This window comes from Castanea sativa, chromosome 7 (genome assembly GCF_040712315.1).
Source record: "Castanea sativa cultivar Marrone di Chiusa Pesio chromosome 7, ASM4071231v1".
Classification (NCBI taxonomy): domain Eukaryota; kingdom Viridiplantae; phylum Streptophyta; class Magnoliopsida; order Fagales; family Fagaceae; genus Castanea; species Castanea sativa.
The window spans coordinates 1,801,695-1,873,783 of NC_134019.1; the positions used below are offsets into that span (position 1 = coordinate 1,801,695).

The 72,089-nt window shown below is 33.8% G+C and overlaps 4 protein-coding genes, 1 long non-coding RNA gene and 1 pseudogene across 6 annotated transcripts; 4 read left to right on the plus strand and 2 right to left on the minus strand.

Annotated features, from left to right (window-relative positions):
- Positions 1-4,629: 4,629 nt before the first annotated feature.
- LOC142643605 (protein trichome birefringence-like 16) lies at positions 4,630-10,030 on the plus strand. Its single transcript, XM_075818291.1, has 6 exons — positions 4,630-4,901; positions 5,321-5,481; positions 6,007-6,216; positions 6,561-6,815; positions 7,368-7,563; positions 8,588-10,030. The coding sequence occupies exons 2-6, from the start codon at positions 5,325-5,327 to the stop codon at positions 9,414-9,416; spliced, it is 1,647 nt and encodes a 548-aa protein (XP_075674406.1). The 5' UTR covers positions 4,630-4,901; positions 5,321-5,324; the 3' UTR covers positions 9,417-10,030.
- Positions 10,031-13,921: 3,891 nt separating this feature from the next.
- LOC142644630 (uncharacterized) lies at positions 13,922-22,666 on the plus strand. Its single transcript, XM_075819207.1, has 13 exons — positions 13,922-14,450; positions 16,540-16,692; positions 16,821-17,033; positions 17,127-17,216; positions 17,433-17,549; positions 17,639-17,908; positions 18,033-18,189; positions 18,494-18,571; positions 19,593-19,693; positions 20,191-20,361; positions 20,915-20,989; positions 21,580-21,687; positions 22,011-22,666. The coding sequence occupies exons 1-13, from the start codon at positions 14,061-14,063 to the stop codon at positions 22,335-22,337; spliced, it is 2,250 nt and encodes a 749-aa protein (XP_075675322.1). The 5' UTR covers positions 13,922-14,060; the 3' UTR covers positions 22,338-22,666.
- Positions 22,667-23,505: 839 nt separating this feature from the next.
- Positions 23,506-26,865, minus strand: LOC142643149 (protein LAZ1 homolog 2-like; annotated as a pseudogene).
- Positions 26,866-37,568: 10,703 nt separating this feature from the next.
- Positions 37,569-38,502, plus strand: LOC142642078 (uncharacterized). Of its 2 annotated transcripts, none has more exons than XR_012845580.1 (4): positions 37,569-37,768; positions 37,862-37,952; positions 38,171-38,287; positions 38,377-38,502. It is a non-coding gene; the product is annotated as an uncharacterized LOC142642078 (long non-coding RNA). The 2 variants fall into 2 exon arrangements; XR_012845581.1 differs by having other exon boundaries at positions 37,871-37,952.
- A 623-nt stretch (positions 38,503-39,125) lies between these two features.
- LOC142643150 (protein LAZ1 homolog 2-like) lies at positions 39,126-42,866 on the minus strand. Its single transcript, XM_075817692.1, has 8 exons — positions 42,717-42,866; positions 41,939-41,995; positions 41,566-41,674; positions 40,872-41,056; positions 40,712-40,800; positions 40,301-40,550; positions 39,428-39,661; positions 39,126-39,341 (listed from the first exon to the last, which is right to left on the minus strand). The coding sequence occupies exons 1-8, from the start codon at positions 42,864-42,866 to the stop codon at positions 39,126-39,128; spliced, it is 1,290 nt and encodes a 429-aa protein (XP_075673807.1).
- A 20,012-nt stretch (positions 42,867-62,878) lies between these two features.
- On the plus strand, positions 62,879-65,326 carry LOC142643151 (protein DEEPER ROOTING 1-like). Its single transcript, XM_075817693.1, has 5 exons — positions 62,879-62,884; positions 63,021-63,087; positions 63,518-64,044; positions 64,868-65,033; positions 65,307-65,326. Exons 1-5 carry the CDS (start codon positions 62,879-62,881, stop codon positions 65,324-65,326), a joined length of 786 nt encoding a protein of 261 aa, XP_075673808.1.
- The last annotated feature ends 6,763 nt before the right edge of the window (positions 65,327-72,089 follow it).

The following is a 72,089-nucleotide window of genomic DNA, read 5'->3' on the forward strand; positions in this document are numbered from 1 at the left end:
CCTGTTCGGCTCCACGGACTACAAGCTAAGAGGAATTAAAACGCTTACGAGAGCATAAGTGCTAAGCTGATTTTTTGTTCTTTTTCGGGCTAAAGGATCCCAAACATCTAAAGCGTTAGCACAAATGAATCATAAAGCCTCGTCGCTCATTATCATGCACCTCTTTCAAATGTCAAAAAAGATTAAGTAGTGGGATTATGGTATCCAGGTTAAGTTTTTTGTGTTTCTTCAAATCACAAGTATGATGAACAATTTAAAGTAGTATTATGATTTTTAAGGTAAGCTTATGAATTCGTGTAAAGTGATAATCGGATGGTAGCATATTGTAGTAAGACTCGTATGTGAAACAAAAAGAGAAGAGCCAAATGTTAATTCCTTAATAAGTATTCATTAAAAAATTGGGGCAATCATACTTCCCCTTTACATCCGTATAAAAAAAAAAGAAAAACGCAACAACAACAAAAGAAGGAGACAACTATGATAGATCGACTATGCGACGGGTTGCTTGTCCTTCCTCTTCTCTGTTTCTTTGTCTTTCTTTTTCTTTTTTGGCTCTTCGGCCACATCACCCATGATTGTTTCTTCCCTTGGATGTCTTGTGGGAGAAGGGCCCTTGAGGCTGCGGCATCGGAAGGATCGGGGAACGGGGAATAGGCTCGAGTGGTTCACTTGGTGGCATAGGGGGAACAGGAGCAATCCCGAAGTGCCTTTGTGGGGTAGTAAACATTATGTCCGGGGCTCGAAGTTCAGCATCGGCGGTTACCTCCGAGCGTCCAAGGCTTGACCCCATACCTCCAAGCGAACGCCCTAGCAACCCCTTTGAGTTGGGCGGCGATCGGGCTATCCAAAGCCTTTTTATTCCCGCATCGTACGCGGCTTGTTCTGCTCTTGCTCGCTCCCCGCTCCTTGGCGGCCAATTTCTCTTGCGTTTGCTTAAGCTCAACAACGATTAGAGCGAGCCTACTTTGGGCTTGTTTTTGAGCCTCGAAGAGCAAGGTTTGCTTGAGATTCGTAGCTTTTCGTGGCTCGACGCATTCTTGTGAGCCTTTTCTACCTCGGACGGTGTGAGTGAGGGTCTCCTTCAAATTCAACTCGGCTTCTTTTGTGCCCTCGATGCCGCCTCGGCATTCGATCGGCTTTGCGGGCAAGATCCAAGAATGATCTACCCATTCCTCGGCCATAAATGAAGCTTGGACCGCCTATGATGTATTCAAGTACAAACGAAGAGTTAGCCATAATAAAGAGTTAAACTTATGTATAAACCGTGCAAAGGCTTAAAAATACCTTGGCCAAGTCCTGCTTCAAAGACAAGAAAACCTCCCTTTTACGGAAGGATCGTAACTCTGCCATATCCTCGGGGAGGCACGAGCCTTCTCAGACACTCGGCCACCGGGCTCGAGCTTCCCTTCTTCGGGTCCCACTCGGGTTCGCGTCATCCATGACGGGGCTGCCCGAACCGAGAGTGAAATTGGGTCGCCCGTAACGCCTTCTTTGTAGGCTCACTGCGGGGTCCTTAGACGAACCCCGGTAGAAACAACTTTCTTGGAAAGGGCCTTTGTAAGCTCAGTATCTTTAACGAGAGGGGTCAAGGTTTTCCCCCTCTTCGATGTCTATGACATGTTTACTACTACGACCCCTTTTGCGTTTTTTATCCGTTGCCTCCGAGGGGGTGCCCGAGTAACGGTAGAGTAACGGGACGAGGAGGAACCGACACGGTGGCGAGGAGCCGCGCATGCGTCATGTAGTAGGGCCAACGGGTCGGGCTCTTTTTCTTGGAAACCCATTTGAGCGAGGTGGACGGTTAGGAGCGGAAGGAGCGCGTACGGGCGGTAGAACACCTCGAAGTCTTCCTCTCGTCACCTCGAGAGAAGGGAGCTCGGGCGTGGCGGCTCTTTCTTCGACGTCGGGATTAGCGGCTTGTTCCAAAGGAGGATGGATCGGTTGGGCGGCGAGTGAAGCGGGGAGTTGTGCGTCACGAATTCTGCGGGGAGGTACGGCGATAAAAATCCCGGGGGCGGCAACGTCAATTTGAGCTAGCCTTAAATCTCTTGCTCTTATCACGTTCTTTCGGGCTTTGGAAGCGTTTAGTAGAGGGGTTGTATCCGAGGGATGAGGTGGGGCTGCTCGGAGGCTGTCCCGTCCCTATGAACGAATATCTCCGTCGAAGAATCCCTGTTCGAAGTCGGCACGGTTCACGGCGGCGGACGTATTCGGGGCGATATGGTAATCGTACGCGATAAAAATGAAGTCATTTAAACAAATACGTAGTATGGTGTAAAGCACGAAAAGAATATGGTTAGTCCTAAGTGCTAGGTTAGTCCCTCGGGAACCCTACCCGGTACCCACTTCTCGGGTAGGGCAATGCAATCCGTCATGCCAATTGCCGAGATGACGAGATAATCTTCATCCATCCCTTTGCTTGAATCGGGTAAACGGAAATCGGCCTAACGAAGGGATTCTACACTTCATATAGTATTTAGTCCTATCCCCTTTTTGGCGATTCTATACCCAATTTACATCCCGCCAAGTCAAGTTGGTTCCCAGTTTTCGATTAAGGGCATCCGTGCATCCTAAAATCCTAAGGACATTTGGGGAGCATTGCGAAGGGGTAAGTCTATAGTTTATTAGAAAATCCCTAGTTACTCTACCCATAGGAATTTCCATTCCCCCTCAATAAATGCAATCATCGGAATCAAAACGGATTCGGGTGGCCGAGACACCGGTGGAATATCTTCTATCTCACAATACGTAATATCTACGTCATTGGGGATCCGATATCGGTCCTTAAAAGCGGCCTTCGCCTCATCCGTATTCACTAACTTAGCGTATCTACCCATTAACCCCCGGCAAAGAGGAGAAAAGTAAGCAAGGAGAGACAAAAGGAAAGGAAAATGAACACACCTGCGAAGATCGCTTAAGGATGGTCCTCGGGAGCTCACTTTTCTTTCAATCCTTCGAAATGGCAAAATGAGCTTTATCCGGCGTAAAAAGTTGCTTTTATAGGGGTGGGGGAAGTGGAGGTAATGGGGTAAAAAGAAATAATAAGAGCGGTAACTTTCCCGCTCATAATTAAGAACGAGAATGCGAACCGTACATTTCTCATCCAACGGTAAAACGTGCGCGGGAGAAGAAGCGTCGAGGCACCATAAATGCCTCGACGTGGGATACGAGGCGCCGGATGCGGATCATGGGGCGGTGAAGAGACGTATGTACGTGTGAAAGCAAAAAATGGGTAAGAAGCGTGTATAAGAAGTTAAAACTTAGTTATGAATACATGATTCATAACTCGAGTATTAAAGGGGCCGTTGTGAGGGACAGGGACACGAGAACCCGAAGACCGAAGAAAGGAAGGCCAACATTTAGAATGAAAGATGAGGTCTCTCCCAGGTGTGCCCGAAGATGAGGTGGCGTGGACGATAACTAAATAAGGGGCATGTTACAAATATCCTGGTTGTAATAGCCGATTTGGAAGGTTGCAAAGTTGCATTAAATCTTTGAGCGGCAACAACCATTCTCGGCCGCATTAATTAGCAAGCATCTCCTCTATCCGTCGCATTAATGTGGACATGACTCGAACAGTACGGGGATGCAGAAGTGGAATCTTGTTCCATTGCCGACGGACAAGTGTCACGGGAAAAGGACCAGATTGCATGCAGGTGTAAGGCTACGATGAAAGCAAAGAATAGTATAAATAGGAATCAAGAGATTACGAGGGAGGGGCTTTTGTTGTTGAACCCTCTCTACCAAATGTATTGTATGAGGGCTCTTAAGTGAATAGAGCAATAATAACGTTTCGAAGATTGATTTTATGAGCTTTTGGTCCTTACAATATATATATATATATATATATATATATATATATATATATATATATATATATATATATATATATATATATATTAATTAAAGCTGTCATTGTTTTTTGAGAGGTAAAATTGTTAATTAAGTTTTTGTGTTTAGATTTTATATGCATGTTAGAAAAAATTTGTCAATGAATTGGCACACTCATAATAATTTTTTTTGGGTGAAATAGTTCATAATTTTAATTGAGTTTGATTTTGATTGAGTCAATATTTTGGGGGATTTTTTAAAAGCAGGAAAAAAAAAAAATGCAAAATCCAACTATATTTTTTCTTTAAAAAAACATGATCATTTTACAATTTTAAAGGCCTTTTACTTATGCACTTGGGGCACCTTAAATTTTTTTTTTTTGGCACAAGTGGGTCATTTGGAGAAAATACACCATGCATCAAAGGCATGTTTCCTTCCTTCTCACATGGAGGTAGACTCCACATGTATAAAATTCACTTCCATGTGAGAGGGAGGAAACATGCATCCGATGCATAGTATACCACCTCAGACCTTAACTTGACCCGGCAATTCACTATCATATTTTTATTTGTGTTCTTATTTTCTTTTAGACCAAAAAAAGCTTGTCCTAAAAGCTACACGTCGTTTATGGGGAAAAACTGTGGCAGGCAAGGTATTGTCATTATTTGTCGACATCAAAGACCATGTCATATGGTCTTCATCTTAATCATGTTTGTTAATGTGTGACTTTGATTTATGCAATTTTAAAACACGAAAAGAATAGAATGAAAAAGACAGCAATTAGCGATAACTCTATTTGTGGCTTGCTGTTTTGCACCAAAGCTCCTCCAAAGCGTGTCGTGTCGTGCAGTTTGAAAGACTTTTCCGCGTCTTTCGCTTCTCTCTTCTTCTTCTCCTTCACAGGGCCCTCTCTCTCTCAAAAAGTCCTCCATTTCCAGACTCTGTAGACCCCATTTCAGCATAGAACTTTCTCTTCTTTTTTGGTAACTGTATTCATAAATATTTTCCTCAGAGTTTTAATGTGTTAAAAGTACATCATACCTGGAGTACTGATTTCCGTTTAATTTTCGGTAAATTTCTTTACTTTATTGCCTTTTGCATGCCAATTGTGGAAACCCAGTTCTTGTTTTTCCATTTTTATATATAATTATGGTCCTTTCGGAGTCATAATAATTAGCCGACCCGTGATTTCAATTTTTCTAAATTTGCTTTGCTTAAATGATAAATAATATTACTATTATGTTGTCACTTTTTGTGTTGTGTCTGATCTCTCTTTGGTTTGCATGCTAATAATTATTATTACAAACTAATGATGGTGAACTATAGATATAGTTTCCGATCCGAAATGGTTCTATTAAATGATCTAAATTTCTTAAATTTATTTCGAGTTTAGTTACATTTTTTGCATTTTTAATAGGTACCATGTTGTGCATATTTTAGATCATTGCATTTTGAACTTTGTGATGCTGTTTTGTAATGTTGTATATAGGAATATGATGAAAGGAGGAGGTTTGTATGGATTGAGGACTAGAGAGCTTGCTATGGTAACCATTGTGCTTATGTGCACAACTTTTCTTATATGGGCATGGGAGAAAACCCCGCTTCTTTCCGCCTTCTTGCCACCGCAAACTCATTTGCAGTTGACTCCAGGTTAGCCTTCACTTCTATATATGTTCAGTTTTCTATATAAACACATTTGTTAATTGTTATTATTACAATGAGTTTTATTTAAGTAAAGTCTCAAATAAGAAACCCGGGTTTAAATCCATCCAATTGGTGGCTTGTCTTTGTGGTAATTAGTAGATATATTTGAACCTAAAGCATCTATTATGATTGGTTTCTTTTTAGTGTGGGTAGGATCTGATCCCATGACCCTTATTCACGATAAGAGACTTTACTAGTTGAGCTAACTAGAACCCATAGGATTGAGGGCGATACTAAAAGAATAGAAATCTTCTAGCTGTTTAAATTGAGGATTTGTTGGTTTATGTTGTGTTAAAGAATGATAAAACTGAAACCTGAATCTGGATTTTGGATAATTTTCTGGAAAGGATGGGTGATAATTGTGAAAATGAGGAGTCTCTCAGTGTGGTTATTCTTTGAATGAAATACTAAATAGACTTTTAATTTTGCTATTTTAGTATTTCTTTTTTGTTCACTGTTTGTTTTATGCAGATGTTATTGTGAGTAAACCTGTAGCTGGCGTGGTATTTTCAGAATCACAAATTATTGTGGGCAAAGATGTGTCATCATTTCGAGAAAAATTTACTGAAAATGATGAAGAACTGAATTTGGATTTAGCTGATCCAGAGAATTCTGTGCAAAGCTCTCCTACAAGGCAAGAGAAAAACAGCGATTTACTAACCACCACTGATCAGAATGGGGGTAAGATTTGCGTCTCTTTTGTTTTTTTAGTATAAAAAAGTTAGACGCAAGTTCTAAAGTATACCATTGCTTTGGTGATTGGATACCCTACATGTCCCTCCTTTTGTTTTTCAAACTTTTTATGTCATTAGATCAAATTACCAAAATCTCTTCTTGCTCAAGTTCTTTCTGGCTTATAATGGTAGTATTTCAAAATGATTATCACAAATCCCGTATGTTCTAATTGGTATTTTGAAAAATTGATTGGAGAATTGTTCTTCTTGATGTCAATATTTCCGTCCATACATTATAGACATCTTGATAAATTTGGGACTTAATTTTTGTGTTTTGTTGTGCTCATGTAGAAATCCGCACAAATGTATCAGAAGAAGAAGAAGAAGCAAAAGACAAACAGATCCAGGAAGCAGAAAAAAAGGGTGGTGCAGAAGGCCCTACAAGTCCAACAGAAGTAGAAGGAAAACCTCTTAACATGGTAGATCAACATTCGAAACAAGTAGAACAAATTTTGGATATGTCAACAAGAACGGGTTCCCCATCTAGTAGCTCTGTAGTTGGGAGGAAAGATGATAAAAATTTGACAATACTTAAGGAAAATCAAGGTAGAGTATTGTTTTTATTTTTTTAATTGGTTGTCTTATGGATTCTAGTTCCCAAACTCTTCAAACTTACGGAAGACTTGGTGAAGAATATCTATGAAGAGTAGTTTGTTTGTCTCTAGGAGAAAATGATGTGCATGCTCCTCAATGTAGACTTTAATTTGAGTTTCTGTTAACCACAGCTTAGTGAAATGTCCCTTAATCTAAGCTAGAAATTCTGACAAAGATGACCCCATTTTGGACAGTCTATTGTTAGCTGCTTCTTTTTGAGAAGTGGCCTTATCATTCAAGTACAGTATAACAAGTTATTAACAACAGCATCTTGTGAGGGAAGCACAGATTACATTAGTGCACTGAAATGTAATAAACATTGAGGTGTTTACATGGTTCTCTTTGACAAATTGGCGTAATGGTTTTGAAAACATGTATGACATGATTGTATTATTCTCAGATTTTATACCTTATGATTGCTGTTGTAAAACCTTGATGATATTGATTCATTTGCTCTGTGTTCTACATATATTCATGGTTGTGTCTTTTCTGAACTTTCTCCAGCTTGTAACTATGCAAAAGGAAAATGGGTTCCGGACAATAATCGGCCTTTATATTCTGGGTTCAATTGTAAGCAATGGCTGTCAGGGATGTGGGCCTGCCGGTTGACACAGCGAACAGATTTTGCCTATGAGAAGCTTCGGTGGCAGCCTAAATATTGTCAGATGGAAGAATTTGAAGGGTCTAAATTCTTGAGGAAGTATGTTATAATTTTTTATTTAAAATTTGAATTAAAATAGTTAAGACTTATTACTATTTTTTATTTATTTATGAGAAGACTTGTTACTATTTTATTGGGTTAATGGCTATAGTTCAATGAACCATTTAATTTTCAAGGTGTTCTCTTTGTTCATTGCACAAAGTTTTCCTCCAAACTAGGTTGGAGGAATCTCCAACCCATTTTATGGCGGTTCGTAAGACCATTCACATGTATCTCATGATTATATCACGAGTCATTAATTCATTTAAACAAGTCACATAGTCATGTGACTAAAAGTAGACATTGGTGGTCTTATGAACCGTCACATAGTGGGTTGGAAGAAATTTCCTTCAAACTGATTTGGAAGAAATTCTGTCCTTTGTTTTGGCCTGGCCAAATTAAGCCATGCTAGGAGGAACTGATCTTTTATAATCTTTTCCTTTTAGATTCAATCCATGCTTGGCCCAAATGACTGTTTTTTTAAGTGTGGGGTTTTCCTAGATAGATCTCTTCCTTATGACTTGCAGTGGGCAGCATTTGGTTGAGAGATATGGTAACTTAATCTTCCTAGAAATTTAGTTTTAGTGATATCACTACTGCTGGTTCTTAAACTTTGGTTCTTAAACTACCCAATCCTGCCAACACATAATTATCACCATTTCCTCTCTTCGCCTGGGTTGGCATGACAATGTGATTTTCTCCACCTCATACTCCACCTTTCCTCTGCACATCAAATTACTGCTTTAATTGTGTCAGGCTATTGGGTCACAGCTCAGTGCTGGAGGGCACACTGGTCAGCCCAAGTTGCAGATTCTTAGGCTGGGCATACCAGAACCTAAAACTCCCCCTTCCCCCCATTCTGTTCTCCAATGTCTTTCCCACTCTCAGGAAATTTGGATCACTTATGTTTATGTACTTGTTTGCTTTGGTTCAAGGTTTACAGGAATTGTTGCTTTACTTTTTGCTTTGTTTATGTATAGCCTAAATATGTATGCTGATGTGATGATTGTATTAATGCATTCAGGATGCAAGGAAAAACTCTAGCTTTTGTTGGAGATTCATTGGGCCGGCAGCAGTACCAGTCTTTAATGTGCATGATCACTGGTGGTAAGGAGAGACATGATGTCATAGACGTTGGAAATGAATATGGAATAATCCAAGCTCGTGGTGATGCTCGTCCAAATGGCTGGGCACATCGGTTCCCAAGCACCAACACCACCATACTCTTCTACTGGTCAGCAAGCCTCTGTGATGTGGAACCCATCGAAAAGACAAACCCCAACACTGATTATGCCATGCACCTTGATCGGCCGCCAGCATTCTTGCGTCAATTTCTTCACAAATTTGATGTTCTAGTACTCAACACAGGACACCATTGGAATCGAGGAAAGCTTAAAGCCAACAAATGGGTAATGTATGTTGGGGGTGTACCAAATACCAACAAGGATTTAGCAATGATTTGGAAGGCCAAGAATTTGACAGTTTATAGCATTGTGGATTGGGTGAACTCACAACTGCCAAAATATCCAGGGTTGAAAGCCTTCTATCGGACCATCTCACCTAGGCATTTTGTTGGTGGGGACTGGAACACAGGTGGGAGTTGTGACAAGACTACCCCTATGTCAGTGGGAATAGAAGTATTACAAGATAAGTCCAGTGATGAAAGTGCTGCAGGTGCAGTGAAGGGAACTGGGGTTAAGCTCTTGGACATAACAGCTCTTTCCCAGCTCAGAGATGAGGGTCATATATCCCGGTTTAGCCAAAGTGCCAGATCAGGAGTGCAAGATTGTCTGCATTGGTGTTTACCTGGTGTTCCTGATACATGGAACGAAATCCTTTTTGCACAAATTTAGTCCATTGTAATAGGTGGTTAATGAAGAATACTACGGTGTGGCTTTAGCAGGTTTTGCTCTGCCTTTCCACGGCTTGGCTAAAGATCACCGGCCGAAGATTCTGAACAACATGCTATTCCACAAGATGCAGTGACACGGGATGAGACTAGGTTCTATAGTGGAGTTTATTCGCTGACCAATCTGTTGACAAAATTGCATCCAAATGGTTAATAGGTTTGTTCTTTTTAGACATGTGGACTATATAAGTCCCTGCACTCCACATGTTTGTAGATGCAGCCCCTTCTGTTTGTAGGTTAATTTTTTTGCCTTTTGATGGTGCATTTCACTTTCTAAATTGGGGTTTGTGGGCGAAACGCCACTATAGAAGTGTGAGACGGCCCTTTCCTTCAAATGAATTTTGGATTATCTTCAGATAGTTGATGCTAAATGCTAGTAGTGTGAAAAGAAATAAAAGGCTATAGTGGAGCAACGAACAGATGCAAAATTGGGCTTGAAATCATGGCAAAAACTGTATGCAAAATTGTACCCTATTTGTGTTTTATTGGTCAATACAACTAGGTGTTCAACTTCAATTGGAGAACTTAATATATTTAAGTTTTACCCAATTTTATATATGATCATTTTTGTACCTAAGAAAAATGTTGCTATTAGTAAACAAAGTGTTCTGAAGCATTTACAACTGGCAACCTAAACAGAAAATCTGTAACCTGAGGTTAGAGAGCTATTCACAGTTGTGCCTAGTGCCAACCCATTCATGTTTCTAACTCCAACATAAAACAAAACATTTTTACATGAAGTATACATACAGATAAGAATTGGGGCCAAGGTCTCTGTAGAGGAGCAGACAACAGCTACAAACACACACAAAATGCCTAAAAAGATGCCTTGACGAGTGACTACCCTGTGGGTCTCCATGAATCCTTGTGGAGATGATGAACTGGTCAAGTTGACTTTTCTTATGTTGGGTCTTTGGAGTTTTGAGTTTTGGAGTGTGGACACCTTCAAAGTTACCTTCATCATCAATACAGGGAATGTGGATTGGAGATATATATAATTTTATTCACATGGATTGGAGCACCAGCTGTTGGGAAACCTTGACTCATTAATAAATGACATGCCTGCTCGATTGTTATTGGCCATGCCTCACAAGATATCCATCAATCATCATCATCATCATCATCATGCTTTCTTTATTTGCTAATTAGATAATTTCGTGTCAAATTGAAACTGTCTTGTGATATGGCAGCACTAGATTGTCGACTTTGGCACAATTGTGCCACAATTGATGCGCCAAATTTCCCTTGGCACAAATAGTAGATTGTCTAAATATTATGACCAGCTGATAAATTATTTGAATTTAGTTTAGTTTTTTTTTTTTAGAAATAGAATTTTGTTTAATTAGATAAATTATTTGAATTTAGTTTAGTGATAAAATAAGACTCTTAAATAGATTAGTATTGTTATTTATTTAATATATTCAAATTAATTCTTATGCTTTAGGATAAGATCAATTCCTATGTTATACAGTAGGATTGATGAAATTACCTTATCTTGTCTTGGCTGTTCATGTACTCTAAATGCATTAATGAAAATTAAGCCGGATTAAACTCAAAAGAAGTCTATTTCTTTCTCTTAATGTTTAGAAAATTAGTCATCTTGAATTGACTAAACTAGTAATTTATATTTTTTTTTTCCGGTTCACAACACTAAACCTCTTGCTACAACCTTTTGAGTTAACCTAATGATTTTTAAGGTCTAATGAGATTTATGAGGTCTTGATATTGAAACTTTTGACCAATAACTTTTGGGAGAGTAGTTTTAGATTCTCAAAAAGTTTTTTATGATTTTTTTTTATTTATATATATAGAAAATTATTATATGTTGTTAACTCCACAACTCGAACTTTTCTCCTCTAAACCCCTAACAATGAAGAGGTGCCAATTCAACTATAAGGCCCTTGGCAAGTTCTTGATGACCTAATTAGGGGAAAGAAAAGGAAAATATAAAAATATAATTTAGAATTTATTTTGTTATTAATATGCTATTAATGACATTCATTATCAAGTCTTGAATAATAAAATTGGTAAGGGCAATATTTACCTACATTTTCTTAGGTAAGAGTAAGACTATTACATGGATCAAAATTTGCTTCATTATCAAAGAACTTTAATAGTGTTACATCCTAAAATAAAATAAAAAATTTACCTTGTCCAACAATGTAATATCACTTTCAGCCAAAAAGGAAAAAGAAAAAAAAAAAGAGAGACAATATTAGAGCATTAGTTCTTTGGATTGTAATATTGTTATTTTCAATCAATAAAACACTAATTCAACAAAAAGAAAAAAAATTAAAAAATTCTCAAAATCCTATTTTAGCACTCCAAACACCAAAATATTATCTATGTCCAGGTTCTTATACTTAAAAAAAAATTTAAAACTTTGCTATAGTAACTTCTTACCTTTAGCATTTGCATCCAAGTATCTGCAAAAATACTTATTTTACACACTCAAAAACTACTTTATTTATTTTACTATCCTATTTTATAACTCACCTAACATCCCAATTCTTATTTTAAACCCTATTAATTTATTTATTCATCTCTCTCTCTTCCTCCCCAACTCTTTCTCTCCTTTCCACTCCTTTTCTATCTCATCCTCTAAAACAAGCCAAATAAAATAATATATATTTGTTTTACAACCATGCTATAGTAGTTTGTATATATACAAGCTTACTATTTATAGTTGCTAACATTTTTTAGCAATAGCAACTTGAATAAAGCATGTTTTGGGCATTTGAAAATGTAAAATCACAATTCAGAGGGTTTTACACCCCCTCAATGCTAATGCTTAACAACTTATTGTAGCTTTGTTTCTAAACTTCAAATCGTTTAGTTTATTCAACTTTGTTACTTTGTCTCTCTTTCTGGTGAACAACAACGGCTTCGAGGAGGAAAAGTGATGGTGTAGATGGTGGATTGACGTTGGTTGTTGGGTTTTGCTCGCGATTGTTGAGTTTTGGCGATTCCAATTACTATGGTGGTGGGTTGTTTGTGATGGTGGTTATGGGTCATTTTTATTTAGTGATGCTCATGGGGTTGAATTGTTTTGTGTTTGAGTTGGTTCAGTGGTGTTGGGTGGTAGTGTGGGTTGGTTTTAGTTTTCATGGTTGCTTTTAGCTTCAGTTGCTGTGTGGTAGGGTTTGAATCGATGGGTGGTGCTAGAGAGAGAAAGAGCAGGAGAGGCAGCGGGAGAAGAGAGAGATGGGTTGTTTATTTATATTATATTATTGTGTAATCTTATTTCTTTTTTTTAGGAATAAAGACTATATAATTAGATCATGGCCATTTTTTTGACATTTTTCTAAAGTAATGACTAACTTCCTAAATCTTCTCATAAAAAAAAAAATGAAGATTTAGGAAGTTAGTCATTACTTTAGAAAAATTTCAAAAAAATGGCCATGATCTAATTATATAGTCTTTATTCCTAAAAAAAAGAAATAAGATTAACATCGCAATTCAACAAAATTCAAAATAGTTTTTAAATTCAAAATAAAAAAAACTATCAAAAAAAAAATCTCAATTTAACTTTCCACTAGATAGATTCAAGTTTTTTTTTTCCCCTAAAAATTAGCACACATTTTTTATTTAGATATATCTCACATATGTTTGATATTTTTTTTTCGGAAATTTTTTAGATACTCTTAGAACATGGTAAAATTGTGCTCTCTCTTCTCAAATTAGAATCAATTAGTAATCCGATAAGTTGTCAAAAAAATCAATTGGTAATCCCATAAGTTTTCCCTTTAACAATATATCTTACATCTTATCTCTTTCTTTTCTATCATTTCTAAATGAAAAAAAAAATCATTTTTATTGTTCCACAATCCGTACTACTTTGATCCTATCCCAAAACAAACATCATTAACCAATCAAAATAAAGTCCCAAAGCAAATCTTAAACCCAAAAGAAACCAGTGATTCATCATTCCAAATTCGAACCACTACACTCAACACCTATTCCCTTATTATTCTTTGAGTAATTTTAAGATCATAAATTATTTCACAATTTTTTTACTATAACTCTAACATAGTAGGTTGTAAGTGGTTAGTTATCACTTATACATATACCCACTATTTTTTTTTTACCAATTACACTCTCGCCTTTCACGATTATGACAAGAAGTTGTGAAAAATTATATGGTTCTAAACTTTTCCTTATTCTTTTCCTCTAAACAAAATCAATTCCTCATCATCATCATCATCATCATCCCATTAATTAAATCAAATTAATGGTGATTACAAACTTAAGCAAATCAATCAAAAAGTAAACTTTGGCCAAATGAAGCATCTGATACGAGAATCTCTCTTTGCATTCCTTACATGTCACGTAAAAAACTTTAACCAAAACGTACGTGTCTCAAAAAACACACAAAAGACAATTGATGAATACTAATAAATACAACTTTTCATTTTAATTTAAAGTTGTCCTTGTCCACCACCTCGGTTCTCCACCACCGTCCGTCACTTTCTCCCATAAATTCAAATTCAAATTCAAACAATTCAACAAAACACACAAATAGTCGGTCACTTCAATCGCTAAAAACACCCAAATCCCATTCAAAAAAAAAAAAGTTACTATTTAATTGATGGCTGAGGATTTTGTGAAAGCTGTGGAAGATGGGTTGAAGCTAGCAAAGCGCGTGTACGGAGGGAAGGCGGCGCCGCCGAGGCCGGTGGCGCCGATGGGAAAGTCTCCGGCGGCGACGACAGAGGGTCTGCCGACGGCGGTGATGGTTTACGCGGTGATAAATGACCCGGCGATGGTGGACAATCCGGACATACCGAGCTACCAGCCACACGTGTATGGGAGGATGGACCCGCCGGCGCTGATTCCGTTGCAGATGAACGGAGTTGAGCTGGAGGTTGATTGTTATCTGGACACTGCGTTCGTTAGAGTTTCTGGGTCGTGGAGAGTGCACTGTGTTATGGGAAGCAGAAGCTGTGACTGTCTTATAGCTATCCCCATGGGAGAACAGGTCTGTGTCTGTGTCTGTTGTGTGTTTTTTTCAATTCAAGTTTTGGTTTTTTTCTCTTTGTTTTTGAATCTGGGTTTTGTTGGGATTTTTAGTTTTAGCTTTATTTTGTTTGTATTTGTATGAAGTTTTGAATTTGGGTTACAAATAAACAGTGTGTTTCTTTTGTTAGTATGAGCAGAGCAGGTACGTTTTTTTTCTGAATTGAAGTTTGAATTTTTTTTTTTTGTTGGGGTCAGTTTGTGAAATTGAAGTTTTTTAGGGGATTGTGCTAAAAATTATGGGTTACAAACAGTGTGATTCTTTTGTTTGTTACGAGGTGAAGCATTTTTCTGAGTTGAAGTTTGAATCTTTTTTGGGGCCCAGTTTGTCAATTTGAATTCATTTTACAAGCAGTGTACTTATTTCTTTTGCAAGTACAAAAAGTCTAGATACGAAATATATCTCAAAAAATATTATCATTTACAATTGTTGAAGTGACATGTTGTGATTAGTGTACAATAAGAGTGGTGCGATTCATGTGAAAGTAATCACAATTTGAAATCTTATGAGCTTAGGCGTTTTTTTAGTTAAAAATTGAAATTTGGTTTTTTGGGGTTGCTAATGCTTTGCACTTTCAGGTTAACAATGAACTTGTTTCTTTTGTTTGTACAATAAGTCTAGATACATAATAAATCTCAATTATTTATATATTTTATCTTTACAATTGTTGAGATGATGGACTGTGATTAGTGTAAAATAAAAGTGATGTTAATATTGGTTCCATTGTGAGAGTAACATTAAACTAATCACATGCCGCAACATAAACCTCTTACATTGTGAAGAAAGTCGTGAAATTTGTTGTGTTTATAATGGATGAGACGTGGAGAGCTTTGTGAATTTAAATTCTTTATTGTGGATGTATAATTTAGAAGTTGAAGGATTGTATTTGGAGAGACCACTTGTTAGAGAATATACGATCCCTAAGTTTAGAAAGAAGTAAAGAACAGGTGTCAATTTGAGTTTCAGAAAGAACGAAGAAATAAACTTGGAAATTGTTTAAAATTGCCTAGAAAAGGAAGCTATTTTTTACCCTATTTAGAATCTTTGTCCACTTACATCCAAAATGGGAGTCTAGGATTGGAGGACAATCATTGTACGGTGCATCAAGAAGTTTGATATAAGATAGCTTTTTTCCTAGGTACTCATAAACATTTTCAAGTATTGAGAGAGGGAGAGAAAGGGGGAGAGAGAGCGATAGATTGTTTGGGATATGTAAGAGCTGTTATAGAGGTACTGAATCATGTGGTGCATGCTAAGGCCCGCCCGCCCACACACACACACACACACACACACACACACACACACACACACACACACACACAGAAGAGAGAGAGAGAGAGAGAGAGAGAGAGAGAGAGAGAGAGAGAGAGAGAGTGTTACACATGGTTTAACTTATAGTAATATTACATCATTCAATAATTTTTTATTGGAGGTGTATCTTGACATACTCATCGTTGGATTACATTTCTTCTTAAACTCTATGATTACAAAATTTGAAGATAATCATTAATCAATAGCTATATAATTTATAATTTTTTTTAATAATAATCTATAAAATTTTTATTTTTCAATGGTTGTTGTGTTTTGTTTTGTTTTATATATATATATATATATATATTTTTTTTTTTTTGTATTTTAGAATTATGCATAAAAGATGAGTTTATGGATTAAATAGTAAGTAACAACCAATTGACATGAAATTCTATGTGCTTGTTAAGAGCATAAAGAAAATGTAATTTCACTGTGGGATTTTTAAAATATTAATCCAATAAAGAATTATTTGGTGATTTAACATTAAACAAAAGTTGCACAAAGTGTAACTTGATCTTGATCCATGACATTACCTTCTCTCCCTTATCATGAGAACCTGGGTTCAAAAACCCCTTCTCCTGTTGTGTAACTATCTAATTGTCAAAAAATATTCTTCTTGGTTTACAATATAATCCTTTGGATGTGTACTACTTGTGGAACACTTTGTTGCTATATCATTACTTCACAGGTGCTGGAATTTGATCTTATGTTCTCAATTAATATATTATTTGGCTAACAGGGTTCAATTCTAGGTGTTGCGGCTGATGTGCTTGGAAAGTCATACCATACTCAACTCATTGCAACGGAAGACGGAGATGGGACAGCAAAAGCAGCTCGAGCTGGTGATTGGGGCTTTTTAAAACCCCACATATTTACCTTATCAATTCCACAGGTAACTAATTATTAAATAGAACAAACTTTGAGATTTTTGTTGTGTGTTAGAACTTTGAGTTATATATTGTCTAAATTTATTTGGTTTGATTCATCTTCAACTAAAATTTTCTTTTCCTATCTTCCAAGGTTGATGGGGGTTCCAATCTGTCAATAAAAATTAGTTGGTCTCAGAAACTTTTATATAGTGACGGGGAGTTATTCTTGAATGTACCATTTACTTTCCCCGAGTATGTCACTCCTCTTGTAAAGAAACTTCCAAAAAAAGAGAAGATACAACTAAACGTGAATGCTGGTACTGGAACTCAAGTTTTGTGCAAGAAAATTAGTCATCCTTTAAAGGTGCATATTTCATTAACACTTCCATGGTAGTATGGTACTTTAAATTCATTATATACTTAATAACTGATGTGGTTCTTTTACCCTGGCTTTTAGGAAAAAAGGCGCCAGGTAGGAAACTTGGGCTTCTTCTATGAATCAGAAGTTCTCTCATGGTCAAGTACTGATTTTAGTTTCTCCTTCACTGTAAGATTCAGATTCCTTTTTTCTCTTTTTGGCCACCATATCTTGATCCTGGACAGTTGAGTGCTTATCAAAAGATGGTTTCTTAGAATGTGAATGTAAAAAAAAATATCTGATCATATTAGAGATGCATGGGTATTTTTGTGAGAAGCCCTTTCACTGTGATATGTACAGATTTTATAGAAGCTTATCGATCTAGCACATCTACTTGTTTTTCAGGTCTCTTCAAGTCATATATTTGGCAGTGTGCTCTTGCAATCTCCGTCTTTGGATGACAATGATCAAAGAGAGATATTTTGTGTCTATCTTTTTCCGGGAAATCAGAAAAGTAGGAAGGTTGGTCTAGTACTTCATCATTTAATGGGTATGTTCTGTATTTTGATTTTCTTTTATTAAAATTTTTTCCATATAATCCAATCTGATAGGTGTTCAGAAAGGATATAGTTTTTGTTGTTGATATAAGTGGAAGCATGCGGGGAAAGCCAATTGATGACACAAAGGATGCACTATTTGCGGCCCTGTCTAAGCTTGATCCACAGGATTCATTTAGCATTATAGCTTTTAATGGAGAGACTTATCTGTTTTCAACATCACTGGAATTGGCAACCAATGAAGCTGTTGAAAGGGCCATTGAATGGATAAGCATGAACTTTGTAGCTGGGGGTGCTACAAACATTTTACATCCCCTGAACACAGTATGATTTTGTAGTTGGTTCAGTAACTTTTTATCTATACTAATGCACTTCTAGTTTTGACATTTTTTTTTGACATTGGTGTCACTTGGGAAGTATCAAAAGATAAGTTGCTCTTCTCTTTCAGGCAATGGAGATGCTATCCCATGTCCGGGGTTCAGTTCCCATCATCTTTCTAGTTACTGATGGGGCTGTAGAGGATGAGAGACACATTTGTGATACAATGAAAAATTATCTAAGAGATGGAAGACCAATATGTCCACGTATTTTCACTTTTGGAATAGGTAATGGTTTTTGTTTTATTTTTATTTTGTGGTTGGAAGCCTTGTGCTGGTTAGCTGCCTCAAGACTGCTTAGAAGTATATCTGATACTTATCAAAAAAAAAAGACTGCTTAGAAGTATTTCTGATATTTTCACATGTGATGTAAACAAATCTTTGCTTCTGCTGAATATCAGTGACATTTATTTTTCCTGATTAATTAGAAGTTTAGAACATGTTTGGTATTTATGCACTTGCACCTATTGAAATTATGATTTCTTATTTTATGTAGTGCTTCTAGTTGACTAGTTATCTGGATGTATTTCAGGTTCATTCTGCAACCATTATTTCCTGCGAATGCTTGCAACAATTGGCAGGGGCCAATATGATGCTGCTTATGATATAGGTCAGTCCTGTAAATTGAATTTGCAAAACTAAATTTGAATTAGTTTATTCTTGGGAGCTTGTTGATATGGTTAAGATGACATAATTTTGGATGTCGATATGAATAAGCAATTGGAAAATTTTGAACTCTCTAGAATTCAGTGTGATAAGTTATGTTAGAATTATGTCATTAAATAATTAAATTAACCATTTTCCAACAGTTTAAGCTCTTGGGAGAATTGTTAATTTAATATGGTATCAGTACAAGAAGTCTTGAGTTTGATCCCTATCCCTCCACTCAATCTCCCATTTAAAATCCCACATGTTGGGCCTCACGTATTAAAAAGGAATTTGAGCTCACGTGTGGGGGGGGGGTTAGAATTATGTGGTTAAATGATTAGATTAACCTTCTCCTGAGAACTTAAGCTTTTGAGAGAAATGGTAATTTAACAAGTTAAATGAGTACAGTTTTTAGGTCTGGTTGTTGGGTACTGTTCCTCCATTTTCTGGCAATGTCCATTCATTTTGTAGCAAATTCTACAAGAGATTTGAGTGCTTAATTTTTTTTTTTTGTGGATAAATTTGACATACTCAGTGAGTGTGGCTGTAAGTCTTACAGCTTATATGTGAACTTTGAGCCCTTATTACATTATAATTAGACTGTGCATATACATGGATTAAATTTGAAGCCATGAAGCACAAGTGCATGGGTTTTATTCCAAAATGCTCTAAGTTTAGGACTATAAGAACATCAACCTCCAAGACCCTGCCTTAATGGGACCAGCAATAGGTCATGGCCTTTACTTGCAATGGAACACAATCCAGTAGTTTGCCAATTATGTGATGTTAAGAATGATGGGAATTGAAATGAGTTGTGTTTATGTTTAGGATTAAGATATATATTCCTATTTTTCTACATTAGGAAGTACTCTTTTAATTAGATAGTATTCACTAATAAGAAACATTTGTAAATTTATGATTTTTCCTTGTATCAATAAAACCAAAGCTTATCGATTCTTTCTTCTTCTTGTTTTAACTGTCAGATTCTGTTGAATTCCGAATGCAAAGATTGTTTACCAGAGCTTTGTCTCCCATTTTTTCAAATATAACCGTGGACATTTTGGATGATCTCAATGAAGTTGAGGTAACTCCGTCTCTCATCTTTAAGTGTTCTCAAACATATCTCATAGTTTTTACCATGAAACTAAGTTATTCCAATAGTTTCACATGCATATAGTTAAAATTGTCTCTTCCTTTGTGCATTGACCTCTATATCTCTAGGGACCAACTTAGGCTCTACTTTTCTATGCTAATGATAAATTAGGATTTATGTTTGAGAATAACTTCTGTCATCACTGTGAGGAAGATCTACCATCATGCTTTCTACATTTCTATAACTTTGAGCACTAAAGTTCTAGATTTTTTTCCCTGATGTGTGAGGTTTATTCTCCAACTGTCTGTATGTCTTTATTTCTATTTACTATAATTATCCAAGGGATGATATTAAATTATATTTTCTATGCATTTATTATGGAATCAGTCTTAGACATAATACATCTGCTGAAAGTTGGCAAATATATCCAAAATTTATTAAATATGGTATTCTATTCTTACCTGATATATCTACAAATATTGTGACAGGTGTATCCTTTTCATATTCCAGATCTTTCGTCTGAGAGTCCATTGACTGTATCTGGCAGATACCGGGGAAATTTTCCGGACACTATTAAAGCTAAAGGTGTCTTGGCTGATTTGAGTAATTATATGATAGACTTGAAAGTAGAAAAAGCAAAGGACATACCTATTGACAGGGTAAGAAACCAACTTGTCAGTCTGTTCACCTTTACTTATTTATGTTGTATCTTTTGGTCAAGTATGGTGATTCCAGATGTTCTTACATATACATACATGTGTTTGTGTGGTTAGCTTAATTTTAATACTCTGTCAAGAGAAGCATTACCTGATTTGGAATTTAGGCTAATTACATGATGGCAAAGATTTGACCCATGTTGGAGCTGCCGCCTCTTAAATACATCTCTTAACTTGTCAACTTGCTTATTCATTTTCCATTTAGTTTTTAAATATAAGTTTGGGGTGATTTTCTGAAAATGACATGATGGCAAAGATTTGATCCATGTTGGAGCTGCCACCTCTTAGAAACAATCTATTAACTTGTCAACATGCTTGTTCATTTGCAATCCATTTTTTTTTAGTTGAAAATATATGTCATGGGTGATTTGTCAAAAACGAAGTTTATGTCCCTTGTATTTCTTGCGTGACTTGAGTATTGTTTAAGGTTGTGGTGCGTTCATATTATAACTAAGGCTTGTTATCTTGTCACTCATTTGTGTTTTTTATGTAACAGGTGTTTGCAAAAGAACAGATAGAACTACTTACAGCTCAGGCGTGGCTTTCAGAAAATAAACAGCTTGAGGAAAAGGTATGTAGTTTAGTGTTCAATTATCCCCTTTGTTCAACTACCTCTCCCAACCCCCCACCCCCAAAAACAAAAAAAAAGGTATGTAGATGCAAAATGGCTTGATTTGAGCTGGATCAAATTGAATGCTTTGGCTTGATTTGAGCTGGATCAAATTGAATGCTTTTTAGCAAGTTCAATTATAAACTAGGATTGAATCTTCCTAGAAAATTTACAATAGCTAGTTTTCTGAATAATAGGATTCTGATTGCTTTCATTACAACCCTCATTTGGATTTTTTCCCATATGCTTGATTGTTTAGAAATGTTTCTGACAGATTAGGGCTCTCTATCTCTACCCTTAATAAGATACCACATGTTGAGTACATCACTAGCAAGTAGCAAGGCTTTTTTTTTATTTTTTTATTTTTTTATAAATTTTTATAAATTTTTTTAATTTATAATTACATGACTAGTAAGGTCACTGACAGATATATGTTTATAGTGCATGAAATGACTAGGAAGGTCATTGACAATTTCTGCCTATCCTTACTTTAAAGTTTCTGATTCCTGGTAATGAAAAGAACTTCAGGTCCCATACTCTTTTTTTTGCAGGTTGCAAAAATGAGCATACAGACTGCTGTTGCGTCTGAATATACCCATATGGTCCTATGTGAGATAGTAGGAGGAAAGACAGCCAAAGAATCATCTGGGGTAAAAGAGGTATGCATTCATGATTTGGCTAACCTTTCCCCACTCTTATATTTCATTCCCTGTGAATTTGAAGTTAATCATCTAATCATGAAAATACAATTTTGAGATTACTCTTGAAAAAAAGAAGACTACTTATATTCAGATCAAATGCTTTCTGATGTTGATTATAGATGCATTAGCTGAACCAATAATTTGTCTATTTTCACACGTAGACTTGTTTAAAAGAATTATTTTTGTTAGTCCAAACCAATTTTTATTGTCTAATTTTGTGTACTTGCCTGTTTATATAATGGCTTATGAACTGTTTTCTGATCATTTTGAACCATTCTCAGAAAACTGTAGACCCTAAAGGCCAGAAAATGATAATCCTGGGAAGCCTTTGCATTGGCTTTGGCAACTTGACTGCAACTGCTGATAATAAACCTCCAGGGTCTGAAGAACCAAAATTACCTGAAGCAGCCGAAATATTCATCAAGGCAACTTCAAATTGTTGTGCCAGTTTGTGTAATCACTGCTGTTGCATGTGCGGCATCCAGTTTTGTTCCCAGATGAATAACCAATCTGCAATCGTGTTAACGCAGCTTTGTACTGCTCTAGCGTGTTTTGGCTGCTTTGAGTGTTGTGCAAATGTTTGCTGTTCTGGAAGTGATGGGCGATAAGAAATTCATCCTCCCTTCCCATTTTGGGGCTGAGAGGAGCTCAAAATTATTTCATGCTTTGCTTTATACTTTATGAGAGGATGGTAGAAACTAACCTCATTAGCATTTAATACTTTAGGGTTATGTATAGTAATACATAATTTTTTTATTATAACTTAGATACTCATAGACTGGAGCGAAATACTTTGGAATTTTAACACTTGTACTGTTGAGCATACTTAGGGTTTGTTTGGATATCACTTATTTTGTTAAAAACTGAAAATTTATTACTGAAAACACTGTAGTAAAATATTTTTTAAAGCTGAAAACAATGTATAACACTTGCTGCATTTTTCTGTGGGTGGCTGGTTCATGAACAGTACGTGGGACTCAGGCTCCAAAACGCCAAATGTAGCAAACGCCCAATCCAAATGCACGCTTAGATTACTTCAAGACAACAGATTTGCAGTAGACATTTTTTGGCTGACTCTTGAGACAGTCACAAGTTCAAAATATATTTGATATTGAAGATACTGTTTCTCGTTTCTCAAAAAGAAAGAAAAAAAAAAAATAAAGAAGATACCTTTTTTCATGGATTGGTTTTTAAAATTTTGCTGGCTGCATTTGATTTAATTTGCAGTTGCTGTGCCCCACCCAACCTGAAATGAGGCTTGAAGTTTTGGGTAGAAAGTGCTGTAAATTAAAGTTAGCTAAACATGCATCAGGCTTCAGAAAGTTGGAGGGCCATGATGCGAACTCGATTAGGATGCCCTGCATTGAGTTTCCGGTATATTTTTGTGTTACACCCAAGCTTTATAAATTGGGTTAAGAACTTCATTCTAATTAGGTCTTAATATTAGGAAATCTCATTCTAACCAGGTCTGAATAGTAGGAATTCTAATTGAGTAGAAGGGAATTTTACTTCCCTTGATTTAAGAGAAAGAAATACTGCCTTAAAACACTATTAGTTAATAAGATAATAGACACTGAAAACTTGAAAACTATGGCCTTAAATAAACTATAATAGCAAGAAGTAATGCACATAGTTTACCCTGATTACTTAATAAATGGAATCATGGAGACAATCCCAACACTGGATCAAACATATCTGTCTCAACTCTCAAGATCCTCTCAACAAAACATTACAATTTGCACGTGGTATATTTTTCTTTGATCAGTGTCAAAACCATTATTTTGCGTCCAAGTCTCTTCCAGAGTTCACATGAGTTTCACTTTCACTATGATCTTCTTCTGCATGTTGCTCTACTTTTAGCTCTACTCTTTCTTCTTGGTCATCTGAATCCTCTGCCTCTGATTTGTGGTAGAAGGTCTCCTGGATTTTTGTCACACCCTTTTCCACAGGCCCTATAGCTTGATTAATGGTCAACACAACGTCCTGGACAACCTGATCACAATGTGTAGTCTAGAAAGTTAAAACTTAAATATTGAATATCTTGTATGGAATGGCTCATAAGCAGGGACAACTTACATGTTGACCACCTTCAAGAACAATATCTTGAACACTCTCAGTGACACTTGTTCCAGTAGCCTCTGCTTTAGTTTGTGTCTTTTCAAGCACGGCTGATTTCTCCTTGTCACCTTCCTCCAATTTCAGTACTTCTTTGGTTGTTTCAGTAGTGACCTTCCCATACTCGGAGACTGGGAGGAAACGATATGGTTCCACCGGAAAAACGTACACATGAGCAACAGCTGCAATGGCCATCTGCCGAGAGAGAGAGAGAGAGAGAGAGAGAGAGACATGTATGATCAGGGCTATAAAAATAAACAGGCTAATGTGACGCTTTATAGTCTTCAGGGTTTAATAAAAAATATTCTGTATTGGATTCTACATGTAGTAATGAAAAGCACTTCAAGATAATTACTTGTAATCAACTACAATTAGGCAAAGAGCTGAAATGAAAAGAAACCGAACAGAAACTGAACAAGTACTTAATCATTGGACTAATACCCTTCTAGAAACATGTATCCTTGCAAACCAGTAAACCTAAGCAGTTAAAAAGTGTGAAAAATGCCTAACCAGAACTTCATCTAATGACTCACAATTAGACTAGAAACACTTCTATTCCATTCCCTTAGATGTCCTCTAGAAAGGGACTGATATTTCTACATAAACACGTGAGACCATCCTTTGTGGGACTGTGGGCTGGTTATCACATTCTACATGTCTGATATTTCTCTGCATTGTTAATCTCCCTTTCTATTTGATTTGGATATTAGATGTTGTCAATTACCATTTGAGGCTTCTTGAAAGTATGTATTCAAGTGATATAATATAAAGAAGAAAGGTATCTTAGAATGAAAGGAAGTTTTTAAAACCACAGCAACAGAAACAACTTACTTCTATACAAATCAAGAAATCCTGCAGTCCCGTTTGTAGCTTTCCCTCCTTCGGCAGAACTCCAATTGTACGCAATATTGCGATGCCCACACCTTGCCACCAAGTAGCAAACACAATAGCCTTGAAGCTGATGAACTTTGCAAGTGGCTTTATCGATTGAAGTCTTTCATGGGTTACATTGTAGAACTTCACGAGGCAATACAAAGCCCACATCTGGCTGAAGTTCAATACTACTGCTATATATGGATAACTGCAGGATATGAGAGAGCAGCAGATATTAGCATGAGAAAAGAGAAAAAAAAGGGGAGGTCACCATGTACAAATGTTAAACTTGCATATAAGATACATACCCATAGTTCCACTTGAATTCCCCATCACCATATACACCAAAGAGTTCTAACTATAATGCTAAGAAAGCACAAACTGTGTTCAAAATCATCTGGGCTATCCAGAAAAAGTTAGTCTAAAAGAGAAATTCAAACTGCACATAGAGAAAGTTCAGTGACTTACATATTGTACAAGACCAAATTTTTCTATTGCAAGCAAATCTTTCCCAAGAGTACAAGGTTGAAAGAAGAAGTTGCTGAACGACGTTTCCTGCACTATACGATTCTCATCTTCCCCTTCTAACAATGGTTCACCAAGCTGTTTCAGTGATTTATTTTCTAGCAGTTCAATGACTCTGCTTTCACCACCTACCACAGTTTTTATTTTTTAAGAAAGAACTTCATGAAAACACTTTAGCAACATTATAACCTCTTGAAGTGCGATCTTGTCTAACAAACATAACAGAGATTAATGTAACTATGTGAGTATAGAGAGACAATTTGGGTTGTAGAAAGTTAAAGATGTTAATGTTTAATAAAAGAAAGGTACTCTTACGGAGACATCACTTTTCATAATTTTCTTTCCTATTAACTTCATGGAGGTACTATACTTCATTAGGCTTTCTTTAAGCACTTAAAGTTAAGATTATTGATCCATTTACTCTCCAGCAAGGACTTACGTAAGGTAAAGATACATCTCATTGACCATAAAACACTTCCAAAGATAAATGGTTAGTCTTAATCTCCCAAGTGTTTCCCAACAGTTTGTGAAACAACCTAAACAATTGTCAAATTAGCCAAGGAAAATGGCACAATTTCATGGAAGTAGAATTAGCGAATATTGCTCATGAAGATCCAGTCAGTTGTAGCTTACCCAGGCAAGCAATCAAATAGCTCCCAAAAGAATACAAGGCAAATGCTTCATAGCAGTTTCTTAAAATGTCGCATGCAAGGGACGCTTTTGGTAACCACAACGATATGATTTGGGTAAGAACAAAGCATTAATTTACCACCACTGTTAAATGATCAATCATCAAAATCTCAGATCTGAACAAGATATCTGGGCAATTACATTTTCTTTATTTCTTTCTTTGTGTTTCTCTATCTCCCATTTTTTTTCCCTGGAGATAGAGAAAGACAGAGAACATATGCTTAGTTAAAATCAATACATTTTTGTGAAGTACAAATACATATCAGATTTCCAGAACATATGCTTTTCAGAGAGATAGAACCTCACTGACTCAGTGGCATAGACGGGAACCATGAAAAGAACAGCAACAATCCATTTTTGTTCCTGGATAGAAATCAATTAAGGTTAGATTAAGTCAGTCAGTCATCATTTTTGTACCATTCACTATATAGAATTATGAATGCAAGTTCACATAAACATTAAGGATATGTTTCTGTAGATATGGGAAATGACACACAATTGTTTTAAAATGTTCAAATTTTAGAGCCATAGCAGGCAAGATTCAAGTTGAAAAACCATTATCCCCGTCAACTACAAGCTTAAAACAGAAGTAAAAGAAAAAATTTTCTGATCCAAAACCGCTCTCCTAAAGTTATGTAAATAAAAAAACTGATGCCGTTGAGCCCCATTGGTGCCAATGGAACCATCAATACATAAACCTATCTTTGTGTTAGGAGCTTTGCAAGTTGCTGATGATGGCATGAGGAACTGGAGTGCTTGGACAACATCAGGCTAGTCACATGGCTCAATGTTTTCTCAAGACACCAATGGCTCCTTATGCCTATCTAGTAAAGCTCCTAAACGCTCATTGAGGGGGACAAGCCTAGTCTCCTTGCTGCATTCAGATAGATGAGCATGAGGAGGGGCATCATGTGAGGGCACTTTGCTCCACATGATGCCCCAAGGCCATGGTAGTGGTGAGCCATGGTGGGCAGAGATGGTTCAGTGATGATGGGCAGTAGCAGGTGATACTGACCCTAAGTGATGGTTGATGGCATGGTGGCTTGGTTGGGTTGCTTTGTGCGTGGGCTTGGTGGCTTGGGTGCAAGGCAGTGCTGGGCTACTGTGATGATATTTGACTATGCAAGGCATTGGGCTGGTTGGTCCTGACAGAATGCATGAACTTGTATGTGTGGGCTGATAGCAGTTGCTTGGTGGGCTGCATATGGACATGTTATGTGGGCTGTGATGCTGATGAGAAGGGCTTAGGCAAAGGCCAAGCTTTTAAAACGTGATGGGATAATCATGTGTGGGCTGTTGGAGCATGGGCAGAGGCCTTATGAAGTGTTGAGTGATGGATTGGCATGTGCAGAGTGTGCAGCAGCTGTTACCAGTCAGTTCCTAGCTTGCTGGGTGTTCAGACTTGTTGTGTAGGGGCTGGAAACGTGGAGAGCAGGCCAAGATAACATCAATTACAGGTGTCCTAAGTCAGACCACATGTGGCAGCAAGTCCTGGACAGGGGGCAGTTACTTGGTAGTAACTGCCGTGATAGTTATTTCTGTGTATATAGCCTAGGCTGTTGGGGCTGTCAACAGCAGAGAGTGTATTTTGCCTTAGAGAATTTCGTGTGTATTCTCCAGGCTTCCTTTGTACTTGAATATTGAGTAATAAAGATTGGGGTTGGTGCCTTGTAAATACTGTGTGTATTGTGTGTGTGTGTGAATTCTCTTTATAATTCTGTTCTGACTGTCCCTGCATTGTGTGTGTGTGGTGTATTGGTTGAGACTAAGGGAGGAACTTAGTGCCATCACAGGCAGAAAATTTAAAAGAAAAATTGACTCTGTGACACTTTGGTAGGCTAGGAAAGTTTTTTAATGGGTAATAAATTTCACTGAAAAAGCACAATGAGGGGTGCAACCCTGGTACACAGGTGGTGTAAAAGAGAAAACACCCTTAAGCAAATCTAGTGTCTAAGATTCTGCGGCATGAAAGTTAAAAAGGTGCTATTAACAATATGCATAAATAAATGCATTACAAGTTATGCTCTTTAGGAGAGGCTTTTAGTCCTACATGACTGAGTTTACCCATATGCTACATTGGCTTAAGCAACACCCAATCGGTCAAACACCATAAAATTTTCAGTTTGGCTAATAGTGAATGAGAAGAAACACAAATTAATACAAAGTATGACATTCATAGATCGGTCAGGATGCTTATTATAGAGATACATGTATATAACATATAAATCTGCCTATACAAAAAATTCAGGTCAAGGAAATTTGCTTCATTCATAAAACCAAACATTATCCCGTTCACATTATTTACAATTACAAAAATTGTTGAAGACCCCTACTATGTTTCTTTATCTCTCTCTCTCTCTCTCTCTCTAGAAAAAAAAAACAGAAATCTCTTGTTAATTCCAACTCAACCATTTATGATTTTGGCTTTGAATGTTTAATATTTGTCGCTTACCAGTTACAAGTTCATATCTCTAGTGTCATTTGATTCATTTCATATTGGATAGCTAGATCTTAATACATCTCTGGAATATTGAAAATTTAAGTATGTTTTAGGATGATATCTTGCAAAACCATGTTGTTAGATCCCTCCCTATAAAGCCTAGTGGACCTAAACACATTGTTTGTCACCATTGTGGTGCTTTTGGTCATCTAAGACCTCATTGCTCTAAGTTTCAAACTCTTAAAAGAATCAAAAGAAAAAAGAAACCTATGCTTCTTGGAAGTTGTGCTTTGCAAGCTAAACCGGATTTAATTGAAAATGGTAAGTTCTTGAAGCATGTGGTTAACGCTCATACTTCCTTGTCTATGTGAATCTTCGGTTTTCATTCTTCTAACCCTCGTCTTACTTCTCATGAGACACTCAATGCAAGCACTTGTTCTGTTTGGGTGAGGAAGGGTTCCAATGGTTGAGCTTATGCTCTTTTGGTCCTTGATCTAATTCTTTCAATCTTTGTAAGACTCTTCATGCATTAGATATTATATTCTTATGCATTTTTACTTTATGCATTTCCTTATATGAATTGTTTTTGTTTTTGATCTTACTTTTATGCATTTGTTTTGTGTGAGTAAAAATCCAAAATCACATAAAAAGTGAAAATTTCAAAAAGTTTGATCGTATATGTTAGAGCATATATCACATGTAGAGTTTGGCTTAGTATCTTCGTACTAATGACGTATTGTATTTACGAACTTAGCTTGTTATGTATGCACTTGTATTGAATGTGAGTGAAATCTAGAAATCTATGTTTGATTTTTGTAAATAGATTTTCAAGCTTGTCACGAATGTCTAGTCAATAGTCTTGTTTGACCTTGATACATGCGTAGACTGGATCCTATATATCTCCTCACATTTAATTTTATGTCAAAAAGATCTTCTAACGTCAATCTCTAAAAGGAGAAAGAGCTAAAAATGCCTTACTTTGAAAACTAGTTAGACTAGGAAAATGTGGAGCAAAAATGTATTCAAATTATATGATGTCAAAGCCAAAGGCTTATTCTTCAAAGAAATATTAAAAAAAACTCATGGCATTGATGCTCAAAAATTGAGTTGTATTGATCAAAAAGTATGAAAAACGGAAGCTAAATGAAAAACTTTCAATCTATGTAAACACTATGGTGAGGAGTCATATACGTTCATTTCTACTAGTGAGATAGGTTACTAAACTTCGTACCATTTGTATATGACTTGATTGAATTGATCATTGAATCTTCATGCTAGACTATGGACTAATTCATACTTGATACTCACACACAACACACAACACACAAGTCTAATCTTCAATAAATATCTATTCATTTGTGTGATTGTACATGTTTGAATGTGATGTGTGTGCACTCAACCATATGTGGATCAAACCAAAAAGATTTTTGATCATTTTATTTGTATTTGGAAGTGTCTTTTATCACTTATTGTTTTTAAGTTTTGTACTTACTTTGATTTTCAATGTTTTAAGCTTGTTTTTGTGTTGCAAAACAGGGGTCAGAGTCTTTTGCAAGTCGTTTGTGACTTGGCTAGGAGTCACAAAGCTGAAAAATGCATTTTTGGCAATTTTGGGTCATCAGGCAGTATGTTTCACGAGTAGTTAAATTGGGATTTTATGTTCATAGTTAGAATTTTATTAAATTGGGGTTGGAAAGTTTAATTTTTGTCAATCTTTTTGATTGAGTTTTGTTTTAAATGTCTATTTCAAGAGCATGTCTCTATGAGATTCTCAACTCCCTCTTGTAAACATCAGGCAGTATGTTTCACGAGTAGCTCGCGAGTCACTCGCGAGTTGGCCACTCGCAAAATACCCAGATAAGCTATTTCATGGGTATTTAATGAGTTTTTAGTCCAAAACTCCTCATATGACTCTATTATGACTTTATCTTCTCCAAACCCTCTTTTTCAAAGCTTCTACATCAAAACCAAAATAATTTCAAGTGTTTTGAATTCCATAAACATCTCTAAGGCAATCTTTAACACTTTTAATTGATTTTAATCCTTAGATTATGTTTTTGGGGAGTTTTATGTTAATAGTTAGGATTTCATTAAATTGGGGTTGGAATGTTTAATTTTTGTCAATATTTTTTATTGAGTTTTGTTTTAAATGTCTATTTGCTTTGGATGTTATCCCCTTGTGGCATTTAGAACATGTATTGAGGGTAGTTTTTACCATGTTCATGCATTTCATTACATATAGGGTTTAAGGGTGCACACTAGGTGTTTAATGAATTGCCTCTTAGGCATTTTCTCACTCGTTTGGACTCTGACGAGTACCAAACGTTGGAGTTTTTCATGTTTCCTCATTAGGAACATGTTTGATTTATTGGTTGTGTATTTTACACACCTTGCCCCACATGTGCATTTCTCATGCCTTGTTTATGCATTGCACATAGTCACCTTATGCACACACCTTTGCAACCCTTGTTATGCCTTGGTCTATATCTTGTTTCCTCATCCTTAGCATGCCATGTTTTAATTTATGCTTTGTAACATTTTGTTTTTAATGTGTTTTGTCGTTTGTTTGAGCTTCATTTCCCATTCATGTTGTACCCCATATGCATCCTATCCTTGTTCACATCTTTCTTGCTTTCCCTCATTCTTCTTGATTCCTTTGTCTACTTATGACAAAAAGGGGGAGAGTATATTGGAGAGTATACTAAAGAGTCTATTGGACTCGTGCACATTCATGGGGGGAGAAATTCCACAGGGGAGATGCATATACAAAGGGGGGAGAAGACATCCGTTTATAAGAAAACCATGTTTTGTTTTGTGTTTGAGCAAGTTGCTCATATGTTTCTCATCTTGCTTACTTAATCGCAATTTACTTGTCCATTTTATTACTTGCTTTACCTTGAGGGTCTAATGTGTTTTGTTCAAGTGTTTCGGGATACAGTTATTTTGTTCCAAATTCAATAGGTTTTAGATTTAGGTGTGAGTGAGTTTTGCCATTGTTCCCAAACTCACGTTTAAGTCTAGAGTCTGTTATGGGGTATTTTTGTCACAGAATAGCCAAAGGGGGAGATTGCTATGTTATGATTTTTCACATAACATTTATGTTGGCTTATTCCATGACAAAAGGTATTGTAATTGCATTAATTTATTTCCTTTTATTTTTTGGGATTTTATTGTAATGGATATAGTATTAAGTTGGTGAAGATTGTTCAAGAAGTTGATTTCTCGATTTGGCTTGTGAGTGGTGTAACCCGTGAAGGTCATATGAGGAGTACATGCTGGAAGTTGAAGACTCAATGAGTTTCGCGACTTATCTTGCGACTTGGCCAACTCGCGAGATGACCCACAAAATGCACTGACTAGTTGGATTTTAAGTGTAACTTTCCTACCCTTTACCCACACTATATATACCCTCATTACCCACAAAAGTGTAAGGAGGCTATTGAGAATAAAATCCTAGAGAGGTTTCTACAACACCCACCATTAATTTATTTCCTTTGTAGTCTCTTCTCCTCCCCTCTCCCATTATTATACCTTGAAAAGATACTTGTATCCAAACACAACCCACACCTACTCAAAGTGTAGAGAGTGATTTAGAGACTGGGAAGCATTGGGGATTTGCCAAAATAAGCTGATGAGACTTGGGGATGCAATTGGGTGATATTGCGGGATTTGGGAAGTTAGAGAAGACAAGACTCCGAGAAGTCCATTGGTAGCTGGAGCTTGAAATACCCAAGTACTTTGGGTAGATTAGGCTTGGAGGCTCTTTTTGGTATCCTTGTACTCCAACTTATTCGGGTAGTTCTTTGGTTTCCTCTTCCATAACACGTCTTGGTGTTATCTTGTGTTTGTATCTCTCTTCCCTTACTCTTTAAGTTTTATATTTATTATTGCTTGCTTGTGGTTATGACTTAGAGAATCATTCCAGTTATTGCGTATCATTTACTCTGTAAATAAGTTAGAATAAAAGCAACTAAGACGTGTTCTTAAAATTAGGGGTCTAAACAAGTTATAGTGTTTTACCCTATTTGAGCTTTCATATATATATATATATATATATGAGATGGGTTCAAGTTACACTTGGTGTAACTTTAAAAGAGTTACACCTATTTCAAACCATTGATTTTTCACCTATCTAACCTATCTAACGGTAGAAAAAAAGGTTAGTATTTTTTGTTTTCCAACTCATCTCATCTAATTAATACTAGCATTTTTGTCTCTCTCTTATTTATTAAATATAACCATTTATAAGCACCTTATAATAATAAATTAAAAGTCAGCTAACTTCTCCAATCTCTATCTCTCTCATTTGTACCATTAAAGAAAAAATGTTTATCAGTTAACTCTCAAACCCAAATGCAGGAATTTATCAACGATACTCAGCAATTTTAGTGAACTCGAGAGCTAATATTTGCGACTACCCAACTGACTACATGCCCATGGCCCAAATATTTAATAAATAAACACCATGGGAAAGGGAAAAACAAGCCAAAGTCACTAACGCCTTGCCCAAAGATGGCTAGGAAGACCATGCTCAAGTCGCCTTGGTAGGAGAAAAATCAAATAAGGTTTGTTTAGATCAGACATAAACTAAAAAAGGAATTCTTTGGCACCCAATAAAAATCCATTTCTAGAGGCTCTAGCAAAGTTTGTGTTGAAATATTGTCATCTTTGTTTTCTCTCCCTACGTGATACACTTAACTAAACCTACATAGCTTCACAGTTTCCTGTTTCATTGTTTCTTTAGTTTTGGATGTAATCCAGATTCCTAGTTTTCGGTGATTTTGCAATTCTTTTTTATCTCCCTAAATGTTAAGATACTTATAAATGTAATAAATAAGAGAGAGACAAAAATGCTAGTATTAATTAGATCGGATGAGTTGGAAAGCAATAAATACTAGCATTTTTTTTTTTCTACTGTTGGATATGTGAGAAATCAATAGTTCATATAACGCCCCAAATAGGCCACGGTGAGCCGAGCCAAGTTCACCCAACATCTATCCAGCCCCTTTTTTCAGTGACCCAAGGTCCCACATTAGCATTGGGTCCGGAAACTATCTAAAAATAGGACTCACATCTTTTAATATAAAATTATTTGACATTATTTTAACAATAAATGATGAACTGAGTTTTGAGATTATTTCTAACAAAAAAACCTGAAATTGGATTTGAAAAATTGGATTTGAAATGACATTTTGAATGTAATCATTTCAAATCTACATGTAAAAAGTCTAAATCCATCCCTAAATTTTATCATTAAAAAATTATTTTCAAACTTTGTAACTCATTTTAACTATAAAAAAAAAAAGGAAAATCAAAATCCTACCCTTTAAATACTTCCATTCAAATTAAACCTCAAAAGAATTTTCCATTTATTTTCAAGCTGGGATTACAATAAAAGCTTAACATAGTGACCATAGTCCATTTCAAGCTCTACATAGACAAGATGTAGGGGCCTCTGGAGAAGGAGGGTCCTCTGTAATAATAAATTTCTCTCCCTGTGGAGGAGGAGCTGCTCCTGGAGGTGTAGGAGGCCCTGCAGTGCTGCCACAAAATCCACCACATTGACTAAATCCAGTGGAGCGGCAATGCTTATCGCAGTCGGGGTAGTTTGAACATGGCCCCTGGTAAATCAATGTCCCACCACACGGTGGACTCTCTGCAGTTGCAAGCCCTGCAGCATATAATCACATACTATAAAACAAAGTAATACATGCTTATTTCTTTGCTCGGTACGTGTAAGGAACATATATATAGCACTTGTTTGTAAAGGGACTTTTACCTGAGTTTACAATAACTAATGCAACGCAAAAAAGCACCACAAGGAAGCATTTTGGGGTAGCCATTGTTAAAGGGTTTGTTTGTACTCTTCTCTCTTTCTTGCTGTTTGCTGTTACACGATGGAATCATACCATACGCTTCAAGCATGCCAATTTATACAAATTTACTCTGTATCTTGATAGTTTCTTTTTTTCAAAGAAAAAGTAATTGTGAATCCGTAATTTATTCCTAATTCACAGATATTGGCTTTATTTGGATTTCGTTTACTATATTTAGAAAAACAAAAACTTTGAATTACTAATAAATGTAAAGATCTCTTTTTCTTTTTTGGGTGGAAGTATTTTCTCAAGATAACACGGTTCTGTTTAGAACTATATTTAGAAAAACAAAATCTTGAATTATTATTTCCTTATGCTAATAAATGCAAAAATCTCTTTTTTCTTTTTTGGGTGGGGGTATTTTCTCAAGATAACATACACAATATTTGATGATTTTAATTGATTTAGCAAGTGTAATCACTCGCATCATGCTATTAATCTTGGAAGAAGATAAGATTGGCCGTTGGTTTTTACGTTGTTTTCTATAAAATTTTAGCAAAATCATGCCAGGCTATCAACAGATAGTTTTACTTGAACTTTGCTTTGTTTGTTTCAATTGAAAACTTATGTGCAAATAGTTTCTCCTAGGGTGTTCACCAAACCTCACAAACTACAAAAATAACACCAAAATTGCCGGTTAAATAGCGTAACCACACCGTATCATAACTAACAGTGCACCACACCACACCGTACCTTCTCTATATATTAATATATTTATTTTTTAATATTAAATATATTATTAATAGTTTAATAACCCTAGTTTTTCAAAGAAAAAAAGTTTAATGACCCTAGCGTCTTGCTACTAGGGTATTAAACTATTACGATATCAAATACACATCAATATATATATATATATATATATATATATATATATATATATATAAAAGCAAAGATCTAATGCGAGAGAGCATGAGGTTCTGCCATGTGGCGTACTCTATGAAGAGAATTGAGATACCCTTAAGCCAATTAGAGATAAGAACAAATTTAAAAGTGGAGACTTTTTATTTCCCATTGGTTCAATGTTTCAAGACTAATTTTTGTTACATTTTGTATTCAATGTTTTAAGACTACTATTTATTTTATTTGGTTCAATGTTGCAAGACCTCTTAACTCTCACACACACTCTTTATTTCCCATTGGTTCAATGTTTCAAGACTAATTTTTGTTACATTTTGTATTCAATGTTTTAAGACGGCTATTTATTTTATTTGGTTCAATGTTTCAAGACCTTCCGACTCTCACACACACAAAAAACTCTTTGCATTTCCATTCATCATTTTCACTTTTACTCCTTTATATACTCATGTCCATAGCATTTCATATTATCCTATCTCAAATACACTTAGAAAAAAATGATGTCATTTAGCTTCAACATTTCAATGACACCTACATAACTCCAACGTTGCAATATCATTTGATTGTAACCCGTATGAGTAGGTTATGACCAAGGAAGGGGGCTTGCATTTTTTAATCAATGACGGTAGCTTACGGTTTTGATGTTGAAGTCAGACATTGTAGATTTTGTGAAGGTTATGATTCGCTTGGAGTCTTTGGGTGTTTAAGATTTTAGTTTGAGAAAGTTATAAATGTATTTTATTTTAGAACTAAAGAAAAAGAAACATTCTAATTGATTATTTATGAAGTTATCTTTTTTATATATATATATATATATATATATATATATATATAATTTTGTATTAGAATTCATAATTTGTAGGTTTCTTTGTATGTAGCTATAGTGGTAAAAACAAAAATCGATGGTGACTTAAAAGTATTTTTCGCTTTTTTTAAAAGGATACAAAAGCCCAACTAAAGTCAATTGAATTTTGTTAAATGAATGTGTTTTTACCAAATTTCTCTTTATTTAATCACGTTCTCTTTATGTTGATACTTACAAATGATTTTTTGAATTCTATTGAGATAATTAATTGGGTGTTTATGATCAAGGTCTCCATATTTTGTTGTGAGAATAGAGTGATTGAGAAAGTGTTTGGTAAGTTACTTAAATTTATGTAATTTTAGGATATAAAAGTATTTTATATTTTGAATTCTTATTTGTAGATTTTTAAAACATTTAATCACTTTGAAAAATAAAATCTACTTTGAACGGTAAATATTATAATATATTATAATCTTACAATGTTATACAATTTTTTTATAATAGATTATGAATTAAAAAAAATTAAGTTTCAAAGTATTTAACAATATTGTGGGCAAACATAAATATTATACAACAAAATAAGTATTAAGTATTATATGTAAATTTTAATATACATAAAAATAATTTCAAATGAAATTGTAAAGTAGTCCGCGCATCGCGCGGGATATCATCTAGTTATTAATAATTCAATACCCTAACAATTAGCCACTTAACTCACTGTATTAGCTTCTAAAAAAAAGCAAAAAAAAAAAGCGTATCACTCTCTCACTCCCTGTCTTAGTGTCTCAACCCTCAGGATCATTCGTTCAAACCCTACCAATTGTTGGATTTACAATTAATACTTGTTTTGGATTTGTAGTTCATTTCATGCTTTTCTTTAGACTTGTTTACATTATGGTTTTGATAATTAAAACTTGAAATTAGTAGGCATGACTAGCTTTGCTTTGAGTTTGGGTAATTCTTTTTTGATATGTAACTGGTGTTTCACATAAACTCTTTACTTCATATTCTTGATAAAAAATGAAGAGTATTAGAGTATTAAAGAAAACGTAACTTCACTGTGGGATCTCTAAAATATTAATCCAATAAAGAATTATTTGGTGTTTTAACATTAAAGAAAAGTTGCACAAAGTGTTACTTGATCCTGATCCATGGCATTGCCTTCTCTCCCTTATCATGAGAACCTGGGTTCAAAAACCCCTTCTCCTATTGCGTAACTATCTAATTGTCAAAAAATATTCTTCTTGGTTTAAAATATAATCTTTTGGATGTGTACTACTTGTGGAGCACTTTGTTGCTATATCATTACTTCACAGGTGCTGGAATTTGATCTTATGTTCTCATTTAATATATTATTTGGCTAACAGGGTTCAATTCTAGGTGTTGCGGCTGATGTGCTTGGAAAGTCATACCATACTCAACTCATTGCAACGGAAGACAAAGATGGGACAGCAAAAGCAGCTCGAGCTGGTGATTGTGGCTTTTTAAAACCCCACATATTTACCTTATCAATTCCACAGGTAACTATTTATTAAGTAGAACAAACATTGAAATTTTTGTTGTGTGTAAGCACTTTGAGTTATTTATTGTCTAAATTTATTTGGTTTGATTCATCTTCAACTAAAATTTTCTTTTCCTATCTTCCAAGGTTGATGGGGTTCCAATCTGTCAATAAAAATTAGTTGGTCTCAGAAACTTTTATATAGTGACGGGGAGTTATTCTTGAATGTACCATTTACTTTCCCCGAGTATGTCACTCCTCTTGTAAAGAAACTTCCAAAAAAAGAGAAGATACAACTAAACGTGAATGCTGGTACTGGAACTCAAGTTTTGTGCAAGAAAATTAGTCATCCTTTAAAGGTGCATATTTCATTAACACTTCCATGATAGTATGGTACTTTAAATTCATTATATACTTAATAACTGATATAGTTCTTTTACCCTGGCTTTTAGGAAAAAAAGGCGCCAGGTAGGAAACTTGGGCTTCTTCTATGAATCAGAAGTTCTCTCATGGTCAAGTACTGATTTTAGTTTCTCCTTCACTGTAAGATTCAGATTCCTTTATTCTCTTTTCGGCCACCATATCTTGATCCTGGACAGTTGGGTGCTTATCAAAAGATGGTTTCTTAGAATGTGAATGTAAATAAGAAAAAATCTGATCATATTAGAGATGCATGGGTATTTTTGTGAGAAGCCCTTTCACTGTGATATGTACAGATTTTATGGAAGCTTATCGATCTAGCACATCTACTTGTTTTTCAGGTCTCTTCAAGTCATATATTTGGCAGTGTGCTCTTGCAATCTCCGTCTTTGGATGACAATGATCAAAGAGAGATATTTTGTGTCTATCTTTTTCCGGGAAATCAGAAAAGTAGGAAGGTTGGTCTGGTACTTCATCATTTAATGGGTACGTTCTGTATTTTGATTTTCTTTTATTAAATTTTTTTCCATATAATCCAATCTGATAGGTGTTCAGAAAGGATATAGTTTTTGTTGTTGATATAAGTGGAAGTATGCGGGGAAAGCCAATTGATGATACAAAGGATGCACTATTTGCGGCCCTGTCGAAGAAAAGTTTCTCAAAAAAAAGAAAAAAAGAAAAAAAAGAAAAAGTTTTTCATGGATTGGTTTTTTAAATTTTGCTGGCTGCATTTGATTTAATTTGCAGTTGCTGTGCCCCATCCAACTTGAAATGAGGCTTGAAGTTTTGGGTAGAAAGTGCTGTAAATAATGTTAACTAAACATGCATCAGGCTTCAGAAAGTTGGAGGGCCATGATGCGAACTCAATTAGGATGCCCGGCATTGAGTTTCCGGTATATTTTTGTGTTACACCCAAGCTTTATAAATTGGGTTAAGAACTTCATTCTAATCAGGTCTAAATATTAGGAAATCTCATTCTAACCAGGTCTAAATAGTAGGAATTCTAATTGAGTAGAAGGGAAATTTACTTCCCTTGATTTAAGAGAGAGAAATACTGCCTTAAAAACACTATTAGTTAATAAGATAATAGACACTGAAAACTTGAAAACTATGGCCTTAAATAAAATATAATAGCAAGAAGTAATACACATAGTTTACCCTGATTACTTAATAAATGGAATCATGGAGACAATCACAACACTGGATCAAACTTATCTGTCTCAACTCTCAAGATCCTCTCAACAAAACATTACAATTTGCACGTGGTATGTTTTTCTTTGTTCACTGTCATAACCATTATTTTGTGTCCAAGTCTCTTCCAGAGTTTACATGAGTTTCACTTTCACTATGATCTTCTTCTACATGTTGCTCTAACTTTAGCTCTACTCTTTCTTCTTGGTCATCTGAATTCTCTGCCTCTGATTTGTGGTAGAAGGTCTCCTGGATTTTTGTCACACCCTTTTCCACAGGCCCTATAGCTTGATTAATGGTCAACACAACGTCCTGGACAACCTGATCACAATGTGTAGTCTAGAAAGTTAAAACTTAAATATTGAATATCTTGTATGGAATGGCTCATAAGCAGGGACAGAACTTACATGTTGACCACCTTCAACAACAATATCTTGAACACTCTCAGTGACACTTGTTCCAGTAGCCTCTACTTTAGTTTCCTTCTTTTCAAGCACGGCTGATTTCTCCTTGTCACCTTCCTCCAATTTCAGTGCTTCTTTGGTTGTTTCAGTAATGACCTTCCCATACTCGGAGACTGGGAGGAAACGATATGGTTCCACCGGAAAAACATACACATGAGCAACAGCTGCAATGGCCATCTGCCGAGAGAGAGAGAGAAAGACATGTATGATCAGGGCTATAGAAATAAACAGGCTAATGTGACGCTTTATAGTCTTCATGGTTTAATAAAAAATATTCTGTATTGGATCTACATGTAGTAACTGAAAAGCACTTCAAGACAATTACTTGTAATCAACTACAATTAGGCAGAGCTGAATTGAAAAGAAACCTAACAGAAACTGAACAAGTACCTAATCATTGGACTAATACCCTTCTAGAAACATGTATCCTTGCAAACCAGTAAACCTAAGCAGTTAAAAAGTGTGAAAAATGCCTAACCAGAACTTCATCTAATGACTCACAATTAGACTAGAAGCACTCCTATTCCATTCCCTTAGATAAATTTTTTTTTTTCTGTAACATGTAGAAAGGGACTGATATTTCTACATAAACACGTGAGACAATCCTTTGTGGGACTCTGGACTGGTTATCACATTCTACATGTCTGATATTTCTCTGCATTGTTAATCTCCCTTTCTATTTGATTTGGATAAAAGATGTTGTCAATTACCATTTGAGGCTTCTCGAAAGTATGTATTCAAGTGATATAATATAAAGAAGAAAGGTATCTTAGAATGAAAGGAAGTTTTAAAACCACAGTAACAGAAACAACTTACTTCTATACAAATCAAGAAATCCTGCAGTCCAGTTTGTAGCTTTCCCTCCTTTGGCAGAACTCCAATTGTACGCAATAGTGCAATGCCCACACCTTGCCACCAAGTAGCAAACACAATAGCCTTGAAGCTGATGAACTTCGCAAGTGGCTTTATTGATTGAAGTCTTTCATGGGTTACATTGTAGAACTTCACGAGGCAATACAAAGCCCACATCTGGCTGAAGTTCAATACAGCCGCCATATATGGATAACTGCAGGATATGAGAGTGCAGCAGAAATTAGCATGAGAAAAGATAATTAAAAAAAAGGGGGGAGGTCACATTGTCTTCTCACTTGCTATTATCTACCATTGTCATATATAGATATCAGGAAGATATGAGAGTACAGCAGCACTTGCATATGAGATACATACCCATAGTTCCACTTGAATTCCCCATCACCATAAACACCAAAGAGTTCTAACAATAATGCTAAGAAAGCACAAACTGTCTTCAAAATCATCTGGGCTATCCAGAAAACATTAGTCTAAAAGAGAAATTCAAACTGCACATAGAGAAAGTTCAGTGACTTACATATTGTACAAGACCAAATTTTTCTATTGCAAGCAAATCTTTCCCAAGAGTACAAGGTTGAAAGAAGAAGTTGCTGAACGACCTATCCTGCACTGTACGATTCTCATCTTCCTCTTCTAACAATGGTGTGCCAAGCTGTTTCCGTGATTTATTTTCTAGCAGTTCAGTGACTCTGCTTTCACCACCTACCATAGTTTTTATTTTAAGAAAGAACTTCATGAAAACACTATAGCAACATTATAACCTCTTGAAGTGTGATCTTGTCTAACAAACATAACAGAGATTAATGCAAATATGTGAGTATAGAGAGGCAATTTGAGTTGTAGAAAGTTAAAGATGTTAATGTTTAATAAAAGAAAGGTAACAATTTCTTATGGAGGCATCACTTTTCATAATTTTCTTTCCTCTTAACTTCATAGAGGTACTATATTTCATTAGGCTTTCTTTAAGCACTTAAAAGTTAAGAATATTGATCCATTTACTCTACGGCAAGGAATTACATAACGTAGAGATACATCTCATTGACTGTAAAACACTTCCAAAGATAAATGGTTAGTCTTAATCTCCCAAGTGTTTCCCAACTGTTTGTGAAACAACCTAAACGATTATCAAATTAGCCAAGGAAAATGGCACAATTTCATGGAAGTAAAATTAGCAAATGTTGCTCATGAAGATCTGGTCAGTAGTAGCTTACCCAGGCAAGCAATCAAATAGCTCCCAAAAGAATACAAGGCAAATGCTTCATAGCAGTTTCTTAAAATGTCGCATGCAAGGGATGCTTTTGGAAACCACAACGATATGATCTGGGTAAGAACAAATCATTAATTTACCACCACTGTTAAATGATCAATCATCAAAATTATTTCTTTCTTTGTCTTTCTCTATCTCCCATTTTTTTTCCTGGAGATAGAGAGAGAGAGAGGGGTTGGGGGGGGGGGGTGGGAAGGGGGAGGGGGGTAAAGCCATTTGTTATTTGATTTTCTTAGTTAAAATCAATACATTTTTGTGAAGTATAAATACATATGAGATTTCCAGAACATATGCTTTTCAGAGAGATAGAACCTCACTGACTCAGTGGCATAGACAGGAACCATGAAAAGAACAGCAACAATCCATTTTTGTTCCTGGATAGAAATCAATTAAGGTTAGATTAAGTCAGTCAGTCATCATTTTTGTACCATTCACTATATAGAATTATGAATGCAAGTTTACATAAGCATTAAGGATATGTTTCTGTAGATAGGGGAAATGACACAATTGTTATAAAATGTTCAAATTTTAGAGCCATAGCAGGCAAGGTCCAAGTTGAAAGACCATTATCCCCGTCAATTACAAGCTTAAAACAGAAGTAAAAGATAAAAAATTCTGATCCAAAATCACTGTCCTAAAGTTCTGTGGATAAAAAAGCTGATGCCGTTGAGCCCCACTGGTGCCAATGGAACCATCAATACATAAACCTCTCTTTGGTAGGCTTGGAAATTTTTTTAATGGGTAATAAATTTCACTGGAAAAGCACAATGAGGGGTGCAACCCTGGTACACAGGTGGTGTAAAAGAGAAAACACCCTCAAGCAAATCTAGTGTCTAAGATTCTGCAGGCATGAAAGTTTAAAAGGTGCTATTAGCAATAATGCATAAATGCATTACAAGTTATGCTCTTTAGGAGAGGCTTTTAGTCCTACATGACTGAGTTTACCCATATGCTGCATTGGCTTAAGCAACACCCAATCGGTCAAACACCATAAAAATTTCAGTTTGGCTAATAGTGAATGAGAAGAAACACAAATTAATACAAAGCATGGCATGCATAGAACGTTCAGGATGCTTATTAGGGAAATGAATTAACTGCAGGATTGGTGTAACATCTGAGATGTTGGAGAATGAGAAAGATGGAGAGGATCAATGTTACAACTACAAAGCATCCTGCAGTGATAAGGGCCGGTTGATGAAGCCTTTGGTATGTGTCTGCATGGGCTGAGCTAGAATTTGATGCCATTACTTGCACATCTTCCACTCACAACTGTCAATAACTTGAGTAGAAGTTCTATGCTATGTCTTACCACCTATGGTTTTGCAACCTGAGATATATTATAACATTAGATGATAAAGAAAGTATCTAATAAGAAAGAATACACATTCATCAATTCGGGATGGTAACTTGAATGCAATGTGGTAGAAAAATGTAAAAAATGCATGACACTGTTCCACTATGCATTGGCACATATATATATATATATTTCATTAACTTCCAAGTATTATAGAAGTCATGTTAATTGTAGGACTCATCCTTCTACTACTGTACTGTAATTGTATTTATTGGATTCTGTTTCAATTGAATTTTTCATTGTTGTTACTGATAGTTCAGCTTTCTTATTGAAAACCATTATCATTCTTGTCCAAACAGTAACACCCATAAGCAATTGCAAGAATTAACTAATTGCACAAGAATTAAGCCACAAAATCTTTCACTTTAAACAGATTCTATAATTTTTCCAAAAAAGAAAAAGTAACAGCCAGAATGTTTCTCTTTCCAACAAGAATATTAACAAACGCTTTCTCTTTTCCAAATTGTAAATTGAAAGTGACCCATCGGAGCAACTACTTTAGCTTCAGTTAGAAAGCTTAAAATATATAATATTGAACCCCCAAACAAAGAGAGAGATAAAGAGATAGAAAAAGCCAAATGAAGAACTAACAAAAGTAAAAACAATGATTGAAGTCCATGAAAAGTGAATATTGCTGACCTCTGAAAAGGGTTTGATGCAGAAGAATGTAGCTTCTTCGAAATCCAAAGAATTAATACGAAACAACAACGGTCATATCCCTACCAGTTATGAGAGAGAGCATGCATACATATTCCACGTGTATTAGGCCACGGAGTAAAGTTTGCGTCCGAGGTTGACACGTTCCACTATCCGGACTTGTAGCAGTTCAAACACTGACACGTACAACTCTTCTTTTCAACATCAACTGCTCTGTATGTACTATGTAATACATGCATCAATCAGATCAGACGACAACTGTAATCTCAAATTATAATTGGCATAAATTATTAACTTTTTTTTTTTTCTTTAAAAAAATAGAAAAGACTTTGATCACACGTGTGAATGCGTGTTTAGAGACTAATTGTTTATTAAAAATATATAGTAATTCCAAATTATAATATTGCAAATTATTAATCTTTTTCTAAAAAAAAAAAAAATAGAAGAACTGCCGTTTGGATAAAAATCTTCTCACCCTTTGATTGTTAGAAGTGATTATCCGAGTAAGATATATGTTCATCTCAAGGACTGTCTTTTTCAGATTTTTTTTTTCCCCTTAAATGAACGACTGTCTTTTTCAGATAAATCATTTTCTCTAGTTCCTTTGAATGTAACTTATATCTAAAACTAAGTGAGACTTTAAATATTGTATAAAACCAATAAACTAAAAAACTAAAAGAAAATGTATTTACAATATAGACACTTTTATTATGTTGTACAAATGCATATTATCACCTTTTCCTCTCTCAAATTTTTCATTGGGAATTTTGAAGAACAAGATCTGTACTGCATAATTTTTTTTTTCAGGTACTTTTTTTTTCATATTATAAATTAAATCTCCACTCTTCATATTATTTTTTCTTTTAATTAATTACTTCAACTATTGCTCCTATTGTTACTATTTATCTATTACTCATCACATTTAACTCTTAACTAATTCTTATTTTACCTTACTTTTGTAGTCCATTTGAATGAGTATGTGATCATCTTTTAAAAGATGAGATGTCATATAAACACGTTCTACCAACTGGTGAGAACCGATGGCTCTATTTTACCTTTGTTTAATTATTTATTGTCTTATTTTTATTTGCTTCGTAAACAATATAAATTTTAGTTTTGGTTTGCAATAACAATTGTTTTAAATTTCTTCAAAACTATGTATTTCTTTGGGTGAAATTAAGATGCTCTTTTGTATATTAATTGTTAATTTGTCCCACACATTTGATTTTAATTTTGAAACATTCTCGCCTTTTGGTTATCAGGTTTTACTTTTTGGAAAAAAAAAAATAGCACAAGGTTTTCTCTTCTAATTAATTATTTTTACATTTTATTTTTCCTTAGTTAAAGTAATCTTTCTAGTGGTATCAATGATTCCTCTAAAAAATAGAGGAGTCTCTAAGCATGTGCGTTATCCTCTGGTAGGGATGGTCATTTTATCAATCTAAAATGCCCTGGCATCCAATGTTATGAAAGCAATTGAGGACAAAGAAGTAAAAATAAGTCTATTAACTCCCCCCTAAAAAAAATGCCCCAAAAAATTGTTGCACTCTCACTCTCCCATTAATTTACAAATTGAAATTTAAACTTTCAGTTTTCCACTCATTTACAATTTTAAATTTCCTGTTATTATTAAGTAGTTACAACTTACAATGTTTTCCAATCTCTATCCTCAAGTCTTTTGCAAATTTCAAAAAACCACACACACAAGAAAGCAATCTTCCTATGTTACTCAAAGCATTAAGAGTAGCGAGAAGCATGAGTGGAGGCAACCACGCAAACAGAGTTTATCTAATGACATAATTAAAAATAGGATAAAATGCAAAACCCAACTTCTAAATTTCTTTAAAATTTCATTTTAGTCCTCTAACTTTGTTTTCGTTTATTTCAGTCCTCTATGTTTCAAATTTATTTAATTAAGGCTTTTCCTTCAACTTTTGTTATAATTTTTTGAATAAAAAAATTTGGAAAATATTTTTCAATCATTAATTGAATTTTTAATTTAAAAAATTTGAAGAAAAATTTTAAATTTGAAAAATTAACCATAACATATGACAAAATTTGATGGAAAAGCCTTAATTGAATGTAATTAAAACTTAGAGATTGAAATGAACAAAAGAAAATTTAGGGGACTGAAATGAATTTTGGTGAAACATAGAGGGTAAATTTTGTATTGTAGCCTTTAAAATAAAAACACTCACAGGATGGTTTTAATATTCCGTCTTCATCAAAAGTTGTTCATATTAATTATTAAATTAAGATACATTTTTTTTAAAAAATTTATCAAAAAAAAGATCCATTATTTTTAGTACTTCACTGCCAAATTGTTTTAGTACTTAGATAAAGTTTTAGTTTAATTGTTTTCAGAATTATATTTTCCTTTATTCTGATTTTTTTAGTTGGTATTTTATTTATTTTATGATTCCCATTCTTCTGCTTGCAGGTGTTTTCATTTTTTCTCTCTCTTATATATTTAATTTGAATGTCGTTGATTAGATTTAATAAGAAGGTACAAGAACTTTACTCTCACTGTCCATCAGCGATTATACTTTTTAATTATTTAACACTATGAAAATTGCTTTCTTGATTATGCTACTACTAGCTACTTTGATTATATTTATCACTCAAGTTAATTCAAAAGTCTTAATTCAATTATAGGGTAATTACTAACCTTTGAACATTTAGTAAAAATAAGGGAATAGTGATTGGAAAATGTAGCACCCCCAAATTGAGATGAATATAATTAAAATTATAACACTAAACCTTAAAAAAAAAAAATAGCATTATCACACGCGCAAAACGTTTGTGATAAGACTAGTATAAATAATGTAAATTGTGTTTGCACCTAATTCCAAACTCAAAAAAAAAAAAAGAAAAAAAAAAAGCTTTGAGAACCAAAAACATATATAAACATTGAGAAGGAAAAATGATTAATAGATGAATATGACAGTTCAGGAAAAATTTAACTTTAAGGAGATGTAAAAATCAAACAATTTGACATGAAAAAACACATTTAATTTGAGTTTATCAGAAACACAACATTATGCGCTCACCAGAAATACATATAAAAAAAAAATGATTTTCAAAACATTAGTATGTTCTCAATTCTGTTCGTTATATACTTATATCAACATACAAACATATATACATATTTAGCCTGTTTTTGAATCTAAAAGTTTAAGCATTTTGTAGCCATTAATAAGATTGATCCAGAAAAGAAAAAAATCAAAATTAATTCCAAAGAGAAAAATGAGGAACAAGGGTGAAAGCTCTTGACCCAGTTGATATTATTGATGGCATTTAGAATCTCAAGGTACTAATGGTCCGTGGATGAGTTGACAACACTACTCATTAGTACTACTTGAGTTTAGGTATTTAGAGCATCTCCAATGATGTAGCTAAATGCAAAATATTCTCTATAATAGAGAATGAGATCATAAAAATGGTCTCTAATGGATTTTCTATACTTGAATTTTTTTTTTGCTCATGAACAGTAGCTCATCAAATCTGATGGGCTACTGTACATTAGCAATCCCATTTTTGAGATTAAAAAATTATACCGGTCCTTATTATATCAATTCTTTCTCTCTCTCTCCTCCACATTTCTTTTTTTATCTCATTCTCTTTGTTGCCGTTGCTACTTTTTTTTTTCTCTCATTCTCTTCGTTGCCATTGCTTCTTTTTTATTTTTTTTCTCTAATCTTCGTTGCTTTTTTTATTTTTTATTTTTTAGAGAGAGAGAGAGAGAGAGTTGGAGAAAAAAAAAAAAACCGATACTAGTTACTAAACCGATACTCTTAGGGCATTCGTTAATATTTCCCTTAATGATATTATCAACAAGCTTTGTCTTATATTGGTTTTGTACTTAACTTTGTAGAGGTTTAATGAGTTATTGATTAGGCTTTATTTCATTTGTTAGTAGGTGTGCACGTCGGGGGCTGCTTACAAAAGTTCAGTTGTTGATGTTGTGAAAGACCACGACCTCGATCATCTTTTTACGGTTTTATTGGGCTAAACCAACGTGATTGAGTGAGATTGAGTTAATGCCTCTCAAGGTGGCGATTTAACTTATTACAATTTTCCTTCTAGTTTGATGGTTTACATGGAGTTGCTACTTATTTTATTTAAATTACAAAAAAGAAAAAAAGAAATTCAAAGTGAATAAAACATAATTTTATTGAATAATTGAATTTTAAATCAAGTAGAAAATTACAAGGCCTTGGTCCTAAATACAATCTAAGAATTACGTAGCTTTGGTCTTAGTTACATTCTAAAAAATGCACAATTGCATAGATAAAACCTTATTCTATGAATTTTTGATATAAGTTTGGAGGCTAAGTTATAAAGAAAGAAAGTGTTTAAGCACCCACCTTGTCTGATGAAACCAGTCTTTTAGAGCAAGGTGGCCAATTGACATGTCACATCATTAATCAAACAATATGTTCTAAACACACAAAGCATATCATTAATTTGAAAGTATGGATCAAATAGAAATATGAAATTATGATCATGAATTGAAAGGAAGAATATATATGAACATGTGATTGCAAGCATTGATTGACAATTGTCAATCCATCATGATGCGTTTGATAAGGATTATGGATCTAACATATGAACGTGACAATGTAATCAAAGAACATGTTATTGCACGCACGAGAATTTTAGAACATGGGATGGAAAGAACAAACATGATTTTTCATGGATTTGTTAACAAACTAAGATCTAAATTCTCCTATAAAAAATGAAGGAAATTCATGCATGATAACACCTAAATCATAACTATTGTCGACGCTGGATTTTGGATGGTTGACCCTCCCCAACTGATTCGATCATGGGAGTGGGAGTTTGTTTGGCTAGACACGCCGTGAAAATGTGTGTGATGAGTGGACACTTGAGGGTAGATGTGTTTTAGTGATTCCATTTTTATCTTTCCATTTTATTAAAGTTGCCACCAATCATTGGTTTTTAAGCTGTGATTGGTTATCTATATCTAATCCATTTTTATACCTAATTAACTAAGGATTTCCCTAAGGTTTCCTAAGTTAAGGGGTAAGACAGATGTCTTGAACCAAAGACATGAACTCGAAAGTTTGATTATGTGAGGGGAAGGTGTTAGGCACCCCACACACCTATCCTAAAATAGTACCATGTTTTGATTAACCCTTAATTTTAATTCTTTGCAAAATAACCCTTATCTTTGATTTTTTGAAAAGGGTGTGAATTTAAACTACGAAGTTCATTTAAATATATATGTAGCATGCGAGAATATATATATAGCATATGAGGTAAAATGTATAATAAAAATCTAAGTAACAACATGTGATATGGACATGTTGTACTACAAAATTTTAAGTACAAAGTCATTTTCCAATTGAAGCATATGTACTACAAAATCTAAAAAGGTTTTAAGAAACTCACCTCCACTTTTTTGAGAAATTTATATAATTTACATGCAAAAGAAACAAAGTATAATGGTTAGTTTCCAAGGGGAGGGGTGGAATGTAGGCTTGATTGCCTCAAGTACCCACTGACTTAATCAATTTAAGTTGGAGAAAACATTTTGAAATTGATTTTTAGAAAGACTTTGAAAAAAGCTTTTATTATTATTATTATACAAAGGATTTTTTTTTTTTGGAAAAAGGAATATTCCCCTTTGATATATATATATATATTTTTTTTGAAAAGCTGTCTTCAAAATCTAATGATATTTTGTAGGAAATGAGATTTATGAAAATGGTGCAACTTCTCATGTGTTTTTGAGAAAATGGATTTTTATTGAAAAGGGAGCAATCTCTTGAATTTTTCAGGAGCAGGGAATTTTTATGAAAAACGGTGCAAACTCTTTAATTATTAAAGAAAATGGATTTTTTTGTGAAAAGGGATGCAATCTCTCTATTTTTTCAAGAAAAGGGAGTTTTGTGAAAAAGGTTCCAACCACTTTGATTTCCAAGAAAATGGATTTTACTGAAAAATGATGCAACTACTTTAAGTTTACAACAAACAGAATTTTATAAAAAAGGGTGCAACCTCTTTGATTTTATCAAAAATGATTTTTTTTTTGAAAATGGGGTGCAACCGCTTTGATTTTAAAGAAGAATGAAATTTTTAATGAAAAAATGGTGCAACCTCTTTAATTTTTCAAGAGAATGTATTTTTGTGAAAAATGGGTGCAACCTCTTTGATTTTTAAGAAAAGATATTTTTATGAAAAAGAGTGAAACCTATTCAATTTTTCAAGAGAAGAAGATTTTTATGAAGAAGGGTGCGACTTTAATTTTTCAAGAGAATGGAATTTTTATGAAAATGGGGTAAGAAAAGGGAGTTTTAGGAAAAATGGGGTTCATAGAAGTAAAATCCCATGATTTGGAAAAGAGATTCCATAGAAAACTTCTTTCTAATAACACATATGTTGTAGAAAATAATTGGCGAGAAAACCCTTTTTGAAATCAAGTTTCAAAGCCATTTAAAACCAATTTTAACAAATTAATTCTGTAGAAAAGTTCACTAAAGAGAGAATGAGGTCAAACATTTATTGTGGTGTATTTGGATTTGCAATAGAAGCTAGAAAGACATCATGCAAAAATCCTTACACAAAAGGGAAAGCAATAACCACATAATAAATGATACTGAATGGACATTAGTTTGGCTAGCTTAAGGCTATAACTTCCACTAATGAAATAAATAACATGATTATATATTTTGAAAATCTCTAACCGTTGAATTACATTGATTTTATGTTCTTAACACACCTATCAAATTTTGGCCAATAAGATGTTATTTACTATACAAACTATAAATTTATTTTTCATACATAATTTTAGACTAAAAAAATTTACATCTAATAAAAAAATATTGAATGAATTTGTAGTATTAGGCTACAACCGAGTTTATTGCAAAACTTTGTCCAGTGACAATACTTAAAGAGGGAAAAAAAGAAAAAAAAAAGAATAGAGCAATATAACAATAAACTTAAAATCAAAGCATATTAACATATATATAATAATTTTCAACAAAATAAACATGTAGTCTATAGATTTATTTAAACAAAGTAACATTCCAACAATAATTTAAACGCCAAAGGCCTTGTAGCTGAATTTACACCTTCCCATGTACAAAGTGCTTGGGGGTCTAGGGGGGAAAGGGTTTGAACTGCGGAGTTAGCAGCATGTTGTAATTATCTTTTAAAAAAAAACAATAATTTAAACATTCGAGTAATAGTTGGAATAATCCAAGCAAGGCAAATTTCCCATCATGATATTCTTACCCAAGCATAAGAGAAATGGAATAAGAGAATGAAAATGGATCCATAGACATGTAATATCCATTAGTGTAAGAACATGTATTATCCATACTCATTTTATATCCAAGATAAAACAAGTAAACAAAATAAGAGTATATAGACCCATATTTCACAATTTATATACACGTAATTCCATGAATAAAACTCATATTATAAATATGTAAATCCAATAAATTCATAAAAATGACATACAAAGCATGTCTACATCAAGGAAATTCAAGTACAGAACATTTTCATCCCAACCATAGAGCATGGAAACAAAAGGAAAAGGGGTAGAAAATACTAGAAAATCACCTTTGAAGCACTTTAATTTTGGGAGGTGGGTTGAGATTCTAGAAAGCTTGATAGTCTATGGAATTTTGGAGCTTGGAGAGATTATTTGGTGATGAATGAAGAAGAGGGAATGGACTCCTTAACATGGTGTCAAGAATTTGCCCACACTTAGTATGATGTCAAGAATTTCCCAATTACATAACTTTTCTACTCCAAAATTTTTTCCAACTTCGGGTACCAACTTTGAACCTTCTATTGGAGGCCGTAATGGACTCCCTTTTTTTTTTTTTTTTTCTTTATATTTCCGAAAAGCCCTCGTAGCATAATTTCCAATGGTTACGACCTCGAGTCATTTGGAGCTCTGTACAGAAAGTTTTGGGTTGTTGAAGTGGGTTGGTTCATAGGTGACTAGGTGTTCCAGCTTCTAAGTTGGTTTTTGTCAAAATTGTAAGCGGGATATCTTCCAATCCAGGAAAGCTCTTACAATGTCATTTTTTTCCAGGATGTAGATAAACATCACTACTTTGAAAAGCTACCAACTTTCTAGTTCCAATCTTCACGGGTTGCAAGGAAATCATTCGCAAAGAGGGAACCCAACACTAGTTTTTATGGGTTTTGCACAATTTATCCTATTTCTGTGGCGTTTCCTGACTCTCCCATACTCCGTTTCACTCAAACTCAGGTGTCATTGGAAAGATCATGACACCTATTTTCTAAGTCTATCCACTTTTTTGGTTCAATTTTTGATATTGGACTAGAAAATGCCTTGGAAAGTAGCGTAAAAAAAAAAAAAAAAAAACTAGCTTTTATTAAAAAGTTTTCACTTCTTTGTTTTTGTAAATTGACTTTGTTCTAAGTGGATTTTTTGTAATTCAACCATGGTAATTTAAATTCAATCTTTCCAACAAATCCTCATTTGGGCCAATTGGGGATTGTTTGATTAAAATCGAATCAAACTGCGTTAAAATCAAGCTTATGGACATATAATAGAAAAACGACCAAGCATTTTACACTTTTTCAACATTTCGAGATATCTTGCTCGCGTTAAATATGATTTGAGCCCGTGAATAGTTTTTTTTAAAGGGAAATAAAATAGCTCAAATTTATTCTATTTGGGTGGTCGGATTTTGGTCAAATCAATATCAAGCCCAAACTAACCGCGGTCAAACTTGTAAAAATATGATCGTGCGTCTGTAGATATATTTTTAATAAGATATATTGCAAAACACTAGTCAAATAATTTTCAAAACCTATGAAAAAAAAATCGGATGAAAAGTCTGAAAGTTCAAAGTTGCCATCACCATTATAGATTATCAAAAAGTTATTCACATTATATATGCATGTTATGAAATTTGATGTTATTTTTGGCAATGTGCCATATACTTTCCCTTATTGGAAAGTCATTTGTTAAGGGGTTTCCAAGTAAAGCCTGGACACCACCTCAATCCAAGATAGATGATTGTCCCCATGCATGGAAAAGAATCACATGGTTTTTGTTGAAATTCCATAAACCTTTCTTGGATTATGTGGTGTTCTCGTAGGTGGAGACCCTCTTCCTTTGCCTCACAGTTGCATCTCGAGAATTATACATTGGGTTCCCCCAGGCAATGCAGTAAAATTATATTTCGAATTTAGCAATCCTCATGGGTAAGAGATGCCTGCTTGCTTTAAAAATATATGAGACAGCGCAGGAAACTATTTTGCTAATGATAATTCACAAGGTTGGAGTCAGAAGAGCAATTTAGGTGCACTGGGATTCCCGGGGAAATAGAAGTACTGTTTTTCACTGTTTGTGCTTTCAGAACATTTGAATTTTGAAAGTACAATTCATGCTACAGAGTTCAAAATTCATGGTTACACCAAAGTAAAAAAAAGGTCGGTGTTCAAGAGAAATAACTAATCATATATATGAGTAAGTAAACTGTACTATAATGTAATTTTCTGAAATTACTTTGATGAGAGCATAGGAATTTGAATATTTTGAACAGGATTTTGAATATTTTGATTCTCACGCAATGAGGAAGTCAATACCGTACTAGAAGCTATACCAGTTTAGCCACCGGTACAATATATTTCGGATACCAATCAATACCGGTATACCGTTTCGGATTTACCGCTATTTTATATATTTAATACACACACACAGGCACACACACAAAATCTCTATTTACACACACATAAACACACAGACTCTCTAACTTTTAGTCTCATAAATATCTTCCATTTCAACTATTGTGTACAGATTGATACAGCAACCTAAAGATCAACTGGAGATTGGAATTGATGTAGGTAAAACAATTAAAAATGAAGAAAATGAAACTCTTAATTCAAACACCAAATCCAAATTAAGTAAAAGAATTGGAGAGATCAGAGGTTAGGTGAAATAATGAAATTATCTACAAAACACTTTCATTATTGATTATTTTAGAGACAAAAACTGCCACAATTACAAAAAAAAAAAAAAAAAAAAAAACCACAGCATTTTGTGTTTTGGTCCAGTATAGTCGGTACGCGGCCGGTACGGCCGGTATTTTTTCTAGTACAAAATAGAAGTGTATCGGTACCGGTGTACTGGCCGGTACCAGTACGGTATCGACCACCCTATCACACATCCATGCTATTTCACATATATATTTTTACATTCACTTTTATATTTTAAAATGTAGACATTTCTAAATTAATTGTGAATATGTATGTGAAATAGTAGATGTGAGGAGTCCCACTAAGGAAACACTTACAACCACATATTTTCATAAACGCCTACAACCATATCTCTCTATAAAAGAAAGATTATTTGGTTTAGAGGCTCTCTCTCTCTCACCCAAGAGCACTCTGTCGATGACTCTTTCTTTGCTTGTTCAACTCTATTCCTCTCCGACCTTAGTCTCCTAATGTTTTTCACATAACTAGCTTCAATATAGCTTTTTTATAATGCTCTTTTATAATCAATTAGTAAATTCATGGTAGAAAAGTCAACTGAGTCAAATTTGAACCCACTACAGTATCAAAAAATTATTTAGCTATAAGAATATATATGCAGTGCTATTTAGAACAGTGAATTGGTTTCATTTCCTCGGGAGCTCAACGTTAACATAGGGTTGCTATAATAATATAATCTAATCATGCTCAAATCTCGTATAGAAAGAAACTATGCTCCTTTTAGTACCCGAGGTGGCACTGGTTAAGCAAAGTGAGAGACAGTTGGATAGATAGAGTAAACAAATCCAAGACCAACATGAAAAAAGTGACTAGAAATTAGAAATGATCTTGTTAAGCCATTCATTTTTAAAACTATTTTATGGAGAATTGAAAATATTGTAAAATTTTTTTAATTCACAATTAAACTTTTAAAAAAAATAATATATTATTATGTACAATAAAAGCCCACATTAGTAAAATACAATTGAAAAATGTGAAGCGAGTTCGTTTTTAAGACATAGATCTAAGAGATAGACAGTTGTTTCCAATGAACTTTAATTAATTAATTTATGTTGTAAAAATGTCAAAGACTTATTAATTAGACTCATACTTGAGACACGTGTTTGTGGCATACGGTTCTAAGCCGTCATCAACTTTCGTCATCTGACACCTGGCATACCCTGCCCTACTTTTTTTTTCTTTTTTTTTTGAAAGTTACCCTGCCTTACTTGCTGTGTGTTGAAATTGAAAATGGAATGGACCCATGTGGTGGACAACTTCACGTGGTATTAATAGCAACCCCCCATGCAGAGAGAGTGTAGGCCAAGCCATAGATTTGAGGGATTTTGATTCTTTCACATATAGTTATTTTTTAATCAATTGAGATAGGAATATATAATCTAAATCGTTTATTATAAAAGAATGATTGAGGGATTAAAAGAACTACTCTATGAGAATGGAGTTAGAATTAAAGAGACGGTTTTATTATTAACTACATGCAGTGACTTCAGCTTTCAATTCTACTATTTAGCCGGCAAAGATTTTTTTTTTATTATTATTATTATTATTTTTATGTGTGTGTAGAGCATGTTTTTTGTTGGTAAGGATAAAATTATTTTGTTTAAAGTTTTTTAAAAAGCTAAGTTGTTTGTTTTTGGTAAAATTGGTTGATTAGTCTCAATTTTTTTTTTTAGCTTTATTTTGGGCTTGTGTGTGTGTATATATATATATATATATAATTTATAAATTTTTTTATGGCCTTCAAAAGGAGGAGAATACTAGATTTACAAACTCTTTTATAAATTGTTGTTATGATTAGTGGTTATTAGTAAGTAAAAATGTGATGTAAGTGGACCCAAATACAAAACAACAAGAATTTACTATTTCAATAGTTTGTAAAAATGTTGTAAATTTTTTTAATCATAGCATTTCTCTTATAATGATCAATGATATTATTAAGGGGGACAAAATGTAATTTTATTGAACGAAGTTGCTAAAATTAGTACCTAAATATATAGTTATATAGTTATATTATTATTATTTTTAATTAGGGGGGTCATTGCCCCCCCCCCCCCTAGTCCATGAAGGGCTCTATCCATGCTACTCTAATTATATATATATATATTTATTTATTTATTTAAGTTAAAAGACTTAAAATGGAGAGTAAATCCAATTAGATTACAAATTGGATTTCGATTAGAGCAGTCTAATTTTGCGCCACATGTTCCATCTAAGTGTTAAAATTTTTGTGTCAAATGAGTTAAATCAGTGTAGAAAACAAGAAGTATAATATAAATAAACTATAAAAAAAACTTAATTATGTATCTAAAATTAGAAGAAGAAAGAGTTTGAATGATTTTACTCTTATGAGCCATTTTTTTGTAACTAATAATAATTCAAATGCATAAGTTATTTATGCAATACCATGAATATGTGTAGTTCGTTACTAACTAGATAGAAATATATATGTGTGTGTGAGAGAGAGAGTGTGTTAACTGCGATTGTTTTTAACCGTACCTATACATATGCACAGAGTTATAAACTAGCTAGTTATAAGAACTTTAAAGCATATTGATCCTATAATATTAACTAATTACTATTTGATTCAGATTCCACAAAGACTAATTAAAGAAGTAATTATTTATGATTTTGTCCTAAATGTTCAGGTTTGGATCAATTATATAACTTCCCTGTCTAAACATATATGCTAATGGAGGAAGTTATTTATTGAAAGCCTAAACAAGATGAACAATATATATATATATATTTATATTTAGCAAGAAGTTGTTATAATTTGTCTTTTTTTAAAAATTAAATTAATAACATGGAAAATTTGATTTAGTGTAGGTTGAAACAGGACTTCCCGTCCTGGAACTTTCTTCAAGGATACTTTTTCGCATAGAATTGATAACCTTGACAACCGGGGTTTGTAAATATTTTTGTTAATTCCATGATCCTCGTTTTAGGGGATGGTATAGCTAGTTGCATTGTAAACTTGCCACGAGATCCTATAGATTTCCAAAGTACTTAAAATTCTTATTTCACAACAAGTACTACATCTCCTTTACTCCTCAGGTGAAAAAGGATCGATCCCTGTGCTCATATTTCATGACTATTAAATTAATAGGAAGTTCCAACTTGAAGTGTTAGGTTTCTTTTATGAGTACTATTATATTTTAACATCCATATATATATGGCCCTGGAATTTGTAATCACCCCCCCCCCCCCCCGGCCCCTTTTTTTGAGTTTCAAAGCTGTTTATTAGTTTAATTTAAAGGTTTAGAGCAAACCTGGCTATAGTCCTCTTGACAATTGCACAAGAGAGATATGTAGAGATACACGTACATATCGTATGTTATACTTTTACATGACAATTAATTACACAATAGATTGTTATCCAAAAGACAATATGGTGAGCCCACTATTATCTCTTGTGAAAATTATTCACTCGTATAGACAGACCACCATGTGATCCTCCCTACTAATAAAAAAAAAAAAAATTTCTAAATTTAAGAAGTCCACGTAATCATGAAACTGAAACCTACAAATAATAATTTACCTAAAGTATAGTAGGTTCAAGTTAGCTCAACTGGTAAAGTTTTTAATGCTTAAATAAGAGATCTGAAGTTCAATCCTTACTTACACCAAAAATCGATTGCTGTCTTGATCTGATGATAAACCTATAGTCTTCTTGACAATTGCACAAGAGAGATATGTGAGAGATATATGTACATATATCGTATGTTATACTTTAACATAACAATTAATTCCACAATAGATTGTTATCCAAAAGACAATATGGTGAGCCCACTATTATCTCTTGTGAAAATTATTCACTCGTATAGGCAGACCACCATGTGATCCTCCCTACTAATAAAAAGAAATTATTTCTTATTAATCTCTAAATTGAAGAAGTCCACGTAATCATGAAACTGAAACTGAAACATAAAAACAATAATTTACCTAATATATAATAAGTTTCAGTTAGCTCAACTGATAAAGTTTTTTATGATTGAATAAGATATTTGAAATTCAATTTTCGCTTACACCAAAAATTGATTAGTGTCTTAATTTGATGATAAGTTATTATCAGAAGTAAACATTATAAGTTAAAACTCTCTCTCTCAAAAAAAAAAAAAAAAAAAAAAACCTAATGTATATTACTGATTAGGACCACACGTAAATATTGGTTAGGACCACACATAATTGAGTAATTTGATTACTTTCTCATATCTTTTTGGTTAGGACCCCACGTAATGAATAATTTGATTATTTCTCATACCTTTGGCCATGAGTTCCTTTGCATATTTAAGGAGAATGGAAACCGAGCAATGATCAACAATCATTTGATGTAGCATGCTCAATAAATAGCAGCCCGTTTGGATGGGCGCATTTCAGGAGAAAATAGAATAAAGGAGGAAGTCTCTTGGAAATCATGTGTTCTTCTTTTTTATCCTTTTTTTTTTTTTTTTTTTTTGTTTTCAACATCTAAATGAAAGAAAATATCTTTTATTCATTCAACTCCGTCTTAATTTATCTTTATTTTTCATTTCTATTCCATTAAATTTTTTTATTATCAAATCTTAAATCATATGAAAAAATGAATAAATAAGAAAAATAGAATTAAATTACAATAAAACCTAATAGAATAGAAATGAAGAATAGGATATGGGATGTCAAAATTGCCCCACCATACGCAAACTATCTTGTTCTACTCTGTCTCATATTGTTTTTCTTGCCATAGGGCACAGAGGGTTTCAGTTTTGCACCCTCTCCACTCACAATTTTTTTTTTTACCACTTTTACTTATATATATATATATATATAATTTTTTAATTTTTTTCCCCAATATGTATATAAATATGATCATATTTATATAAATATTTATAATTCTATTACCATCTCCCTAATACACTTCTTTACTATCTTTATGTCATCGGTACTAGAGCCACCTAAATAAGGATAGCAAAATGTATGCACCTTGTGCCCCAATATATGTTTTTTTTTTCCTCCCCAAAGCCCAAAGTGGCAATGAGGCACCCAAACTCTAACTCTACCCTGCCCCTTTACTATCCCTAATAGGTTTTTTTTTTTTTCAATGTATTTAAGTTAGATTAGATAGATAATTTATGCAATTATTTATTATTATCAAAGAATGAGAGAGCTCTTCTATTTATAGATATAAGTGCATGATAAGATGTATGACAAATTAACCAGTCAAAAATACTTGTAAAAAAAATTCAAAAATACACTTGAAAAAGACAAATTTAATTTTTACATTATCTAATGTTCTCTCTCAAGTTGAAAGATCATAGAAGGAGAAATTCAACTTGTCATGGAGATAAAATAAGACGATTAGAGGAAACATTTTTGGGCATGATATTAGCACATTCTTTCTCATTAGACATTCAATTCTTTGTTTGATATTCACATGTCTGCACACCCATGCAACCACATGATTGGATATTTACATGCACACACACTTGGATGGTAACATGTTTACAGGTTGTATGCTTATATGTCTACATGCTTGGAAATTTGCATGTTTGTTCACATGTTTGGATGTTTACATACTCATATGTTTGGATGTTTACGTGTTCATATGCTTATATGTTTACATGCTTGTATGCTCATGTATTTGCATACTCACCTATTCATATGTTCTATTGCTCTCTTATGATCTTTATTCTGCCTTTGGTTATATGTTGATTCGCATGAATTGTAAATGAACTCTAGGATTCAGACACAAGTGCATAGTCATATGAGCTTATTAGATAGATCCCATTTAATCTAAGATTTAGTAACAACTTATGAATGCCAACTATAGTTAGGCAAGTTTGGGTGTCTAACATCTTCCCATCTTGTATCTTAACTCCAGATTCAATATGTTGCATAGACCTTAATGTAATTATTTTTTGGTTTTTGGACCTATAACTAGGTGGCGACTCACTTGTCTATTTCTTAGAGACATTAGCGTAGTCTTGGACTCGCACTGGCTTTGAGTCCAAATTGCATTTAGGGAGATTGAGTACCATGTACCTCACCTTCATAAAAAGGAACCAACATGGTGTCATATCAAAGCCATAATAAGGTGTACCATATTGGAGATTGTTTACCTGAGGAGTTATACCAAATGAAAAGAGATTGATGGAGGAGAAGGCATCAGAATGGATGAATATATGGCTTAGTAGTAGACTATACTACGTAGGAAAATTAATGGGTGTAGGTCAAGTAGCAAATTAAGGTTGTGGCAAGATCGCAAAATGTTGAAGTCTTGGAGAGATAAAAGACTACCACATGCCGTTAATTTATTAGGCGAGACTTTAGTTTTGTGCGAGAACTAACTGACAGAAAGATCATGTTGCTTAACGTTTTAGAGTTACATATGCGAAGGATTCGAGTGTTTGAAGTCGATGCAAGAGAGGACTGTAAGTAATAAATTGGTCTATATTTTGTGTGATGCATTGAGGCCAACAATTAGAGGTATGATCTATATGAATATTAGTTTTGATATACTATGCTGAATATGCTAGAATAAATACAGAAGTGGAAGCATAAGATAGTGAACACGAGGGTCACATGGTTCAGTCTAACGATTTACGTCGATGGAGGAAACTCCTAAATGCTACATCTTTATTATATGATAGTGTAGTATAAATCATGTGTTATAATAAACATAACATGAGTATATATAGAAGGCTAAATCCTAGACTAATCATACATTAACTATAGTTAATTGACTTGTAGTACAAGTAGGAGACTTGGTTTGTATACAATGTAAAATTAGGCTTGTGCTTATCCTATTGGGCTAATATATTTTTGACATGAAGATAATCAACAAGTTTTTGGTCTCCAAGATAAGGAATAAGTTGAGTTTTCCAATCATTGTTTTTAAACCCGGACTGGACCAGCTGGTCCGACCGGGTTAACTGGGAACCCAGTTCATCCATGTCATTATTTTGTTAAAAATTGATGAAAATATGTTGCTGGAAGGACTTGAACCTGCTCTCAACAAGTGAAATAACATGTCCGGCATGCACACCATTGGGTCATGGACATCTTGTTGGTTAGGAATGAAAAATTAATAAATATAAACCAGTTTAAGTATCAAATATATTAAAAAAAATTAAATGACACATCACGGATTGACCTTGGTTGAACCTCAGTCCAATTTCAAAAACCTTGAACCTCTTTTTTTTTTGATTTATTAAATAGTCTAGGTTTCAAAACAATGTTTCCAATAAAGAAAGTTGTTGTTAGTGAGTTTAAGGGAAATGAAATGGTGGGCATTTGTGAGAGGAGGTGGTGAGGAATAGGTAAGAGATGAATAAGAAGAATTAACAGTAGAAGAGACAGGTTTTGATACCAAGTTAATTAGAATAGAGAAATAATTTTATATAATCTCTCATTAGAAGAGAATTAGGGATCTCTTGTTATTATATTATATATGTAAGTACATGACAAGATGTACACTAAATCAATAATTCAAAATGCACTTAAAATAATATCAAGGCTCTAATAGTACATGTGATATTATTTATTGTCATCACGGTGTAGGGTCAATAAATCTACACCAAAGACCCAATTTTTTCATTCAGCACTCAAATGGAAAAACACTTAAAATAAAAATTTTAGAGATGTATTATCGAATAATTTGGAAGTATAAACAAAGGAATTGAGAGAAAGGAACTAGAGTATCATTTCCTTTCTAGAAGAATATGTTACTTTTTATTATTAAAAAGCTAACTGAGATCCTAGGATCATTGGTTTAAAAAATATTTTTAGAAACTTTTTATAAAATAAAAAAAAATTAATTACTTTAACTATTTTTTATATTTTCCATAAAAGTTGTATCTAAACCTTCATAAAATAGGTTATTAACCATTATTGGCACTAGCTTTTAATTTTAATAGGAAGAAGGATTTTTACTTAGAAGGTGAGGTTTGTGAGGGTACTGTACGTTCTCTCTATTATGCATTATCTTTCCCATAAAGGATATCATTAATTACCTCCAAGTTCCACCATCCAAATGGTTGTACAGGCTTGTAAGGACGGTGGTCAAAGTAGAGATTTGTTGGTGTCTGGGATAGCCTTACAAAATGAAGTCTTGTCCGTGTGGTAGTAGTGAGAGTAGGTGCTTGGTGGTTCGGTCAGTGAGGGACAACCCCACAGGAACGTGGCCTGTTAACCTATTTGCCCCATAGTTTCCTTTTCCCCACCTTGTTTGTTTTGTTTTGTTTGAGCATAATTTATATTAAAACTCCATGGTCAGTCAAAATCTAAGTAAATGCCAATTTTGTGTTTCACTTTCACCAAACTAGCAAAAAGGGTTTAATTAAGGTGATTTTACAGTTGGCCTATTAGATGGTGCATAGCTGTTAGTTGGTGTTGGACCACGATTTCCAATGCATTATGTATAATGAAACTAGTTTAAGAGTTCGAATTGTACATGCAAAAAATATATATGATTTAGACCCCAGCAGACTACATTAATGAATTAATTGTGATCAAATTATTGATTAAGCCTAAGTATTAACTAAATTAACAGATTCCACATAAGTGATATCAGCACAATTTAAAAACAATAAAAATGATAAAAAACCGTAATAGCAAGTAAGAGTTTAGTGACGAAGTGAACAACCTTTGAAGAACTCTTCAAAATGAAAAACCATTAAGCTGCGTGCTAAAAAGGAAAGAACAAAAAAAAGAATTCACAAATACAGAATCAAATTTTCTGTGTGTGCATGCCATGCATTCCATATTTCACCTAGTAATCAATTTTGCATGAACAACACTGCAGACCTGGCGCGCATTGGTCCAATTGCGGCTATGAAATATTGCCCAATGTAAAACTAAGGAACGTTAATAATATTGTCCTCACAATAATGTTAGTTCTTTTTTTTGTTGTTTTGTTGATTGGCAACAATGTTAGTTTTAATTGGAAAGAGTTTGTGATTTCTATATTTTTAAACGGTATTAGAGTAAGAAAAGACATGGTAGAGTAAGAGATTATAGGATGAGAGAGAGAGATAAAAAGAGAGACGCAAAAGTCAGTTTTTGGAACTTGAACCAGCAACAACAATGAGCCCTGCTTGATCTATTTATATGTAAGTCATTTGCAGCTCAGCTGTCATTGGCTTATGGGATGTGTACATGTGTTAACACTCTAATTTCTATAAGCCCACCCTAAAGCCATCCATCCATCTCTCGAGGAGTGCTTTGACGAGCTCTCTTTCAATAGTCAGTAGCCTTAACCAAAATGAAGGTAAGAAAAATATTTTAATTTGGTGATTACAGATAGAATGTAATACTATATGATAGCTCTGATGTAGCTCTATAGTATACGAGGTTATTAGTATTTTTTTTTTTTTTTATAGAAGGTTTAAACGTTTTTATTGCAGATTTTCACTTGGATGCAAAATAAGTTCAGTGGGAGACATGGGAACCAAAAACCAAGCTTCACAACTGGTAACAGTAACTAAGTTTTCATTTTATGTTTTCTCATATTTTTTTTCATCGGGTTTTATCAGCTGAAACGTGTATGGTTCTAATTTTAAAAACCTTAGTGGTTTTGATTAGTCAAGTGTTGTGAAGTTGTTGGGCGAGTTCTAACACATTTTCTCAGTCCAAGGTTCTTCTAGCACATTTTACTTTCGTTCTGTTTAGGAAATTCAATAATATAGAACTGTTGAAAATAATGGTTGTGATTCACTGCAAATGTTATATGGTTGATACTAATAGAGAGAAGAGACTTTGTACTATTGCTTTGGGCTTCCTGTTAGACTAAATATTATGAAAAATATTAGGATTGTACTAACGCTTTAGGTTTCTGATGTTATTGTTGTTTTTATTGTTCGTGTAATCACATCTAATTGAAAATTGTTTTCTGAATCAATAGATCAAATGCTACAAGAGCCTCAAAAAGAAGAACTCAGCGACTATCATCATGGATTGCTAGCAATTGGGACATTTGGGGAACCCAATTTGAAAGATGATCAAGTGAGGAGAAATCTTGAAGGGAATTTGTCTTCCTCCGAAGATCATCTACAAGATCTTACACTCGAAGAATTGGGAAAGCTTCAGAAGGCTTTGAACTTATTATTGCATGAACAGGTTGAGTCAACTTGCTCGAAAGAATCGGAAACAACTAATCTTCAATTGCTGGATAGAGAGTCAAGCTTGGAAGCTGGTCTAAAAGTAGATATAAACTCATATTTTGATGAGTCAAAGAACAAAGATAGTAGTCTCCAGCGTAGCACCAGCATAGTTCTGAATAGAGGAAAAGATATTGGTTCGGATAATATTAAGGGTGCCATTTGCAAAAAATCATTGTCTTTTCTTCTTAAGAAAATATTTGTTTGCAGAAGTGGATTCTCACCTGCTCCAAGTTTAAGAGATCAACTCCCAGAATTAAGAATGGAGAAGGTAATGCGTAGATCATATACATACATGCATGCATACATACACACACAGATATATATATATATATATATATATATATATATATATATATATATATATATATATATATAAAATAGGTTGTTTTGTGGAATATGCTTTTGTTTTCTTAACCAACTGAATAATATATACAATATCTTATCCTGAATACAATTCCTCTCTCAAGTCTTGAATGCATGAAATGGAACAAAAGATTTGTATTTATTTTATTTTAATAATTAAGATTAAGTAGGTATGATACATTTGAAAAAATAAAAGCGCTCTTGTTTTTTAGTAGCTAGCTAGGGTGTGCTAGCTGTAGAATTCTCCATCACTATATAATGTATCAAGTATTAATAATTCAAGGTATTACAAAATTTTACTATTTTAACCTTATAAATTGATGTTTACTATTAAAAGTTTACAAACTAATATGCCAATAATTATATATGATCAATTAGCGTCACTCAATAAAAATAATTAATAAATATCTTAATCACTTTTCTTTTCTTTTTTGTAATTAGTGCATTAACAATTTCTATGGCTTAATAATTATCTTAATCTATCACTCAAATTAATTGATAATAAATGTAATATTTCCATCATGTATTTAGATTGGCATGTGCGATGTGTGTACTTTGAGACCATATGGATGCATTAGACATTAACAATGACATGCGTACTCATATATACATGTACATTTCAGATCATGCTGACCCATCCCTTTATAGCTTTGAAGCAATTTTTTTTTTTTTTTTTTTTTTACATATGTTGATTTCTTTGTAAATTTTTTCCTCTTGGCTGGTTAAAGATTTTGAGGGCAATGCTTCACAAGAAGATATATCCCCAAAGTTCTCGCAACGCACTGCCTATGAAGAAATACTTGGAGAATAGACATATGCCAAAGTCAGCCGCCGAGGATGAATTGAATGATAAGTTCAACAATGGAAGTAAATGGCTCAACACAGATTCTGAATGTGAGTTCTTTTGTATGATATAATATTCAACACATAAAGTCTTCTAAAAAAATGAACACAAAAATAATATATATATATATATATATATATATATATATATATATATATATATATATATATATATATATATATATATATATATATATATATATATTAGTTGGAAAATGTTGCGTGCCTCATGGCCAAGAATTCATGCAAGACTCATTTAAACCTTCTCTCTCTGGAGGTATTAAATAAAAATTTTGATCAGTCAGTTTTTTCTTTTTATTGTAGATATTGTTCTAGAGATATAGATTTACTCTACTTTGGTCAGCAGTGAAGACAGAAGAATGATTGGTAAGATTAATTGTTACTATGTCTTTTTTGTAATTAATTTTTGCTGTTTAATTTTTTAATTTATAAAAAAAAAAAAACCTTTTTACTTGAAATCATATTCTTAATTATTACTTACTCATACTAAAGTTATTTGTATATAACCTGTCATGCGCAGTTAATTAAGATGTTTCACCAGTTGGAGCTCATGATCAAGATGTGTCAATATTGCCAAAGTGATTATTTCAAGAATGACCCAAATGATCTAAAAGGTTTATATCTACATGTGAATGCAATCTCACATAATGGCATCTTATGTTGCAAGAAATTTAGGTCTCGGAAGGAAGTCTGTGATGCGGCAACATTTCTCATCTGTGGTATTTTGGCAAATTATACTATCTATGTTTTCTATTGGAAAAGGAATAAAATAAGGAAAAAGACTGAAACAGCTATATGTACTATATATGTTAGGTTTTAAGTCAGCGAATTTCATGACAATGTATTAAATCATGAATCTATAGTGTGGTTCAAGATTGAAGTGCAATAAAGCAGCTCAAAGAAGACAGTTTGTACAGATTTTGATTGCTATTCGTTCGTCTCTTGATCGAATGAAATCTCCAAACTTGACAGTCTTTTTGATTGGAGCTCAACATATTTGTTTTCTTTAAAAGGTTATCTTCTCTTCTCTTAGCTGTTTGCTCTCTCTCTCTCTCTCTGATTGAAGCTTCAATAGAAAGAATAGAGATTTGAGCTCTGAACAGCAATCTTATCTCTTGCTACTGCTATTGCTCCACATATGAAGTAGAAGATGATGATGATACGCATTCACCCAGCCCCAATAGTATCACCTTCCGTTCTTGATTTCTCTCTCTTTCTACTCTTTCTCTCCCTCAATCTATAAACGAGTGACTATGAGTTTGATGAAATGATTTCAAGAAAAAAAAAAAAAAAGGATGGTGGATCAATCTAGGTCTGGTCTGATAAGGTGGGGGGATGATTAATGTTTCCTCAAAATTCATTCCATGTCGAAATAGATTTTTTAGTTGAAAAGGTTGGGAGAAGTTATACTTTACCATCTTAAACTATACCTTAAAGAGAAATTATATGTCCACAATATTTTTATAACATTGTTACAACAAATTCCAAGTGTCAGGTTGTTACTAGTTGTTATTGTTGGGATAAAAAAATAATCTTAATGTTGGGTTCAAATTTGAACCAATAACAACTAACCACTTATAATTGTTGTGAAAATGTTGTGGACGTAGCACCTCTCATATCCTAAATTACGCTTTACATCTTAAACTTTTAGAATGCATAGTCAGCATTCTAAACTAAAACTCTTGATACTAACTGCATGCCACTGTTAATTTTGTTATTATCTTGATCGACATTATGTAAAAAGACCCAATTGTCCCTCTTCCCAATCATTTGAAAACAAATGAGAAATTACATGTTACAACCTAAAATTAGACTCTTAATTACACTTTGCATCATAAATTTTAGTTATCCATTCAAGATAACAATAGAATTGATGGTGGGTCACAAAGTGTAACACAACTTATAGTTTAGGGTGCTAAAAGCAACCGCATCATTCACTGCAAACTTTTCGTCTATTTTGCACACCAAAAAAAAAAAAAAAAACTACATTTTTTATTTTACATATCCATTTTTACAAAACACTTACATTAGTCTCTCTATTCTATACATCGATTGAATAGAAATATTCATTCTCTTATAATTTTTTATTATTATTTCCTCACTCACTACCCCTCTCTCTTTCACAAACCCAACACTACCAAAACAAATACTAAAATATTAAATACACGTGCTACAGTAACCGTGCATATGCACGGTTACTGTAGCACTTGTGCATTTATGCACAATTTTACACCAAATTATGTGGGTTTTTTTTTGCTCAAAATGTGTAAAATTGACTACTTTTTGTATTTTACAAGATTTTGCATGAACTAATGCGGTTGCTCTAACTATGCATTCTGAAAATTTAAGGATGCACATGCTACAGTAATTGTACATATGTATGGTTATTGTAGCACTTGTGCATTTATGCACAATTTTACATCAAATGATGTAAGTTTTTTTTTTTTACTGAAAATGTGTAAAATAGACTACTTTTTGTATTTTGTAAGATTTTGCATGAGCTGATACGGTTGCTCTAACTATGCATTCTGAAAGTTTAAGGTGCAAAGTATAATTTAAGGTATAATTTAAGGTGGTAAAGTGTAATTACCTCAAAAGGTTGAAATCGATTGAATGGCTAGTTTTGTTTAAAATGGTCTAGTATTTAAACCAAGATGAAATAGGACTCTATGTATCAATTTGGGTACAAGAACAAAAAAATCTGGTCATTCTAGTTGCTATAGAACAAATTTTAAAACATTGTTAGAGGCTTTAGGGTTCTAATAAAAATATTTTTTTAATCAATATTATATTGTCATCAAATAATAGATTTGGAGGGTTCAATCTACGCTTACGTCAAAAAAATCAATTGGTATCTGGATCTAATGATAAATAGTAATCATGAAAAGCAAACACATAAGTTGAAACTCAATCATATTTATAATTAAAAAATAATCATAGAATGGTGAATGGGTCATTTGTTTTTTGTTTTTGATTAAATAGAGTTGTGGGGGAGTAGGATGAATCTACCCAGAAGACCTTAACCTGAAGAGAGCGTTCCAAAAAGTCCTATCTACGGAATAGGCTCAGCCTATGTGCCAGCATGAGATGACTAAGCCCCCCGTCAAGAAGAGATCATTCGGGCTCATTACCGAGATAATTCGATAAACCCATCTTCTTAAGGAAACATAGCCCAACCAAGAAGCGGTTATTTGTTTAGCCGAGAACACCCTTTTCGCCTACTTGCCTGGGAAATACATCGAAGTAAACACAAATCCTAATGTAACAACCGCTTCTGCATTAATGAACTTTCCTTACCTAATGTTATCCACACTGGCCTAAATAGTAGAAACACCTCCAAAAGCCTTCTTTCATGATCAAGAAATGGCAGAAGAAGATGCTGATGGGACAAGTATCTTCCTAAATCCAGCTAAGAGCATTACAACAGAAAGAGGAGGAGGAGGATAACAAGAAAGGGTATCCAGAAAAAAAACGTGAGGAAGAACAAGAAAGAAAATGAGAGTAGTCCTAACTTGTATCTCCCCTCTAAAGCTTCTATACACACCTCAAGAAACCGATTTTTCATCAATACAAGAGTCCATTACTATTGTCTTCATTTCCAATCATTTGTCTAATCTTCCTATTGTGGAATTTCACCCCTCCTAGTAAGAAATTAATTGTGTTGATAAAAAAATCCTAAGCCAGTTCAGTTTGCTACGTGTTTTTGACCCCCACAAGAGTCATTTGAATTAATTGCTGTTTAAGCATATTATTAACATAAAATTGACTCTTTTATTAATTGTGTAAAAGAGAGTTGAATTTTTTGACTTGTTTTGACACAAACCTATTTATACTAAATATTTTTGTTGTTAATATTAATGCAATTACATGGTATAGAAGATTTGTAGCAGCAATTTCATTAACATGCCATTCTCTGATTGAACTTGAATACTGCAAGACTATTAATAAATAATATATCCTTAAATCTTATAATAATATTCATGTCTACCATCGAGATTTTTTTTTTTTTTTTTTTGTGAGAGAAATCTATCATCGAGTATAAATGAATATCAAGAATCGATTGATTGGTCCACCAACCGTGTTAATTGAATTAAACAATGCTATAAAATAAATAAATAAATAATATGCATCCACCAACCAAAAGTCACCCACCGTACTAGCAAAAAGACAATACCTAAATAGCCAGGAGTCGACATTTAATCGATAGTCACACGGTGCCTGATATTTGTTGGGGCGATGGAATTTCCCTTTTTTTTTTTTTTTTTTTGATGTTGTGCTCACAATATTTTTCTAATAAATTTTAAATGATAAGCTGTTACAACTTTTAAATATAAATTCACCACTACAATTGTTTTTATTTTTTATTTTTTTTTATCTACTTGTAATAGTCAATAATAATTTGCTTCTTAGGATTTAGTGTAAAAATGTTGTGAAGACTAAAACGGATCTCATGGTTATCTTGGCACAAACCTCTATGATCTGAGACTAATCCAATAGTCCACAACTAGTTAGACATAATTATAAAGGAGGTTAAGGTTTTTCGTTTCCAAGCAAGATTGTTGTTATAGGGTGAAATAATAATTCAATCTTATAGTTTTGTTTGTATTTTTTAAATAGTTAAAATATATACACTAGCAGCACATGTTGTGACCCCGTGCGGGTTGAACTAGGGCCCTCCTACTCTCCCGTGCATTTGATCTTAAAATTTAGATTAAATGAAATTATTATTTTGTCCAAAAATCATTTAAAGATTTCATTTTAGTTCAAATATTTAGAGGACAAAATGTATTACTTAAAATTTTTCATGACATTAAATTTTGATAAGATGGTCAAAGTTTTATAATTTAATTGATATATCTTAGAATTTTCAACTTAGCGGCTAAGATTTAAAATCCCCACTACTGTCCACCATAGCTATTAAATTATAACCAACAAAATTGTTATAAAATAAAAATATAATTATAAGAATTTCGTATAGAAATGTAAAATCAATTCATCTAGACCGAACAAAAGATTTAATTCAAGGAACATGATAGTTTTACATGTACTTTCATAATCTTAAATATGTATATATTTTTGTTTTTAAAAAATAAAACGTGCATCAAAACATTAATTTTGAATATTTTATAAAATGGTGAATATAACATGAATATAAATTAAAAGAGATATTTCCTTAATTTAGGACCAAAAAAATTTAGGAAGTGAACCATCTCCAAAAAATAATAATAAGTGAAATATACTAAAACGTGGCTAGATTTTTATTTTATTTTATTTTATGGGAAAATAGTTGGCAAGATTAAACAGAGTAAATGATAATTTCAAAAATTTTATTCTGAATTCACTGTACCCTCTAAAATTATATATTATATATCCCTAAAATATAGTGGCCTTATTGTTTATTTATTGTGTATGGTCAGGGCCGGCCCTTCCACTAAGCCAATTAGGCAATTGCCTAAGGCCTCCAAGTGGAAGGAGGCCCCCAAAAGTTTAGAAAAAAATGGGTAGTAGGGGCAACAAAAAAAAAAATCAGATTAAGTCTTATTTTCAGCACATCTTTTTAACCAAAAAACAAAAATTTTAGTAGATCCTGTGGGAGTAGAATGGTTAAAACATGCACTTGGGCCTTGGGCCTGACTTGGTGGTGTGAGATTGTCCGAGTAGAGCCTTTGAGGCTCACAAGCCAGCTCTTGCTAGAAAAGTTGATGAGCTTGTCCGAGGAGGGGCATCTCCTCGGCTAAATCAGGTGAGGCTCCTAGGACACGCCAAGGTGTTGGGAGAGGGAATCCTAGAAGGTCTGTTGGGTAAAGATATGTTTCACAGTTATGGAAAGGAGGAGCGTATGAAAAATATCAAGGGAAAAGGCTGCTACTATCGCATTAAAGATCCTGCACTTACCTCTCTGGTCACATTAATGAGAAAATGACATCTGAACAGTACCAATTAACCTTACAACTGTTATTTGGGGACTTCCAGAGGGCGGTGAATAAAGGAAGGGATCTGGATCATTGATTTGTGTTACACGTGGAAGGTAGAGGGAAGAGGAAGAGTGATATAAAAGGAAAGAGAGAAGGAAAGAGGAGGGGGACTTTTTCATTTGTAAGTTATTATTAAAAGAAGGAAAGGCAATACAAGCTATCATCGGCTTACGTCCGAGGAGAATATTTGTTATTCTTATCCATTGATTGTGTGTATAGTGGCAATCTAGCCCTCCATCTGTTGTCCAATATCCATAAGACCTAGGTTTCAAGCCCACACTCTACAAATTTTTATTGTATAAGGCTTTTTGGGCCTGAGTCTATCTAGTGTTGGACCTGGTACAAATTGCTCACCTACAGATCCAGTTACACATTGGTTCTAAACAAAATCATTACCCAAAAATAACATTATTATCCTTTAGACAAATTGGCTTCTTCTTCTTCTTTTTTGAATGGGCACTTGGCTTTACTGTTTTACTTCTTAAGTCACTTAACTTAAGATAAAAAGATTTTGGGCCGTCTGCCGCTGCCTGAATGTTTCAAGTTGTTTGGGCCTTCATTTTTTATTTTTTATAAAGGCTGCGTCTTTTTTTTTTTTTTTTTGGGTTATAGATATTAGATATGATTTGTTTTGTGTTTTTTTTAGGTGGGTCTTATTAATAAGCCTTGTGTTATGGCTGTGCTTAAATTTTTGTTATGCTTGTGCCTAAATTTTTTTTTTTTTATGTAATTTTTTTTTATGTAGTTAGTGGTAATATATTGAATAAATCTTTATTTATGCAGGTTGAGATTGCTAAAAATTTGTTTTTGTTCAGTGAAACTACAACAATACGTTTTATATGAATCAAGTTCTATTTTTCATTTGCTCTGCACTTGAAAGTTATTTTTTATTTTAGTCTTTATAAATATATTGTTTGATTACAAAAATTGAATACAAAATTTAATTAGTCAATTTGCATCTCAAAAGGCAAGAAAAATAGATTTTAAATGAAATATATTATAATATAAAAATATTAAATAAACATTAATTTAATTAATATATAAGTATTAAAAAAAAACCCCCAATTTTTAGTTCTCGCCTAAGCTCCCAAAATGTCTAGGGCCGGCTCTG

Coding starts and splice junctions, on each gene's coding strand:
- LOC142644630 (XM_075819207.1), top strand. CDS start 14,061: ATGGCTGAGGATTTTGTGAAAGCTGTGGAAGATGGGTTGAAGCTAGCA. Junction 14,451..16,539: donor CTATCCCCATGGGAGAACAG/GTCTGTGTCTGT, acceptor TTTGGCTAACAG/GGTTCAATTCTAGGTGTTGC. Junction 17,034..17,126: donor AAATTAGTCATCCTTTAAAG/GTGCATATTTCA, acceptor CCTGGCTTTTAG/GAAAAAAGGCGCCAGGTAGG.
- LOC142643150 (XM_075817692.1), bottom strand. CDS start 42,866: ATGGCATCAAATTCTAGCTCAGCCCATGCAGACACATACCAAAGGCTT. Junction 40,551..40,711: donor GAATTCAAGTGGAACTATGG/GTATGTATCTCA, acceptor CATATCCTGCAG/TTATCCATATATGGCGGCTG. Junction 39,662..40,300: donor ATTTCTTGATTTGTATAGAA/GTAAGTTGTTTC, acceptor CTCTCTCGGCAG/ATGGCCATTGCAGCTGTTGC.
- LOC142643605 (XM_075818291.1), top strand. CDS start 5,325: ATGATGAAAGGAGGAGGTTTGTATGGATTGAGGACTAGAGAGCTTGCT. Junction 6,816..7,367: donor AATACTTAAGGAAAATCAAG/GTAGAGTATTGT, acceptor AACTTTCTCCAG/CTTGTAACTATGCAAAAGGA. Junction 7,564..8,587: donor GGGTCTAAATTCTTGAGGAA/GTATGTTATAAT, acceptor TAATGCATTCAG/GATGCAAGGAAAAACTCTAG.
- LOC142643151 (XM_075817693.1), top strand. Junction 63,088..63,517: donor AAAACCAAGCTTCACAACTG/GTAACAGTAACT, acceptor CTGAATCAATAG/ATCAAATGCTACAAGAGCCT. Junction 64,045..64,867: donor CAGAATTAAGAATGGAGAAG/GTAATGCGTAGA, acceptor GGCTGGTTAAAG/ATTTTGAGGGCAATGCTTCA.